The sequence below is a fragment of the Zea mays genome, chromosome 4 (assembly GCF_902167145.1).
Source record: "Zea mays cultivar B73 chromosome 4, Zm-B73-REFERENCE-NAM-5.0, whole genome shotgun sequence".
Classification (NCBI taxonomy): Eukaryota; Viridiplantae; Streptophyta; class Magnoliopsida; order Poales; family Poaceae; genus Zea; species Zea mays.
This window is the reverse complement of record NC_050099.1, coordinates 150520918-150592031: the sequence shown is the minus strand read 5'-3', so window position 1 is coordinate 150592031 and position 71114 is coordinate 150520918. Positions and strand designations below refer to the sequence as shown.

Here is a 71114-nt window from a genome sequence, read left to right as displayed (position 1 = left end):
ACAGGCACACTCTATGCCATAGCAGCACTACCCTCCTCCACCTTCGACCCATCAAAGCTAAATTATTCCTGAACCTAGGACGAGTACCGCCCAACACATAGGGAAGTAGAAGGGTTCACACTACCACACATATTAGATTTTTCTCATACAAACAATTAACATAACAATGGCCACCCATCTAAGCTTCACATATCGGGGTTCGGTCCTATACCACCAGCCACCATGGATACGATTCGAGAAGAGATAGCCAATTAATCCAAGACAGCCTATGAATCAATATGTCGGGCTCCTCGGGGTCGTCATAACGAAAACCATATGATCACCGATTTTACACCATCGCATACCCCCGCAAGGGACTAAAATACCATATTTCTCCAAATTTTTGGGTGAGTGTGGTAAGAGCACACATGAGCACATAGGCTAGTTCTTAGCACAACTAGGTGGATTAGCCACTAGGGAAGTTTTCGACGTTCGGTTATTTTCTATGTCCCTTACTGGTACTATCTTTGCATGGTACATTGTCTTGCCACCTAATTCTATTGGCTGCTAGGGTGATTTAAAACATAAGTTCCCTAAGCATTTTTTCTCTAGCGAATATGAGTTAGAATTAGTTGATCTAGCAGCACTCTGATAGGGACGCGATGAATCAATTAGTGACTATGTCTAGAGGTTCTAGAAAACTAGAAACTGATGCTTCCAAATCCATGTCGCGGATAAGCAGTTAGCGGGTCTAGATTTTAACGGCTTGCGGTCATAATTAAAATAATAGATATATGGAACCCATTTTTTCTCGCTAGCTCAGTTACATAAATGGGCTTTGCCTTGTGAAAGCCAAAGCAAGGAAATACAAAAACCGACTCGTCATAACATGCACCTGTTGATTATAACGATTGTAGCTCTAATGATGACTTGAAGGATATATATGTTGTTGAACTTGTTTGGCTAGCTAAGGCCAAACCTACAACATGTCCATCGTTGCAACTAGGGGTGGTAATGGATCATGGCCCTAATACTTGCTTCACAAATCAACAAAGCCCTTAATTTTGTTAGTTCAAAATTGTATTGTTTTATGATCCGACCCTAACTTGACTCGATCCTTAAATTTGCTAGGCTAAATTAAATGACCCGTTACCACCCCTAGTTGCAACTGGTTCAAAAGAATCGGTAGGAGGAGGTTAAATTTACTTTTAATGTTGCTAAGTGTGATAAGATATTTGATGAATTATTGAAAAGTCGCAACATTAGGATAACTCATACCATTCCACCTTTAGATAAATTTAAATGACATGCTTATCGTAAGTGGCGAAATTCCTTCTCTCATGCCACTAATGACTGCAACGTTTTTCGACGATAGGTAATCGACTATATACGAAGGTCGGTTGAGTTTTCAAGAGATGCAAATTGACAGATAGACATTTCCTGTCAATATGTTAGATCTAAAAGGAAAGAAATTATTGGTTCAGCTAGACAAAGAAAAATATATTATCATTGGTGACCTTTGTGTGATCGATGAAAAGAGGTAGATTATTTCCTGATAGGTGATTACACAGAAGACTCTTGATAGGAAGGAGACATTAAAGATTACCATTAGGATCGAGAGTACTATGGGGTAAGCATAGTCTGATACTCAATCCCACCCCCCTTGTCCAATGTAAGGCGGACGGTCCCATCCCTAAGGCCGGACGCTCCTAATCGAGGGTGAACAGTCCGGCTACCTACTGTGGACAGTCCATGGACGAGTAGAGATATCATCGATCTTGTACCTTCAGTCAACGACATCTAGAGATATGTACATAGAAGCAAAATACATCTAAGGCATATGGCAAACTCATTAGTACCCCAGTCTACTTTTGGTCAACTTCTTTCTAAATATGTCAACAAGAAGACCGCTCCAAAGGATCAGCCAATAAAGCGACCTCATTCACCAATATTAGACAAGCAAGCAAAAGAAACACAACTGACTAAAATGGCCCAAAAGGTAATCTAACTGGTTCTAGCCACACGATCGACACCATGGACGACAGCACCTGTTTATCCACCACATCCATATTCACCACCTACATATCCACCACACACATACACATCGTTGGCAAATCCACCCATGTACCCATCTACATATCTACCCGCCTACCCACTTGCTTAAACACCCATGAGGGGAGGAGCAACGCCACACCACAATATCCATATAGACTACCACATCACCTAGCCTGGGGCACCACAAGCCTCAGTATTTGAATGGATAGCTCCACCAGTACAAGATCGATTGGAAACTCCACAATCCGGTCCTTAGGCACAAGATCATCAGGCATGCCTGACCGTTTGACCCCAAAGGTCTACACTTTTGGCAAGGGGCATAAGGGGAAAACCCTTGCATTTGTTGCACCCAAGTCATTGGCTAAAACAAGTTCTAAATAATTAGAGAAAACTACAGCCGACGACATCATCAAAATAGGCACAACAGACGCTGTAGTCAATAAAGAAATAAATGAAGGACCGATGATTTTTGGAACATCAGCTAAAACACAATTAGATGAGGGTGTCGATGTAGCCGTTGACCATAAGGCCACCATCATAAAAAGGACACCCAATCTAAAGTATTCCATGCCTTGATGGTGTCCTTTGGGTTTGACACATTCTCAAAAGCATAAACTTCAGTGCTTGAGAGCAAAATAAAAGAAGTAAAAGGAGGTTGAGCAAGTGTTCAATGAAACACATCCTATTTACCCTTATAACAATGGAAAATTAAGGCCGCTAGCACTAGTGCACCAGTGGCCATAGCAACAGAAAATAAATCACCGAACCGTCTGGCGCCTAACGCCAGACCATCTGGAAGCACCGCAGACAGTCTGGCACCTGGAGCCAAATTGTTCGATAGTTCTAGGGAACCTACCATCACATCGCAGGAGGATCCCAAGGACACAGCGACCACCATGGACCACTCTGAGGCCTCGAAGGAAAAGGTAACAGAAGAGGAGGTACATGAGGAAGAGATGGTGGACTATGAGGCATCCCCTAAACATCTAGGTTTGGAAATTAATGTTATTTCTTTTTCCACCGATTATAATATAATCGATAATGATGTAAATGTTATTGCTCAGTTTGATTTCGGACCTAAGAAAGCGGTTTTCACCAAGTCAAAGGAATAAGTCATCATTTAAAGTCGCTCTTTGTGCGTGGCCATATTGACGGGACATCGATTTCAAGTACGCTAATTGATGGTGGCACGAAGTTAACTTTATTCCATATTCTTTGTACTGAAAGCAGGTCAAGCTCGACAATGACTTGATCAGGACCAATATGACTCTAAGCAGTGTTGGTAGTGATAGTCCAATTGAGGCCAAAGGTGTGACGTCCGTTGAGTTTACCATCGGGACCAAAACCGTAGCTGCAACATTCTTCATCATCGAGATAGAAGGCAACTAAAGTATAATCCTAGGACGAGATCGGATACATGTCAATCAATGTGTACCTTCTACTCTACACTAGATGTTAATACAATGGGTCGCCAATGATGTCAAAACAATACACACAGATACATCTTGCATTGTTAGGGCTGATGCCCCCGTGTTATGGATGTTTGATTCTATAAAATGTTTGACTAAGGTAGATTTTTTTAGATTATTAATTCATAAGCATTCACAAAGAAGGATTTACTCTTGAAATGCTAGAGCCGATGGAGAATCGGCTAAATCATAAGTGAAACATTATGTATACAATCAAGAAAGAAAACATTAGAAGGGCCCTTTTGGACGGTCCGAGACTAACAACTCGATGATCCAAAGTCACGTAGAGAGCATCTCGAGAGGATGTTTCCCGACCGGATAGTCCGATGATCTACATCAGATGGTCCAGTGATTTCCTGGATGGTCTGAACCCAATGGTCTCCAAAACCACGCCGAGAGCATCCTGAGAGCATCCAAAACCACACCGAGAGCCCAATGATCGGATAGTCGAATGGTCCGCAGTACAGCAGAGTGCATCTTTCCTTGTAAATTTATATGTGATAAATGAACAAATTAGGACAAGGTTTTACTTTGGTCGATCCTTTAGAGAGGTTCAATAGGAACATCTATGTGAGCCGATGATTGTAACACTGCAAAATCGTATCTTGGTGAATTAAGAAAATTCCCTAAAGATTTAAAATTTCAAGTGTATTATAACAAAGTTATGAATTTAGACTATCTTCTCTAAAATTTAATAAATAGGAAATATAAAATATTGGCTATATAAAACTATAATAAATAGGATAGTGAGTTCTTCTATATAAATTACTCCTATTGGGTTATATAACTATGTGAATTCCATGCTTATTAAATTTCATGCATACAAATACTTATTTGAGCAAAGTAAATAAGGAGTAAATAATTGTAAAATATTTATATTCATGTTGGTGTTTTGGTTGTGCATATAAATATGGTTTCAATATTTAAAATCAGATTTGAATTGGGATAATTAAATCTGGAAATAAAAAGCAGGAAAAAAGAATAGCAAATAAAAGGCTTACCTATTCGGCCACTTAACGAACACAGCCCATGTGTTCCTCCTATTTTTTTATTCCACTTGCCGGATCTTGCATCACTGTTATATCATCCATGACATCAGACATCCCTTGTTGTTCGTAACAAACTAACCATTGTAGTTATGGTAACTACCCGACCAAACTTCTCACCTGCACGACGGATTTGGTTTCGAGTTTGTTAGAGTTCCTAACATAAAGGATAAGATTGTAACAGATAAGTACCATATTAGATCTATCATGTAACAGATTTGGTTTCGAGTTTGTTAGAGTTCCTAATAGATAGGATAGGATTGTAACAGATAAATACCAGATTAGATCTGTCATGTAACCATCCACCTCCCAACCTATATAAATGCATGCCACCATAACACCTCAAGCCATCAATCATAGACTCATCTCCTCCAAGCCACAGTAGCCCGCCGCCAGCTAAGCTCGCAGCCATAAGCCGTTATGACCAGCTCGTTGAAGTTCGATCCTCCCCAACTCTAACGACAACTTCGGTGAGTAATTTCTCACCGTCTGTTCGTCTTCTGAGGCAGCCCAAAACATCGTCGTGACCAGCTCGTGAGAGCTTCATCACCATGCTTCTGGTTCGTCGATCGGATCTCCAGTTCATAATAAAAAACTAAAATGACCAGCAACAACGAGGGAGTGCAGAGCTTGATTGGAAGGTAAGTTAGTGGTAGGTTAGGGGTCTTTCCTGTATGATAGGCTTGACGGTTTCCACCTAATAAATAACACCACCACATACCCTTTTTACATTCAAGACTGCTATACAGCACAAATTTAACAGTAGGTACAATCATGTTAAGTTGGCAACAGGTAGGTCATGCATTTGTAAACAAACCTTTCCCACCGTCATGTCGCCTATTTTTGTGCAACCGTGCTAATTTATTAAAAATGTGATATCTTCTAGGTCAAATAATTTGTTTTAATCTGATCAGATTGTGTTAGGTTCATATTAATTTTTGAGTACGTAGTAATAACATTGTTTTAATTATGCCACGTGTTTTAATTAATTAATTAATTACTGTTAATTAGCTAGATAATCTACTTAATCTAATTTATAGTTCTAACCAACACATTTTATAAATAATTGTTAATGATTAATACCAACTCAAATATTTTAATTTACTAGTCGGTTGCCCGTGCGTTGCGACGGATTACAATAATATTATCAATAAAATTTCAAGATTTTTTATTAATTGTCTCCGCTCTCCGTATTATATTTTTTTGATTTGGCTAACTGATGTTATTGTTTACTTCATGCAATATGTCTTGGTATAACATGACCAATAAAGTAAGCGATTAGAAGAGAGTTCACAACGACTGACTGAACGAACAGAGATTATAAAATGAGATAATTCCACCGTACATAGACCAAATAATAGAAAGTTTGTGAGCTCAAGTTTCTAAAATAAGTCACATGAACTCAAACTTATAAAAAAGAAAGATCAAAATATGTAGTGATTGCTAAAGTCAGGCATCAATAAAAACTGAATGTGCTCCATATAAATTATGCTACTTCGTTGCAATTACTAACGTTTAAAACCAACAAATAACATTTCATTTTACTGTTAGTGTGACAAATCATTGTTACTCCATCCAATTCAACAATCTCAAACACCATGGAGTCCATTGCGCCATTGTGGTCTCAGAAACGACCTAATGCTTGCAAGAGCCAAGAACGTCGTGCCGTGCTTGGGCTGTAGCCTCGGCCCATAGTGCTGACCCGGTCCGACACGATTATATTCAATATTATAAACATCTGAGCATGAAGTTCTACTGGTTAGACAGCTTCACCCAGTGTGTCCCCGCCCTTTTCCCATCAGAGCATGGGTTCAAACCTCACATTCTGCACTGTTTTTTTAACATTTTACGCTGATTTAATCAAATGTGCCTATGGGCTAACGGGCTGGCCCGGCACAGTCAGCAGGCCGGCATGACGTGCCTAGGCCAGAGTTGTGGCCCGCGGGCGTCTGGCCCGTGCCGGACGCCGTTTGGCCATCTATAGGCGTGCAGTCGATTAATTTGAAATAGTTGTGAGGGGTTATTTGTAAATAGATGACGCGTGACGACCGTTGAAACTGGTGCTTTAAGTATAGTATAGATTTAATACCTACTTAGTTTAAATGCAATATCTGTTAGATCCCATCTATTAGATTTATTGCGTCGAAAATATCGTTTTATCCATAAATTCTTTGTTTTAGCTTCGATTTTAATGGTTCTCGAACCTACAATCTCGTAGCGACGTGTAGGATATTCTTACGTTGTTTGTTCATATGCTTTGGTGTAATGTTACCATACACATTATTTGCTTGATTGTATGTATTGATACGCATAGAAGCGAGGTGACGAGAAATCTCAAGACCAACTTAGTGAAGTACCTGGAATCTCAAGTATATAAGGCAAGTTGTGCCCTTGATCACTCCTCTACCTATTAATGTTCCTGTTAATCACTGTGGCATACTCAGGTTAATTTGATGGAACCCAATAGGTTTCCCTAGTTTTGTTTACCCCACACCTTGCAAATAAATGAACTATTGGGTAGACCTGCTATTGCTCTGCCTAGTTTTGGGATTAATGTTACATCTGAATTATGATCATGTTCCAATTTTGCTGTTGATTTAATTATTTTTCATGACAAGATTATTGTGTTAGTTGGAACATAGAGCTTAACTTGAGATAACAGTGCTACCACAAGGGTGGAATGGGACACCCTTGGCCAAGTAATTAGGAAATCTAGGGAAAGATTACCTTACCCGATAGGGGCAAGCGGGGAGACGTCGCTGCAGAGTATAGGGAGGTCCTCGGGTCGGACTGTCTGTAATGCTTTTCGAATGGGGATTCATATGCTTCCTTCTTCCTGAATCCGTAGCTGGTTTTCTCGAACTAGTGGAACTTTGGAAAGGCCTCGCAGTGGATCCCTAGCCATTCACCTTGGAAGTGTTTAAGGGTCAAGCTAACCCTGGCTAAATGGGAAACATGTCTTGTGGGTAAAGATGTGCAACCTCTGCAGAGTGTAAAACTAGTATATCAGCCATGCTCACAGTCAAGAGCGACTCGGGACTCTCGCATGATTAATTTATGGAATTAAACTTAATTTGTCATTTGCATGGCATCATGATTTTATTATTAATTGTGATCTCTTATTTAATTGGGTTGGTATATACTTATACTTAGTGACTGCTAATAAAACTTTGACCAACTTTAAAAGCAATGCTCATCTTTAACCATCTTCTTTGGTAAGCCTTACACTTCACATGAGCAACCACCGTAAGTGAGCTCATGCACATTATTCCCCATAACTTGTTGAGCGATGAATGTATGTGAGCTCACCCTTGTTGTACTCACATTCCCCCTAGGTCAAGAACAGGTACCGCACGATAAGGAGCATGAAGGATGCTACGATGAGTTCATGAGAGGTCTAGGTCATCGTCTCCCAGTCAACTATGGTTGATGGATCGTTGTCTTCATATGATGTAATTATTTAGCAATTTTGTGCAGAACTCCTATTATATAGTAAAGATGTGACATTCATTTCTGTACCATGAGTCATCATATGTGTGAGACTTGATCCTTGCACACATTTGATTTGCGACTAGGTTTGCTGCTTAAATCCGACTGTGACAATGATCATGCACACGAACATGAATCAAAACCTCTAAAGAAGTTCATCTAGAATAAATAATGCAACTAAAGCATTCAAGACATTGCATTAGATGCGTATAAGCTTCTCAAGTTGTTGCATGCACATGTTGCGAACACATGACATGGAGTCTAACAACTAAATAATCAATACAATCTAGCCATGTATGATCAATTTAATAACATGAAGCTCGACATAAAAAGTAGATTGAAATTACATAGGATAACTAGCATATCTTGCAATAATGCTTAGTGCAAGATCTACCGAGAGTAAGCTGATAACACCATACTGCCTTGATGCCTAGAGATCACATCAGAGCAGCATGACGCTTACCTTCAAAAACCCTTGTGAATGGGGAGGCAATGTATCGAGAAGATGTGAACCACATGTTGTTTGGGCAAACATCTGCCTTCTATTTATTATTATCATGAAATGAACATTTTATAGTTCTTGGACTTAAAGTGATAAGCACACCCTAATTTCTTATAATCTAATCCACAACCTATTTAAGATACACAACCCATGGAGCCTATCCCTTTGCATAGGCCAAATAACTTCCGATTGTTTGAGTCCATCAACAATATGGTTGCACCAATTTGGTTAGGATTTAGTCATAATAAGAACATGGTATGTTAGATGTTATTGATGGTGGGGGAGTGAAAGGGAAATAGGGTTTAACCTTTTCCTATAAATAATTTTGGTGGTTGAATGTCCAACACAAATAATTGGACTAACTAGTTTGCTCTAGATTATATATTCTACAGGTGCATAAAGGTTCAACACAAACCAATAAAAAGATCAAGTTAGGGTTCAAAAAGAAAGGAGCAAAAGAAACCAAAGTGTGCCCTGGTCTGGCGCACTGGATAGTATCCGGTGCACTAGGACTGTACAACTCCAAACTCGCCACCTTCGGGTTTCTGAGGCAGCGCTCCGCTATAATTCACTGGACTGTCCGGTGTGCCACCGGACTGTCCGGTGCACCAAGCGGAGCAATGGCTACCAGCACAACGGTCGACTGCAACGAACACCTGCGAACGCTACAGTGCATGGGCAGTGCGCGTAGAAGTCAAAGCAGCCGTCAGAGGCGCACCGGACAGTGAACAGTACATGTCTAGTGCGGCACCGGACTGTTCGGTGCCACTAGAAGACAAAGCTCCAACGGTCAAAAGCGCCCGAACCCTAACGGTTGGGAGACGTGGCTAGCGCACCGAACAGCGTCCGGTGGTGCACCGGACTGTCCGGTGCGCCCATCGACAACAGCCACCCCCAACGGTTGTTTTGGTGGTTAAGGGCTATAAATACCCCCCAACCACCTCCACTCCAACCATCCAAGCATCCAACACATTGCATTCAATACAAGAGCAATAGGCTTCACTCCAAAGACACAATTCAAGTGATCGATCCACTCAAAGTTCTCGATTCAACTCTAGCGCATTAGAACTTGTGAAAGGATCATTTGTGTTTCTTTGTTGCTCTTGTTTGCTTGGCTTGGCTTTCTTTTCTTTCTCACTTCTTACTCTCAAGTGCTTTGTAAGCGAGGCAAGAGACACCAATTGTGTGGTGATCCTTGCGGGGTCTAAGTGACCCGTGAGATTAAGGAAGAAGCCTCACTCGGTCTAAGTGACCATTTGAGAGAGGGAAAGGGTTGAAAGAGACCCGGTCTTTGTGACCACCTCAATGGGGACTAGGTTCTTTAGAACTGAACCTCAGTAAAACAAATCACCGTGTTCATCCACATTATTTATTGGTTAATTTGTTTTCCCCTCTCTCCCAGACTTAATATTCGTTCTAACGCTAACCCTAACTTATAGTGTGTGCTTAAGTTTATAATTTTCAGATTCCGCCTATCCACCACTCTCTAGGCAACTTTCAATTGGTATCAGAGCCTGATACTTCATTTAGAGTCTAACCACTTGAAGTGATGTCGGGAGGATCCGCCATGAGGGAGATGGAAACCGGTGATAAGGCCACAAGCCACGGGAAGGCTCCATCAAGGGAGTCTGGCGCCAAAGGAAGGGAGGAATCACCTCCCCACGTCAAGTCACATCAGAGTGGCGACAAGAAGAAAAAGATGAAGAAAGTGGTCTACTACAAGACCGACTCTTTGTCGCCCTCCACCTCCGGCTCCGACGCCGCGTCCATCACTTCTAAGCGCCAAGAGTGCAAGAAGTTTAGTAAGACCCCCTACGCTATCCCCGCATTTCTAAACGCACTCCTTTACTTTCCGTCCCATTAGGCAAACCACCGTTTTTTGATGGTGAGGACTATTGTATGTGGAGTGATAAAATGAGGCATCACCTAACCTCACTCCACGCAAGTATATGGGATATTGTTGAGTTTGGAGCGCAGGTACCATCCGTAGGGGACGAAGGCTACGACTTGGACGAGGTCGCCCAAATCCAGCACTTCAACTCTCAAGCCACTACTATACTCCTCGGCTCTCTATGTCGAGAGGAGTATAATAAAGTGCAAGGGTTGAAGAGCGCCAAGGAAATTTGGGACGTGCTCAAGACCGCACACAAGGGAGATGAGGTGACCCAGATCACCAAACGGGAGACGATCGAGGGGGAGCTCGATCGTTTCATCCTCAACCAAGGAGAGGAGCCACAAACTATGTACAACCGGCTCAAGACCTTGGTAAATCAAGTGTGCAACCTCGGGAGCACCAAATGGGATGACCATGAAATGGTCAAGGTTATTCTAAGATCATTCGTTTTTCGCAATCCTACGCAAGTTCAATTAATACGTGGTGATCCTAGATATAAGCTAATGTCTCCCGAGGAGGTTATAGGAAAGTTTGTGAGCTTTGAATTGATGATCAAAGGCTCCAAACAAATCGTCAACTTGGAGCAAGGCGGCACCTCCACACCCGAGGTGCAACCCACCGCATTCAAAGCGATGGAGGAGAAGAAAGAAGAGTCTACATCAAGTACACTCCCCATCGACGCCTCCAAGCTTGACAATGAGGAGATGGCGCTCATCATCAAGAGCTTTCGCCAAATCCCCAATCAAAGGAAGGGGAAAGACTACAAGCCTCGTTCCAAAAGGGTGTGCTACAAATGTGGTAAGCCCGGTCACTTCATAGCTAAATGTCCTATGTCAAACGATAGTGACAGGGGCGACGACAAGAGGGGAAAGAGGAAGGAAAAGAAGAAGTACTACAAGAAGAAGGGCGGTGATGCCCATGTGTGTCGGGAATGGGACTCCAACGAGAGCTCCACTGACTCCTCCTCCAACGAGGATGCCGCCAACATCGCCGTCAACAAGGGTCTCCTCTTCCCCAACGTCGGCCACAAGTGTCTCATGGCAAAGGACGGCAAAAGGAAGAAGGTAAAATCTAGAGCCTCCACCAAATATACAACATCTAGTGATGAGGGTAGCTCTAGTGAAGATGAGGATATATTGCTTACCCTTTTTGCCAACCTTAACATGCAACAAAAAGAAAAATTGAATAAATTGATAGGTGTTATTCATAAGAAGGATGAACTCTTGGATAGCCAAGAGGAATTCCTTATTAAGGAATACAAAAGGCATGTTAAAGTTAAAAATGCTTATGCTCAAGAGATAGAAAAATATGAAAACTTGACTAAAGAGCTTAGCATTTGCCATGACACTATTTCCAATCTTAGAGCTGAGAACGCTAGTTTAATTACTAAGGTTGAGAAGTTAAATGCTTGTGATGATTCTATTGTCAGTCTTAGAAATGAAAGTGCTAGTTTAACTGCTAAGATTGATAAATTGAATGAATCAATTTCTAGCCTTAAAACTGAGAATGCTAGTTTAATTTCCAAGGCTAGAGACTTAAATATTTGCAATGATTCTATTTCCTATCTTAGAAATGAGAATGTCATATTACATGCTAAGATAGAAGAATTAAATGCTTGCAAACCCTCTACATCTAGTGTTAATCATGTTACTATTTGTATTAGATGTAGAGATGTTAATATTGATGCTATTCATGATCACCTTGCTTTAATTAAACAACAAAATGATCATATAGCTCAATTAACTAGTAAAATCAATGAGCATGAGATAGAGAATGAAAATTTTAAATTTGCTAGAAGCATGCTCTATAATGGGAGACGCCCTGGCATCAAGGATGGCATTGGTTTCCAACAAGGAAGCAATGTCAAAATTAATGCCCCTAAAAGATTGTCTAATTTTGTTAAGGGCAAGGCACATATGGCTCAGGATAATAAAGGTTACATTTTATATCCTACTAATTATCCTAAGCACAAAATTAGGAGAATTCATGCTAAGAAGTCTCATTCTGTTTCTCACCATGCATTTATATATAAGAATGAGGCATCTAGCTCTAGGCATTCTACACATGGTAAAATGCCTAAAAATAAAACTCCTACTGCATCAATTGAGCCTAACATGTCATTTAAGACTTTTGATGCATCTTATATTTTAACTAACAAATCAGGCAAAGTAGTTGCCAAATATGTTGGGGGCAAACACAAGGGCTCCAAGACTTGTGTTTGGGTACCCAAGGTGCTTGTTTCTAATGTAAAAGGACCCAAGACCGTTTGGGTACCTAAGAACAAGGCCTAAATTGTTTTGCGAGTTCATGCATCCGGGGGCTCAAGTTGGATTATTGATAGCGGATGCACAAACCACATGACAGGGGAGAAGAGGATGTTCTCCTCCTACGAGAAAAACGAAGATCCCCAAAGAGCTATCACATTCGAGGATGGAAATCAAGGTTTGGTCAAAGGACTTGGTAAAATTGCTATATCACCGGACCATTCTATTTCCAATGTTTTTCTTGTAGATTCTTTAGATTACAATTTGCTTTCTGTTTCTCAATTATGTAAAATGGGCTACAACTGTCTTTTTACGAATTTAGGTGTTACTGGCTTTAGAAGAAGTGATGATTCAGTAGCATTTAAGTGAGTATTAGAGGGTCAGCTATACTTAGTTGATTTTAACAAAGCTGAACTCGATACTTGCTTAATTGCTAAGACTAATATGGGTTGGCTCTGGCATCGCCGACTAGCCCATGTTGGGATGAAGAATCTTCATAAGCTTCTAAAGGGAGAGCACATTTTGGGACTAACAAATGTTCATTTTGAGAAAGACAGGGTTTGTAGCGCATGTCAAGCAGGAAAGCAAGTTGGTACCCACCATCCACACAAGAACATCATGACGACCGACAGGCCGCTTGAGCTACTCCACATGGATTTATTCGGCCCGATCGCTTACATAAGCATCGGCGGGAGTAAGTATTCTCTTGTAATTGTGGATGATTATTCTCGCTTCACTTGGGTATTCTTTTTGCCGGAAAAATCTCAGACCGAAGAAAGTTTAAAGGGATTCTTGAGACGGGCTCAAAATGAGTTCGGATTGAGAATCAAAAAGATAAGAAGCGATAATGGGACGGAGTTCAAGAACTCACAAATAGAAGGCTTTCTTGAGGAGGAGGAGGGCATCAAGCATGACTTCTCTTCTCCCTACACACCTCAACAAAATGGTGTAGTAGAGAGGAAGAATAGAACTCTACTGGACATGGCAAGGACCATGCTTGATGAGTACAAGACTTCGGACCGGTTTTGGGCTGAGGCGATTAACATCGCCTGCTACTCCATCAACCGGCTATACCTTCACCGAATCCTCAAAAAGACATCATATAAACTCCTCACCGGTAAAAAGCCCAATGTTTCATATTTTAGAGTCTTTGGTAGCAAATGTTTTATTCTTGTTAAAAGTGGTAGAAAATCTAAATTTGCTCCTAAGGCTGTAGAAGGCTTTTTACTAGGATATGATTCAAACACAAGGGCATATAGAGTCTTAAACAAATCTACTGGATTAGTTTAGGTTTCTTGTGACATTGTGTTTGATGAGACTAATGGCTCCCAAGTGGAGAAAGTTGATCTTGATGAATTAGATGATGAAGAGGCTCTGTGCGTCGCGCTAAGGAACATGTCCATTGGGGATGTGTGTCCTAAGGAATCTGAAGAGCCCACTCAAGCACAAGATCAACCTTCATCTTCCATGCAAGCATCTCCACCAACTAAAGATGAGGATCAAGCTCAAGATGATGAAAATGAAGATCAAGAGGATGAGCCACCTCAAGAGGAGGACAATGATCAAGGGGGAGATGAAGCTAATAAATACAAGGAAGATGATCAGGGTCAAAGACTGCCACACCCAAGAGTCCACCAAGCGATTCAAAGAGATCACCCCGTCAACTCCATTCTTGGTGATATTCATAAGGGGGTAACCACTCGATCTCGAGTCGCTCATTTTTGTGAACACTACTCTTTTGTGTCCTCTATTGAACCATACAGGGTGGAGGATGCACTAAGGGACTCGGATTGGGTGTTGGCAATGCAAGAGGAGCTCAACAACTTCATGAGGAATGAGGTATGGCATTTAGTTCCACGTCCTAACCAAAATGTTGTAGGAACCAAGTGGGTATTCCGCAACAAGCAAGATGAGCATGGTGTGGTGACAAGGAACAAAGCCCGACTTGTTGCCAAAGGATATTCATAAGTCGAAGGTTTGGTTTACGGTGAAACCTATGCACCCGTAGCTAGGCTTGAGTCAATTCGTATATTGCTTGCCTATGCAACTCACCATGGCTTTAAGCTTTATCAAATGGACGTGAAGAGTGCCTTCCTCAATGGACCAATCATGGAAGAGGTCTATGTTGAGCAACCTCCCAGCTTTGAAGATAGTGAGTACCCTAACCATGTGTATAAACTCTCAAAGGCACTTTATGGGCTCAAGCAAGCCTCAAGAGCATGGTATGAATGCCTAAGAGATTTTCTTATCACTAATGGCTTCAAAGTCGGAAAAGCCGATCCTACTCTCTTTACTATAACCATTGCAAAAGATGTGTTTGTATGCCAAATTTATGTTGATGATATCATATTTGGGTCTACTAACGAATCTACTTGTGAAGAGTTTAGTAGGATCATGATACAAAAATTCGAGATGTCAATGATGGGGGAGTTGAAGTATTTTCTAGGATTTCAAGTCAAGCAACTCCAAGAAGGCACCTTCATCAGCCAAACCAAGTACACTCAAGACATACTTACCAAGTTTGGAATGAAGGATGCTAAACCCATCAAGACACCCATGGGAACAAATGGGCATCTCGACCTTGACACGGGAGGTAAGTCCGTAGATCAAAAGGTATACCGATCGATGATAGGATCTTTACTCTAGTTATGTACATCTCGACCGGATATTATGCTTTCTGTATGCATGTGTGCAAGGTTCCAAGCTGATCCTAAGGAAGTTCACCTTAGGGCCGTGAAAGAATCATGAGATATTTAGTTTACACTCCTAAGTTTGTCTTTGGTACCCCAAGGGATCCACCTTTGATTTAATAGGATATTCAGATGTTGATTGGGCAGGGTGTAAAATTGATAGGAAGAGCACATCAGGGACTTGTCAGTTTCTGGGAAGATCCATGGTGTCTTGAGCTTCAAAGAAACACAACTCAGTAGCTCTTTCTACCGCCGAAGCCGAGTATATTGCCGTAGGCCATTGTTGCGCGCAATTACTTTGGTTGAGGCAAACCCTCAGGGAGACAGGGACTATGGCTACAAATTGATCAAAGTCCCTCTCCTATATGATAATGAGAGTGCAATCCGCATGGCGGATAATCCCGTTGAACACAGCCGCACTAAGCACATAGATATTCGGTATCACTTTTTGAGGGATCACCAACAAGGGGGGATATCGAGATTGCTTTTGTTAGCACCAAAGAACAATTAGCCGATATCTTTACCAAAACATTAGATGAGAAAACCTTTAGCAAACTTAGGAATGAGCTAAATATACTTGATTCTCGGAACTTTGATTGAAACTTTGCACACATAGCTCATTAATATACCTTTGATCATATCTTTTTTATATCTATGCCTAATGTATTTTCAAGTGTATTTCTATGCTAAGTCGTAGATTGAAAGGGAAATGGAGTCTTCGGCGAAGACAAGGCTTCCACTCCACTCTATGGTATCATTTAGCCTTCGCCGTCACTCCACACCACTCTTCGATTGGTATAATCTTCACTCATATTTCATTTACCAATGGAGGAGAAAGTAAAAAGGGCTCACAAAGTCTCCGTTTTTGGCGATTAATGCCAAAGGGGGAGAGAGTATTAGCCAAAGCAAAAGGACCGCACCACCACCACCTTTCAAAAAATTTTAGTTGAATTATTTCAAATTGATATGATGATTTTCAATTTGTATAATTCCAAAATTAGCATCTAAATATATTTCCAATTGATATCTATTAAAACCCTCTTGAAAGCTAAGAGGAGAATTTTATTCAGGGGGGTTTTGTTTAGTCAAAGGAAAAGCATTTGAAACAGGGGGAGAAAATTTCTAATCTTGAAAATGCTTCTCGAAATATTATTCATATACCTTTGACTATTTGCAAAAAGACTTTGAAAAGATTTTCCAGAAGAATTTGCAAAAACAAAACAAGTGGTGCAAGTGTGGTCCAAAATGTTAAATAAAAGAAAGCAACCTTGCATATCTAGTAAAAGTAACAATTGGTTTAATTCTAAGTAACCTATGCACTTACCTTATGCAAACTAGTTCAATTCTGCACTTATATATTTGATTTGGTTTGTGCTGGCATCAATCACCAAAAAGGGGGAGACTGAAAGGGAAATAGGGTTTAACCTTTTCCTATAAATAATTTTGGTGGTTGAATGCCCAACACAAATAATTGGACTAACTAGTTTGCTCTAGATTATATATTCTATAGGTGCATAAAGGTTCAACACAAACCAATAAAAAGATCAAGTTAGGGTTCAAAAAGAAAGGAGCAAAAGAAACCGAAGTGTGCCTTGGTCTGGCACACCGGACAGTGTCCGGTGCACCAAGACTGTACAACTCCAAACTCGCCACGTTTGGGTTTCTGAGGCCGCGCTCAGCTATAATTCACCAGACTGTCCGGTGTGCTACCGGTCTGTCTGGTGCACCAAGCGGAGCAATGGCTACCAGCACAACGGTCGACTGCAACGGACACCTGCGAACGCTACAGTGCACGGTCAGTGCGCGCAGAAGTCAAAGCAGCCGTCAGAGGCGCACCGGACAGTGAACAGTACCTGTTCGGTGCAGCACCGGACTGTCCGGTGCCACTAGAAGACAAAGCTCCAACGGTCAAAAGCATCCGAACCCTAATGGTTGGGTGACATGGCTGGCGCACCGGACAGCGTCCGGTGCGCCCATCGACAGCAGCCACCCCCAACGGTTGTTTTGGTGGTTGAGGGCTATAAATACCTCCCAACCACCTCCACTCCAACCATCCAAGCATTCAACACATTGCATTCAATACAAGAGCAATAGACTTCACTCCAAAGACACAATTCAAGTGATCGATCCACTCAAAGTTCTCGATTCAACTCTAGCGCATTAGAACTTGTGAAAGGATCATTTGTGTTTCTTTGTTGCTCTTGTTTGCTTGGCTTGGCTTTCTTTTCTTTCTCACTTCTTACTCTCAAGTACTTTGTAAGCGAGGCAAGAGACACCAATTGTGTGGTGATCCTTGCGGGGTCTAAGTGACCCATGAGATTAAGGAAGAAGCCTCACTCGGTCTAAGTGACCATTTGAGAGAGGGAAAGGGTTGAAAGAGACCTGGTCTTTGTGACCACCTCAACGGGGGACTAGGTTCTTTAGAACCAAATCTCAGTAAAACAAATCACCCTGTTCATCCGCATTATTTCTTGGTTGATTTGTTTTCCCCTCTCTCCCGGACTTAATATTCGTTCTAACGCTAACCCCGGCTTGTAGTGTGTGCTTAAGTTTATAATTTTTAGATTCCGCCTATCCACCCCCCCTCTAGGCGACTTTTAGGGAGACAACGAGAGGGAGGATTCTTGTGCCTACCATGTTGCTAGGGTAGTCAAAGAAATTGAAGGATATAAGGATACTAACCCACTTAAGGGGCATGATAGAATCATGTTGTGGGACAATGACATGCATGTTGCAGTGCAAGAGCTTTAGGGATCACCAGGAAGGTGGCTCCTTGGTGGTTGTGTAGATGACAGCCACTATCCAATCCAAGTCGGGTCCTAGAATTCTAGGTTGGTGTCATCCTCCATGAGGAATGGAGTCTAAGTGCACTTGGGCTTCTAGCCTTTCTTTTTCTTTTGGGGCCTTAGGCCTCGCTTTTGCATTGTTGTTTGAGGTGTCATTGCTTCAAGCCCCATTGATTGGGGCATTTATAGTTAGGGCGCTGGAAGAGGTTAGCCAGATCCCTGACTACCCTACATTTAGTCAGGCCATGACTATGAATGAGGAAGTACTTTTCAATTCCCTTGGGCACCAGGTGGTGCCATATTTTGTGGCAACACAAACTTTTTGGACCCCAAAGCCTTGCTCTTCTTTTTCTTATTTGGAGGCTCAGTTTAGGAGGTATAGGGGCCTTGCAACCCTAAATGCATCTCAAAGTGGGTGTGCCATGATCTACCCTTAGCACCCTGTGCACACTTGCCTGCTAGAGAGAGAAGCTCTCCAACGTCCTAGATGTTGTGGGTGGGCAGCGTCTTGAGCATATTCTCATCACATAGAAGGTGACTAAAATGGAGGTTCCAAGATGAGAGGAATGGTGTTCCTAACCTAACAAAAATGTTGCAAAAAGGTATCCATGGACTTACTAGCTAGGTGCTAGACTATGTGGAGGTGAGATTCCATGCTAAGCGGAGAGTAGGTGTCCTCGAAGTTAGTCACGATCTTCCAGCAAAGCTCTTCTCAAGACCAAATACAGGCCTCGGAGAGGTTCATGAGCCATGACCGGACTAAGTCGATCAAAGCCATATGAAAATAATTTGCCATCACCTCCTCATCACCTTAGTAATGGGAATGGCATTGGCATAGATCTATAGGAACTCAACGAGGTTAATTGTCCCATCGTACTTCTTCAGGAGATGGGGGCAAAACTTATAGGGATAAGCCACCAAACAAAGTGCGAGGGTGAGGGCCACACACCTAGATCTAAATGGGTAGGCCCATGGTTTACATGTGATGTAGGGGGCCAAACAAGGAACTATGGCTAGGGGGCTAGGCCTTCATTGTGCAGGTCCATGGTATGCTCTATGATTCATGGTGTTGTTCTAGCAACTAGCACGACACTTCATGTTAACGTCAAGGAATGGCTCTTGAGCATGGTTCTGAGGGTTGAGGTACATCCCAATGTCTAGAGCTAGAGAGACCATGGTTGGAGCCCAAGATCGTGCAAAAGTCTCACCCCTACCCGATGTAGCCTTCTTTGGGTCATGTTATGTAGGGAGAGATGGGCTAGGGTTTACCCTAGTAGTGGCTATAAACCTGACAATGACTTGTCTCCATTATTTGTAGTAGCTTCATTGGCATCTGTTGCCAATGGATTATAGAGGAGAGCCTCCATGGTGTCGAGAGGGCCAATGACATCATTGGCACTAAAGTCAAGGCACCAACAAACCTACCAAGCTGATCAATGCATGGAGAATCTCTCATCCTTGTAATGTCGCCTCCCTAGTCGTGATGCGAGGCTAGAGGAGTGAGACATGTATAACAATTATGCTCCTCTAGGGCCATGGGGCATGCAACATAGCACTCCTAGGGCATTATGTACCCTAGTGGGGGTGCAAGCAAAGGATGGGCTATGTGAGCCATGTTGTGCGAGCCCACTAAGGCAAATCCACCTGGTGGAGGCCATAATTATGGGGACTGCATGATTTTCCTATGCCTCCTATGGCATGGCTCATGGTCGGAGTTGCTAGAGCAAGTGTTAGATACATGCACCTGCTCAAATTGACAAATGTATTGACATCACCATCGTCATGCTACATAGCAAAACACGACAAACTCAAAAGAAAAGACACCCATCAACCTAGCTTGGTAGATGTTGTTGCATAAGAACACCATGGTACCAAGGGTACCAGAGAGGGAGAAAGTTAGGAGGAAGCATGACGTAGGTCGGTGGTCATGTTGAACCTTGGCATGAGTGAAATCCATCACGTGAGCAGTTAGAGAGGTTCATACCATGGTGTGCATAATATCCTACATCCTCCTGCCACTCATTGATTGATGAATACATAGAAGAAAGACATTACAAGCTCAAACACTGGTGAGCATAAAATAGCTCCTCTCACCTCATGGTTGCAGTGGGAGTTCTAGCCTAATGATCATAATCTACCTTTATGCCTATATACTAGATGAACTCAAGTGCAAGAGTGTCTACTAGGAAAATCTCTAATATGTGAACCTTGGATCAAAATACCCCGAAATGTTACTCAACCCTCCCTTTTATAGTGCAAAGGATGAGAGAGGTTACATGAACCTTGGATCCCACCGACTATGATCCAACTACTCAATTCTTATCCTATTCTTGGAGTCATACCGGGACCCATATGCTCGATCATCGCATAGTGTCAGAGGTGTCCTTTCCTAGGCGGATGTCATACCTACCATAGGGGTAGGTATGATATGTTGCTTTTATAGGCATGAAGACCTATGTTATTCAGTATGATGTAGTTGGTAGTTAGTGCATCCTTTTATAGTTTATTATACTTCATGGTACGCTAAGTGTGCACATGTGGCTACAGGGTCGATGCACGTATAACATAGTGGTCTTGAGTACCATACATCTTAAGTAATGGCAACATTACACTTGTTAGACTCATAAGGTCATCTATCAAACATTTATTGTATTGTACCTAACATTTATCCATTAAGCTAACATTATGGATCAATTTGTAGGTCACTAGGTGCGGGCCTCTCCCTTGGGGTTGCATTATCCCCGATGGGTCTAATCACATCCTTCTTTCTTACAACTATATTATATTTAGCCAATCTCAGTCCTTTGTGCTCATGAGGCTTTGGACTCCAAAGGGTTTAGGGCCTGGCCACTCTCTCGATGTGAGGTCGCATACTCCTAAGGACTAGCCAGCATATGGCCTCGAGTTTGTAAGTGTTGTTTTAGTGCTCGTGGACAAACTTCCTTGGCACCTATTGCCTCCATAGCATCATAGGGTATGGTAGGCCTTAGGGACATAGACTTAAGAGCCCCTCAGATCACAAGGGACCCAAAGACATTAGGGACTCAGGAACTTAATCTCATGGGCATCACAAAGCATGAGGGGGCCCAAGAACTTAGATTGTTGATTAGTATCCCAAGGCATAAGGGCCCTTAGAGACTTAGATTATTTTGTACCCTTGTGAACTTAGATTATTTCAAGTCCCAAGGCACTTAAGGGTCTTGTATCTTAGAGAGCTCTAAGGCGGCCTCCAACGGCGCCCCTCGCCCGTTCCCCTGATGGAATGGAGGGTCGAGCACACCCTCGCTCGCTGCAACGGTGCCCCCTCATGAGCCCTCTCGCTGTGCTCCCGCGGAAAGGCGAAGCTAATCTCCCCCTTCCACTAACAAGTACATTTAACTGTGAAATTAACTATTTTTGAATTTAATTACCTGAGAACAATATATATTATGGTACTACAAATATAATAGTATTGTTTAAAACTCTAAAAATTGATTTAAAAAGTCAAATAGCTCTTTTACAAAGTAAAGGGGGGCTGAATAGGGGAATGGTTGGAGGACAATAAAATATGGGAAAAATAATTGAAGGCACCACGTGTCTGGGGAGCTGAATAGCTTCTTTCCTAGTAATTGTTCTATCAATGCGCCCCCTCTCCTAGCGAAGGCCAAGGTGGTCCTAAATCATAAGACTCATAGGAGCGGTGGATCCATCATGGTGCGTCCTAAGGGTATGTACAACCCACATAAATGATTTGTATCTTAAGTGGTATTAAGATGGTAAGAGTAAAAAAGACAAGAGACGTATCTTGGTGAAGAAACGTCTCTAGCATGGTTCTCTAAGTTTAGATATGGTTTCACTCATACAACCTACATAAATAAGTTGTATCTTGAGGGATTCTAGTGAATAAGATATAAGACTTAGATATGTTGGATTGTATGAAGAAGTTTTTTAGATATATCTACTACTCGAAGAACCACAACATATTATTAGATTGTACATGCCCTAATATGTTTTTGTTAGCAACCGCATAAGACTCCACGTGCGGTGGTCCCCCGTCATAGTGTGCCCTGCAGATCTTTAATAAGTTTTAAGTATGAATTCAAACACTAACAATATTGGCAACATATCAATGTAAACCAAGTTTTCGTGCAAACTCCATACAAAACAACTAACAAAAGTCACAAAAAAATTCTCAAAAATTATAGATGTACTTTATTGTCTAATCTACTACTGTATAACATTTGAAGTTCAAATACATCAAAAAAGAAAATTTTAAGATAAAAAAGTGAAATTATCTCTTTCAGATTTCTCTTTTTTTATCTCTTATCATATGATTAATTTGAAGTACATCTATAATTTAATATTTTTTGTGACTTTTGTTAGTTATAATTTAATATTTTTTGTGACTTTTGTTAGTTATAATTTAATAATTTTTTGTGACTTTTGTTAACTGGTTTGCACGAAAACTTGATTTTAAAGTACATCTATAATTTAATAATTTTTTATGACTTTTGTTAGTTATAATTTAATAATTTTTTGTGACTTATGTTAGTTGGTTTACACGAAAACTTGATTTGCACTCGACACGTTGCCAACAATATTATATTGACTTCTTGTTCTCGCACAAGTACTGAATTTGGGACACGCTCCATTGCTCCAACTCCAAGCCATATCGCTTCTCATGGCCTCTTGCACAGGCGCATCAGGTTGAAACAACTTACCACACGCCAAAAGCGCATCAGTAGGATAGCGAACTTGATTTCTTACAGCCACGAAATCCATGCACTACAGCAAATCTGCAATGCGACCACAACAAACACCTGGGTATCGATACAGCACACAAGAACGTGAATCACATAAACAAACTGCAGAGACTGTCAAATACAACATCCATCTTACGTATCTCATTTGTCTACAGTATGCGCTCAGGAGGGTTTCAAATGTAAGAACCACATGTCGCTGGAGCAAATCAGTTTACAGAGTGATAAAACCAAGACATGTCGCTGGAGCAAATCAGTTTACAGAGTGATAAAACCAAGACAAGCTTCAGGCTGGCTGCTCATAAGTGATGCTGCTATTCTTGTTTGAAACAGTAAATCATCAACAGACAACTTACTCCACCTCTTCCAAGAAATCCTTGATCTCTGATGGGCTTAGAACTCTGTTATTTGTATGGAAACTGTTAGTTCTCACCAAACCATTTGAAGTAGCAAGGAGTTTGTAATATCAAATAGCCTTAGATTTCCAACAACAAAAACATAGTAAACAGAAACATTTCACATACAGCTAGAGGGGCACAAGTTGTTACCAAACCCTAAAGAACAGAATGGGAGCAATGAGTGATGCAGTGATTTGATCATTTGATGAGGCAAGAGGAACATGGATCATATAAAGGTGGCAGTAATAATTGAGTCTGTGTAACTTACTTGAACTCACGGTCAGCTCGAATAATTCCGATTTCAATGTTGTTGGAGGAAATTTGCCCCTCATATCTGCAAGTCCAAGATGCAGAACCAATTAGTAACTATTTAGGATGTTTTAAACTAAGCAACTACAAGTGGGTTGCAATACCCTTCTTTCAAAGTCAAAATTGCAGTGTGGATGGCATCATCAAGCTCCATATCCTCTGTGTATCTACAATGAAAACATATTATAAATATAAGATGTGAAATCAGAAGGAAAGAATGATCTGTTATGGCACACAGGGGTGGTAATGGGCTCTAAATCTTACACTATAAAATTTAAGGATCGAATCAAATTAGGATTCGGTCTCTATTCCAATTCATTTTTGTACTAAAATTTATTAAGGGCCACAATTTATTGTGAAGAAACATTTGGATCATAATCCATTACCATCCCTAGGCACACATGCCGCTTATATTAATCAACGATGAGGTACATAGAATCAACTGGAATTTATTTACAATCAATGATGGAAGAAAATTATCAATGACAGAAGAAAATTATCAGTGGTACTATGTCACAACTCACAGCAGTGTATCTGTATATAGTGCAAGTGCACAACATTACTACAATGAGATTATGTACCTCTTTTCAAGAAATGTCTTTGCATTTGACACATTTTTTCCCATGGCTGATGCCTTCCAGGAGAAGTATGATCCTGAGGGATCAACCTGAAGAAATAGCCAACAATGTCAGTTGTCTTGACTCTTGAGTTTACGAAGGTACATCCTACAGTGTCATGGTGATTGTTAACACAGATGTGCACATTTTTCACTTTATAAGTACTACTTGTGATGATCCCTGTGAGACAATAAACAGGTTTCCTTTTTTTTGAAAGGTTGATAAACAGGTTTGAGGTTTCTATCTTGTAACTTCTTCAGTATACCTGATACAACTGTGGGCCATTGTCATCATACCCAGCAATCAACAGCGATACTCCAAATGGTCTTACACCACTGAAACAAATAAGGATCACAAGTAAAACTCATTAACATATACGTATCTCAGGCTTTCACTAATCACCTTAAAAGCCCCAGACAATAGAGGCTAGTACAATCCTTTTGACTGGATGGTGTATATCCTAGTAATCTCTATTAGTTTAACTGTCTGGTCAAGCCATCACGACGACGTCAAGTGCGTCAATCAATAAATGGAAATATCTACTAAATGTTATAGATATAGTGCATATTCTATGTATGATGTTGGTTGGCTCGCTTGGCAAATAAACAATATTTAACCCTCGACCACTAAAATATCACCAATTAATTGAAAATCAATAGCTGGATTGCACACAGGGCAATACATTTGGGTAATGTACAAATAAAAAAATGGCAGACCGAGTACCAGAGGCAAGCCTTCCTCCCGCAAATGCAGAGAGGCTGCTTCGAACCCGCGATCTGGTGACTCAATGAAGCAGATCTTCCAAGTGTTTAGCTATTTAGGTAATATACAAATAAGGCACTAAAAAATACAGTGCTATTCCAAGTGTTTAGCCCGGAAGAAAAGTTGTTTGAAGGTTTAGTGCCAGAATATATTGATTATGGAGTGGCCATCCTGCAGTATGCAGATGACACTATCCTCTGTATTCAAGAATCTGTTTTCAAGTCGTCCGATTAATTGTGATTAATCGTCCAAGTTGATTTGAACCCAATCACGATTAATTGCCCAAGTTGGTAAGACAGAACGACCAGCAAGTCGTCCGACTTGAAAACAGATGACAAAGAGCAAGCTGCAAATTTAAAGTTGCCCTTTATATCTATGAGATGTCTGGTTTAAAAGATAACTTTTCCAAGAATGAGGTTATTTTGGTTAGCTAGGATAACTCCAAAGGTTTGGAATTTTCCAACATGTTCAACTGTGCTTAGATCTGATCAATTACCGGGCCGGGCCGGGCCATGCAAAACCCGACATGAAAATCCATTGGCCCGAGCCCGCCTGTGGCCCGACAGAAAATGCAAAATCACAGACCGAGCAAAATACTACCTCCGTTTTCAAATATTCGTCGCCGGTTAGTTCATTTTTGAACTAAAACGCGACAAATAAAAAAGAATGGAGGGAGTAATATGCATATAGTAACCAACTAATGTTATTCCAGGTGTATATTTTGAATATCAAAAAATAATTAAATGCATATTATATTATACGAGCATGAAGATTGTCCCAAAAATATGGCATCAGCTTTTTTATGAACAATAATAAATTAGGCAGTGCATGCCATTATTGTATGTACCGATGGGAAAATGTAAGTAACTAAGTCTAGTTAAATACCCTGACTGTGTGAACTCCTGCATCACAGCAGCAGTCTCTCGCACAAGCTGTGTTACAGGTATATGCTCCTGCATTTGACAACAATAACAACAATTTAGCATAGGTACCTTAGGTATATATTTCCTGCATTTGACAATGAAACAATAATTTAAAACACATTTTTCTACTTGACAACGAGATTGCAGAAGAGAATATGTTTTTTGAATTACAAATTCATTTCAAATAGTGTCTTTAACATATGAGAAACTTTTTAAAAATATCCTAAAAAGATAAAAGGAGGAACCAAAACGAAAACATGAACTCAGTACCTAAGGTAACCAATTTAGCCTAGGTACCAAAAATTAATGCCACCCTACCTAGATATGATCATACGATTAAGGTACCCTTTCGTACCTCTAATGACTAAGAAGTCTCTTATCAGATATATAAATATTTTTCCAGAAATCTAAACAAGTTGCCAAATGTTATACCTTGTACAACCGATAATACTGCTGTGCCTGCTTTCGACTTTTTCTCACCAGAACACGAAAATCTGGACCCATCCCACTGAAAACAATGCAAGAAAAGTGCATGAATAAAACATGATAGAGAAAGGCTTGGCAATTGAGATGATGCATTAAAGTCCATAACTTCAACAATCACATTAAACTTCACCACAATTGTAATGTAATGTATTCTGATTCCAAAATAGAAAATAAAAATGAATACAAGATCAACCAAGACAGTGTAGTACCTATAGACAACTCCAATATTTGGTGTTAGTGCCTGAATCTTTTGCACCTGAAAAGTTTTCATGCAGGTATCTGTTTAGCACTTATCATAGAGAAAGATAAGAATGTGGCATAGAGAAAATTCAAAAACTTAGGTACACATACAGATGTTTCATCCACCAAAATAGAAGGCAGTTTCTTCTCAGTGGCAATCACTACACCGTTGGCAGCTGCAAACATGACATATTTCAGAATTAACAAAGATGCACAAGTAAAATAAAATGGTTGTACTGCCTAACCAATGACCATGTATATTACATAGAACACAGCAATTTGATTTAAAAAGACTAGTATGGCACGGATCATTACACTATACTATTATAGTACTAAATATATCAATAGTGACTTCATAAGGAACAACAAATATCATGTTAATTAGGAAGTTCAAATAACAAACGATTGTCATGAGGCTGGAAATGAAATAACTTTTAACTTCCACAGCCAGACTTTGGCTGAGTGGCACCATTGGTTGACTTCTGTGAAAGAGAGTTAGTCGGTGCTCTAGAGATGAGGTGGCAAAACAAACTTGCAATTTCCAACAGCCCCCATTCAACATCAAACCATCCAAACAAAAATAGATCAGCATCAATTTCTACAGCATGGATTAGCATTAAGAAGAAAGAAAATTTGGGCAATGTAAGCATGCACATGCAGTAAAAAATAGGAAAAGATGTCAAATGTATTAGCACGAATAGTCATCATGGAATTTACAAGTCCAATCTCAAATAACTTGACAATTCATATTAGATTAGAGAAATAATTTAATCGTGACTAAATTGGTACTCCATATTTCAAATTGTAAGACATTTTGATTTTTCTAAATACATTGTTTCAACTATATACCTAGCCATATTTAAGTGCATAGCAAAGGTGATGTATCTAGAACAGCCAAAATGTCTTATAGTTTGGAATGGAGGGACTTAGGGACTAGTAATTTAGTCAGAGATCTTTTTGTGTGTGCGTGCACATCCCAACCTGAACTTATGAATCATGCAATGCCCAATGCTGCAAGCAATAATTCATACAAATTGAAAACAGCCGCAAATGTTTGTAGCTATCCAGGTGATAAGAAAATCACAACTATATACACAGTTGAATTTACATTTTAGTTATCTTCAATTAACACTGCAATGCTAACGAGAAAGGATGGAAGCCCTAATCGATGCAAAGACACAAACATAAGAAGACAAACCCAAAATAATACACTTCCAGAGGATCTAATTCTAAACCCTCCGCAATGACCTAATGTAATGCACGTGCTAAGACGTCATAATGCTGTTTCATATCTCTGCTACCTAGCAACAGAAAAATACTAACATAAGAAATCAGAGGAGCGAGAGCGGAATACTGCACAGATCGAACCTTTGATCCCTAGGGAGGTCTGCCCGGATCCGACAGCCGTGAGCGCGTGCTCTATCTGCACAAGCTTTCCCGACGGGCTGCAGAGAAATCAACCAAAAAAATTCACATCAAACCACCGTAACGACGCAAAAATCCCACCGATCTCGATGGGGGAGACGAGTAAGCGAGCGATGTAGCGAGGGGAGCACGAACCTGAAAGTGGTAAGCGAGAAGGAGTATTGGCTGTCACCCATGACCGAGGCGCGGAGTCACCTCGTTGCCTCTTCCGGGTTGGAGTGTCGGCGATTCGTGGCAAGGTTTTTGCTCTAGCGAGGGAGAGAGGTGGCTGAGGAAAAAAAGGGGAAGACAACGACGAGACGGAGCAGGGAAAGAGATGGAGAATCGCAGGAGGAAAGAGAGAGCGGAGTGTTTCTCAAGAAGAAACGTTTTGGGCTGGAGTCCAAGTTGTACTTGGGCTGGCTATCTGAGTTGGTGACCAAATATAGGTTGCACCTGGGCTGGGCCTGACCCACCGCCGCCTCTTCCGCCTTGCACGGTTCCCCCAACTCCCTTCTCCGACGGCCACTGCCCACCGTCACAGCAGAAGCTCCTCCGGTCCTCCCTTCTCTCCGTAGAAACATTTCCCGACGGGTGTTTCCCACGCCGGAATGGACCAGCCGGCACCATAAGCCCAAGATTCGTTTGGTACGCTCTATTTCATCCGTATCTTTACTTCAATACGTATACGGTTATGGTTGAGATAATATTTAAGGGCGTTGAGGGAAGTAGCGGCTCATGTCGTCGGGTTAGGGGAATTGAAGTTCCTGACTGGTTTCCGGTGCGCGTTTTTTTGGTATTTGGCTGGCATCCTGAGTCCGCTGCTGCCCGCCGAACGATGGTCGATCTGATGATTGGGCAGGCAAATACCCAGATCGGTGGCACCGGCGTTTAAGTTGAAGAGGAGCTGGGGTAGATTGGCTTGGTTTCTTCATTAGTACACACTGTTGTGGATGCTTCACCTTGGCATGATTTAATTAATATCTTGAAAGTGTGATTCATACATTGCAGATGAGTTTGTACGATACTGGCTCTACAGTTAGGAGAACACATTTAATCTACCTTCACTAGGTATGATGGTAGGAGAAAATATTTATGATCAATAAACATTCTATGTGTTTGACTATGTTGTCAGGGGACCATTCTTTTGTTGTGCCAGTCTTTTTCCCATTTTATGAGAACTTGTTGCTGAGTGGTTAGTTCATGAATTTTTTGTATTATTATTGCCAATAACTATCTGAATCTAGTTCCATGATGTTTATCTTGGTTTGGTATTTTGTTGTCCGTGAAAAGCTCACTGTAATTCATTTTGTCTATATTACTGAATCTTTCTAACTTAGTATTGTTTTTTATTTTGCCAGCATTCAGTAATGCCTTTGCCTAAATCAGACCTGGGGTCATAACTCTTTAGTAGAGAACCAAGAAGATGCAGGTGAGTTCGCAATTGCTTCATTAGCACGTTGATTGCATATATGTCAGTCCTCCCCTAAATTTTGAATGATCATGTTTCCTTATGCTACTTCATGCATCAGTTATGCCACTATTTAAGATCATATAGCCAACGGTTTGTATTTCATAGGGAGCGATGTCATCTTTTTCCTCTTAGGGCCGTTTGGATCTATTCATTTTGGAGAAATTGGAATTTACTTAATAAAGTAGATTATTTGGCTTGGAATTTGACATTCCACCACTTTCTGAAGCTCAAATATAAGTCTATCTTAAGTTCATGGGGTAGAATATGGGAAATGATTTTATCTCCCACATATTGCTAATAATAATATACAAATATATTTCGACAAAAACTATATTAGCTTAGTTGATCTTTGCCTAAATTTCTATTATTAGAATAGAATTCAATTCCAAGGATCCAAACGAGACGTTAGTTTATTGAGTATGGTGTTGTAGTCAACAAGGAAAATTCTACATGCTACATCAAATCATGCACCACACCCATCAGATATTTTGTGTCACAAGGTTCTTTCTTAACATGAAACCTGAACCTTTTTGGCAATACCTTTTATCTCTAGGCATCTAGGGCAAGGCTTTTCAAGGAGTACAAGGAGGTACAGCGAGAGAAGTCAGCTGACCCTGATATCCAATTAATATGTGATGATTCTAACATATTCAAGTGGACTGCTCTTATCAAGGTAACTTTTAAGTGCAGTGACAGGCAGGATTAGCTGTTTATTATCGCCTCTTCTAATTATCTATATTTATGTGGTTAGGGCCCTTCTGAAACACCTTATGAAGGTGGTGTGTTTCAACTTGCATTCGCAATTCCAGAGCAGTATCCTCTGCTGCCTCCTCAAGTTCGATTTTTGACCAAAACTTTCCACCCAAATGTGCATTTCAAGGTTATATAAGACTGTGATCCCCAGTTTTAGCATTTATTAAATCTGAATATTCAAGATGAAGGGGAAATTTCTGATTACTTACATTTGTCTTTTTCCCCTGTTCTTAGACAGGTGAGATTTGTCTGGATATATTGAAGAATGCATGGAGCCCTATATGGACCCTTCAGTCTGTTTGTAGAGCCATAATTGCTCTGATGGCCCACCCTGAACCAGACAGCCCACTTAACTGTGATTCAGGTACCTCTTTCTTCCTACTTATGATTTTTTTATGTATCATTTTCATGTTCTCGTGCTATATCAAACTACACTACACAGGAAACTACGACACTATACCACTTTCTTTGTTATCTGTCTTATTTGATTGAGATGATAAAATTTTAATCTAAATGTTGTAAATTTCGTCATATGGCACTTTAGGACATATAAGAAATAATAAGCTATTGCTGTAATGGAGGCCTGAGCCTCCCTCTAGATGAGAATACATATGAAGTATCAGGCACTGCCGAAACAAACCTATCTGATATTCTGAATCTGTCTTTACTTTCTGGCTCGCTCGATCAATGATAGGCAATCTCCTGCGGTCCGGTGATATCAGAGGCTATCAATCAATGGCCCGCATGTATACAAGGCTGGCGGCCATGCCAAAGAAAGGTTAGCCGTAGAACATGTGCCAGGCCAAGAGCCTATTGTCCATGCATGGCTACATGTTGTCAGGTCTGCCTTGTGCTGTCTGTATGAACTTTGTGGTTCTTGATTCATGAAATACTAACCGTTCGTGTGTTGCGTGTGTGTCTGGGGTAATGAGAGGACACTCGGGTTCTCGATGGTGTTGGTCTGTGATGTATTTAGTAATAAGAAAATAAAAAATGATTTCTCGATAAGCGAGGTTGTGACTGAGCATTGAGGTCAGCACTATGACTTTTATTTCTGAACTTTTTTCCAATCGAATTACACTTGCAACTTTGGTAGAAGCGAGAAGGGGGAAAAGAAACATATCAGCCGGCTTTGCCGGGCAAGAGGAGGCACCTTTTTTTTAATTCTTTTGAAACTAGGGGAACGCCGTTGTGGGCGTCTTGGTGCCTGTCAGGAAGTTGCTGAAGAGCGTCAGCGCCTGCCGCGGCGCGTGCAGAGGCACCTCGTGCCCGGCTCCGCGGATGGTGACGAACGTCAGGCCCTCGTAGACGACCGTCCATCCACCAACCTGATTTCCGGCGGAGAACGGAAGACGTTAGCGCGATGGTCCAAAACCCTGCTGCTTCTGAAAATTTCGGTCGCTAGGTTACCTGCAGATGGTCGTACCACAGCGTCCACTCCTGGACGGTCTTGAGCCCTAGTTTGTTGAGGGTGAGTATCTTGGTGAAGAATTGTCTCTACCACGGTTCTCTAAGTTTAGATGTGGTTTCACTCATACAACAACCTATATAAATAAGTTATATCTTGAGGGATTCTAGTGAATAAGATATAAGACTTAGATATGTTGGATTGTATGAAGAAGTTTTTTAGATATATCTACTACTCGAAGAACCACAACATATTATTAGATTGTACATGCCCTAATGTGTTTTTGTTAGCAACCGCATAAGACTCCACGTGCGGTGGTCCCCCGTCATAGTGTGCCCTGCAGATCTTTAATGAGTTTTAAGTATGAATTCAAACACTAACAATATTGGCAACATATCAATGTAAACCAAGTTTTCGTACAAACTCCATATAAAACAACTAACAAAAGTCATAAAAAATTCTCAAAAAAATTATATATGTACTTCATTGTCTAATCTACTGTTGTATAACATTTGAAGTTCAAATACATCATATATTGAAAGATAAAAAAAGAAATTTCTAAGATAAAAAGGTGAAACTATCTCTTACAGTTTTCTCTTTTTTGTATCTCTTATCATATGATGAATTTGAAGTATATCTATCATTTGATATTTTTTGTGACTTTTGTTAGTTATAATTTAATATCTTTTTGTGATTTTTGTTAATTGGTTTGCGCAAAAACTTGATTTTTAAGTACATCTATAATTTAATAATTTTTTGTGACTTTTGTTAATGATAATTTAATATTTGTGTGACTTTTGTTAGTTGGTTCATATGAAAACTTGATTTGCACTCAACACGTTGCCAACAATATTATATTGAACTCTTGTTCTCGCACAAGTACTGAATTTGGGACACGCTCCATTGCTCCAAGCCATATCGCTTCTCATGGCCTCTTGCACAGGCGCATCAGGTTGAAACAACTTATCACACGCCAAAAAAGCGCATCAGTAGGATAGCGAACTTGATTTCTTACAGCCACGAAATCCATGCACTACAGAAAATCTGCAATGCGACCACAACAAACACCTGGGTATCGATACAGCACACAAGAACGTGAATCACATAAACAAACTGTAGAGACTGTCAAATACAAAATCCATCTTACGTATCTCATTTGTCTACAGTATGCGTTCAGGAGGGTTTCAAATGTAAGAACCACATGTCGCTGGAGCAAATCAGTTTACAGAGTGATAAAACCAAGACATGTCGCTGGAGCAAATCAGTTTACAGAGTGATAAAACCAAGACAAGCTTCAGGCTGGCTGCTCATAAGTGATGCTGCTATTCTTGTTTGAAACAGTAAATCATCAACAGACAACTTACTCCACCTCTTCCAAGAAATCCTTGATCTCTGATGGGCTTAGAACTCTATTATTTGTATGGAAACTGTTAGTTCTCACCAAACCATTTGAAGTAGCAAGGAGTTTGTAATATCAAATAGCCTTAGATTTCCAACAACAAAAACATAGTAAACAGAAACATTTCCCCTACAGCTAGAGGGGCACAAGTTGTTACCAAACCCTAAAGAACAGAATGGGAGCAATGAGTGATGCAGTGATTTGATCATTTGATGGGGCAAGAGGAACATGGATCATATAAAGGTGGCAGTAATAATTGAGTCTGTGTAACTTACTTGAACTCACGGTCAGCTCGAATAATTCCGATTTCAATGTTGTTGGAGGAAATTTGCCCCTCATATCTGCAAGTCCAAGATGCAGAACCAATTAGTAACTATTTAGGATGTTTTAAACTAAGCAACTACAAGTGGGTTGCAATACCCTTCTTTCAAAGTCAAAATTGCAGTGTGGATGGCATCATCAAGTTCCATATCCTCTGTGTATCTACAATGAAAACATATTAAAATATAAGATGTGAAATCAGAAGGAAAGAATGATCTGTTATGGCACACAGGGTGGTAAGACTGTCTCCAACAAGGAGTGGTATATGGTTCTGTCCGTTAAATTTGGAGGACACCGAGCTACTTTATCCATCCAACAACGCACGGTAAAGCTTCCGGTAAAATTAGTGTGCGTCATTCGACACTCTAAATGTGGAGTTCCTCTGGGCATTCGCTATCCGTCACTCCCTCTCCCTCCCGCACCGCCGGGGTGGAAGCTTCCCCTCGCGCATTCCATGCCGCAGGTTGGAGCACGACGGGTGCAGTCGAGTCCGTCGCGAAGAGGTTCCCGAAGCTGGGTAGGTCCAGCGGCGGAGCAATCGCCACGGGCGGCGATGTGTGGTGGTGCGGGTCTACGCCACCTGTGAAACACTCAACCATGGGCACAGCGCTGCAACTTTGGGAGCAATGGCATCCTCGATCTCCGCCGCCTTGATGACAGCCTCGATCCCCCACGCTCTCTTCCACCACCTTGCTGCTACACAACACGACCAGCAGCTGGGGCAGCACCAGCAGGTCACCGCTCGACAGCAGGAGGCAAAGCAACGCAAGGAGAGAGAAGGGGATTTTTTACGGCACATCACCAAGGACCGATAAAAAAGAAAGCCAATGAAGATAAGCAAATGACATATTTTTTAAAAAAATGTTTAAAATGATTTGCTATATGGACAATATTTTGTTTAAAAATACAGGCTCTAAAATTTCTGTTAATGTGGTTGAGAAAAATATATAATATGAGGTATAGAGGATGCAATTTAGGGGACGTTGCTGGAGACTGAGAAGATATAGAGAACAGAATCTTTTAGAGTGTGCTGTAAAGGACAGAGAATATTCCTTTAGGGGATGAAATTTAGGGGACGTTGCTGGAGACAGTCTAATGGGCTCTAAATCTTACACTATAAAATTTAAGGATCGAATCGGATTAGGATTCGGTCTCTATTCCTATTCATTTTTGTACTAAAATTTATTAAGGGCCACAATTTATTGTGAAGAAACATTTGGATCATAATTCATTACCATCCCTAGGCACACATGCCGCTTATATTAATCAACGATGAGCTACATAGAATCAACTGGAATTTATTTACAATCAATGATGGAAGAAAATTATCAATGACAGAAGAAAATTATCAGCGGTACTATGTCATAACTCACAACAGTGTATCTGTATATAGAGCAAGTGCACAACATTACTACAATGAGATTATGTACCTCTTTTCAAGAAATGTCTTTGCATTTGACACATTTTTTCCCATGGCTGATGCCTTCCAGGAGAAGTATGATCCTGAGGGATCAACCTGAAGAAATAGCCAACAATGTCAGTTGTCTTGACTCTTGAGTTTACGAAGGTACATCCTACAGTATCATGGTGATTGTTAACACAGATATGCACATTTTTCACTTTATAAGTACTACTTGTGATGATCCCTGTGAGACAATAAACAGGTTTCCTTTTTTTGAAAGGTTGATAAACAGGTTTGAGGTTTCTATCTTGTAACTTCTTCAGTATACCTGATACAACTGTGGGCCATTGTCATCATACCCAGCAATCAACAGTGATACTCCAAATGGTCTTACACCACTGAAACAAATAAGGATCACAAGTAAAACTCATTAACATATACGTATCTCAGGCTTTCACTAATCACCTTAAAAGCCCCAGACAATAGAGGCTAGTACAATCCTTTTGACTGGATGGTGTATATCCTAGTAATCTCTATTAGTTTAACTGTCTGGTCAAGCCATCACGACGACGTCAAGTGCGGCAATCAATAAATGGAAATATCTACTAAATGTTATAGATATAGTGCATATTCTATGTATGATGTTGGTTGGCTCGCTTGGCAAATAAACAATATTTAACCCTCGACCACTTAAATATCACCAATTAATTGAAAATCAATAGCTGGATTGCACACAGGGACAATACATTTAGGTAATGTACAAATTAAAAAATGGCAGACCGAGTACCAGAGGCAAGCCTTCCTCCCGCAAATGCAGAGAGGCTGCTTCGAACCCGCGATCTGGTGACTCAATGAAGCAGATCTTCCAAGTGTTTAGCTATTTAGGTAATGTACAAATAAGGCACTAAAAACAGCTAAAAAATACAATGATATTCCAAGTGTTTAGCCCGGAAGAAAAGTTGTTTGAAGGTTTAGTGCCAGAATATATTGATTATGGAGTGGCCATCCTGCAGTATGCAGATGACACTATCCTCTGTATTCAAGAATCTGTTTTCAAGTCGTCCGATTAATTGTGATTAATCATCCAAGTTGGTTTGGACCCAATCACGATTAATTGCCCAAGTTGGTCAGCCAAAACGACCAGCAAGTCGTCCGACTTGAAAACAGATGACAAAGAGCAAGCTGCAAATTTAAAGTTGCTCTTTATATCTACGAGATGTCTGGTTTAAAAGATAACTTTTCCAAGAATGAGGTTATTTTGGTTAGCCAGGATAACTCCAAAGGTTTGGAATTTTCCAACATGTTCAACTGTGCTTAGATCTGATCAATTACCGGGCCGGGCCGGGCCATGCAAAACCCGACATGAAAATCCATTGGCCCGAGCCCGCCTGTGGCCCGACAGAAAATGCAAAATCACAGACCGAGCAAAATACTACCTCCGTTTTCGAATATTCGTCGCCGGTTAGTTCATTTTTGAACTAAAACGCGACAAATAAAAAAGAATGGAGGGAGTAATATGCATATAGTAACCAACTAATGTTATTCCAGGTGTATATTTTGAATATCAAAAAATAATTAAATGCATATTATATTATACGAGCATGAAGATTGTCCCAAAAATATGGCATCAGCTTTTTTATGAACAATAATAAATTAGGCAGTGCATGCCATTATTGTATGTACCGATGGGAAAATGTAAGTAACTAAGTCTAGTTAAATACCCTGACTGTGTGAACTCCTGCATCACAGCAGCAGTCTCCCGCACAAGCTGTGTTACAGGTATATGCTCCTGCATTTGACAACAACAACAACAATTTAGCATAGGTACCTTAGGTATATATTTCCTGCATTTGACAATGAAACAATAATTTAAAACACATTTTTCTACTTGGCAACGAGATTGCAGAAGAGAATATGTTTTTTGAATTACAAATTCATTTCAAATAGTGTCTTTAACATATGAGAAACTTTTTAAAACTATCCTAAAAAGATAAAAGGAGGAACCAAAACGAAAACATGAACTCAGTACCTAAGGTAACCAATTTAGCCTAGGTACCAAAAATTAATGCCACCCTACCTAGATATGATCATACGATTAAGGTACCCTTTCGTACCTCTAATGACTAAGAAGTCTCTTATCAGATATATAAATATTTTTCCAGAAATCTAAACAAGTTGCCAAATGTTATACCTTGTACAACCGATAATACTGCTGTGCCTGCTTTCGACTTTTTCTCACCAGAACACGAAAATCTGGACCCATCCCACTGAAAACAATGCAAGAAAAGTGCATGAATAAAACATGATAGAGAAAGGCTTGGCAATTGAGATGATGCACTAAAGTCCATAACTTCAACAATCACATTAAACTTCACCACAATTGTAATGTATTCTGATTCCAAAATAGAAAATAAAAATGAATACAAGATCAACCAAAACAGTGTAGTACCTATAGACAACTCCAATATTTGGTGTTAGTGCCTGAATCTTTTGCACCTGAAAAGTTTTCATGCAGGTATCTGTTTAGCACTTATCATAGAGAAAGGTAAGAATGTGGCATAGAGAAAATTCAAAAACTTAGGTACACATACAGATGTTTCATCCACTAAAATAGAAGGCAGTTTCTTCTCGGTGGCAATCACTACACCGTTGGCAGCTGCAAACATGACATGTAGAATTAACAAAGATGCACAAGTAAAATAAAATGGTTGAACTGCCTAATACAGCAATTTGATTAAAAAAAGACTGGTATGGCACGAATCATCATTACACTATAGCTACTAAATATATCAATAGTGACTTCATAAGGAACAACAAATATCATGTTAATTAGGAAGTTCAAATATCAAACGATTGTCATGAGGTTGGAAATGAAATAACTTTTAACTTCCACAGCCAGACTTTAGCTGAGTGGCACCATTGGTTGACTTCTGTGAAAGAGAGTTAGTCGGTGCTCTAGAGATGAGGTGGCAAAACAAACTTGCAATTTCCAACAGTCCGCATTCAACATCAAACCATCCAAACAAAAATAGATCCGCATCAACTTCTACAGCATGGATAAGCATTAAGAAGAAAGAAAATTTGGGCAATGTAAGCATGCACATGCAGGAAAATTAGGGAAAGATGTCAAATGTATTAGCACGAATAGTCATCATGAAATTTACAAGTCCAATCTCAAATAACTTGACAATTCATATTAGATTAGAGAAATAATTTAATCATGACTAAATTGGTACTCCACGTTTCAAATTGTAAGACATTTTGATTTTTCTAAATACATTGTTTCAACTATATACCTAGACATATTTAAGTGCATAGCAAAAGTGATGTACCTAGAGCAGCCAAAATGTCTTATAGTTTGGAATGGAGGGACTTAGGGACTAGTAATTTAGTCAGAGATCTTTTGTGTGTGAGTGCACATCCCAACCTGAACTTATTAATCATGCAATGCTGCAAGCAATAATTCATACAAATTGAAAACAGCCGCAAATGTTTGTAGCTATCCAGGTGATAAGAAAATCACAACTATATACACAGTTGAATTTACATCTAGTTATCTTCAATTAACACTGCAATGCTAACGAGAAAGGATGGAGGCCCTAATCGATGCAAAGACACAAACACACGAAGACAAACCCAAAATAATACACTTCAGAGGATCTAATTCTAAACTCTAGCACGTGATAAGACGACATAATGCCGTTTCATATCTCTGCTACCTAGCAACAGCAAAATACTAACATAAGAAATCAGAGGAGCGAGAGCGGATTACTGCACAGATCGAACCTTTGATCCCTAGGGAGGTCTGCCCGGATCCGACAGCCGTGAGCGCGTGCTCTATCTGCACAAGCTTTCCCGACGGGCTGCAGCAAAATCAACCGAAAAAAAAAAATTCACATCAAACCACCGTAACGACGCAAAAATCCCACCGATCTCGATGGGGGAGACGAGCAAGCGAGCGATGTAGGGAAGGGAGCACGAACCTGAAAGTGGTAAGAGAGAAGGAGTATTGGCTGTCACCCATGACCGGGGCGCGGAGTCACCTCGTTGGCTCTTCCGGGTTGGAGTGTCGGCGATTCGTGGAGGTTTTTGCTGCTAGGGAGGGAGCGAAGTGGCTGAGGAAAAGAAGGGGAAGAGAACGACGAAACGCAGCAGGGAAAGAGATGGAGAATCGCAGGAGGAAAGGGAGAGCGGAGTGTTTCTCAAGAAGAAACATTTTGGGCTGGAGTCCAAGTTGAACTTGGGCCGGCTATCTGAGTTGGTGACCAAATATAGGTTGCACCTGGGCTGGGCCTGACCCACCGCCGCCTCTTCCGCCTTGCACGGTTCCCCCAACTCCCTTCTCCGACGGCCACTGCCCACCGTCACAGCAGAAGCTCCTCCGGTCCTCCCTTCTCTCAGTAGAAACCTTTGCCGAAGCCGCGAAGCACTGGGTACGTACGGGGACTCCGGTAGCAAGCTAGATCTCATCTCTTGTTTCTCTCTGCGCCAGACCGATAAACGGAATAACAAGAAGAAGAGCACGAACGAAGGGAAGGATGGAGTAGCTCCTGTTTTTCCGCCGCCGCCGCAAGGAAGGAACGGAATCGGTGCCAGAGTTGCAACGCATGCACGCACAAGTAGCATCCGCGGGCATCCCGAGAGCCAAGGCGTTTCCCTCCATCGAATTTTCAGCGCCGAATCCAGCGATAAAGAGAGGAGGAGGCGCCAAACAGCACAGGAAGGAAGGAAAGGGAGGAGAAAGCGAGGAGGAGGCGTAGCTCACCGGCGGCAGCGGGGCTGGGGAGACGAGGAGGCCCGGACGGATGCGGCGGCCGCGCGCGGGACGGGACAGCGATGAGGGGCGGCGGCGTCTGGTGTTGGTGGTGTGCGGGTGTGCGCAGGGAGGGGGAGATGGGAATCGAGCACGCGAGGCGAGGGGGCAGCCGGCGGCGCCTAATTATAAAAATAACTAGTTAGATACCCCGTGCGTTTGCAACGGACCAATGACATACAAAATATTCGACTAAATGTTAGTGTTCTTATGGTTAGTTGTCTGTTTGTTCAATGGTACATCTAGAGAAGCATGAAAAAAACGGATGAAAGAATAAAATAGGGACAAACGTAAGTGTACCATACAAAAAACATATAGTATGTATAACGAACAGATGCAAAATGGTAGCATATCCCATAATTATCATAAAAATACTAAACACATTGGAATCCGGAAGAAAATACAAGGGGTGTATTAAACGGGATTGTAAAACATTAGTATTTTATTAACAGACATATCAAATTCAATCCGTACATACACCAAATTGGATCGCAAATGAATAAAAAGTGGAACGACATACACACACAATCATCTAAAAGGTGAAACAACTCAATAGTTGTTCTAGTTTCATTCAGTACATGCACGAGCACTAAAGTAAACAACTTGATCACCTTCAAGTATGAGACGATATATGCATACAACCACTCATCAATTGTTTATAGTAACTATAATCTTCCTTTGACAAGCTTTATGGTATTATATAATATAATAAAGTGTTTCAGCCTACTTATATATTCTCATATCAACATCTTTGTCTCCCCAATACTTGAGAAGTACAGGTGGAACTCGACCATGTATCTGCCCTGCAAAGAAGGCCAGGATAGTCCTCTGTGCAGCTGTCTTCCTCCAATATCTATTAGATGTCTTCTTAGTGATCTAAGAAATGTTTCTGGAAGGGAAACATCTTATCTGCATTGCAGAGAGCTTTAATAGTGTTGTTCCACAATTTATCATCCAATTTTGTTGTGTAAGGCCCCTTAAAGAAGATATAATGTCAAGCACAAAAAATAATATTTCAAATTAAATTTGTGTTTCTCCTAGAAGCATGAGTCGAACAAATTTAATAAACCAACCACGGAAATGAAACAACCAATTCACAGTAGAGTCCAACACATAACAACAGTGTGATAAGTTAGAAAACACAATGTGTCATATTAGAAACATAAGTTATCATTGCAGCTTCCTTTTTATTAGAAACTGCTCACATGCTACTGATCATCCAATATATAGTTGGTTGGCATTGTTGTACATCAAAAAAGGAAATGCCATAAGTAAAGAAGATATTCCAATAAGTGATCTTGGTGTCGGCCAAAATTAGTTCTGTTTTTTCGAAGACAAGGATAAACAAGAATGATGTTAACCACATGATTATGCATTTGTTTTTTTGGAGAAGAATCATGTAACATACCAATCAAAAGAGAGACAATATGAAGCCTAACCAATTCCTTACCTTTTAAAGATGGACACATTCTGGAACAAGGGTGCATAAAGATCAAGGTCATCTGAGATCAATGGTGCATTGTGTTGATCACGAACACTTGCTAGAACCACGCGATCAGCATCTAGACAAGCAGCGTCGCGCTCTGCAAAGACGATGGAAACACTGAGGAAATACTTTTGCGACACCAGCTGCTATTCCCTTACCTTCATCGGTAGTCAAGGAAAATGGCAACCTACTATCCATTGCTGTCAACCATGTCTCAAAAAATCCACTCCTCGCCCATCTTGTCGTCGGGCTCGGCAGCCTGGTCGTCGGCCTCGGTAGCGAAGGCAGGTTCTTGGGGCTGCTGCTGAGGCACCGATACGCGACCAGCGCCGCGCTCTGGGCCGCCCGCGCCGAGTACTGGCCCTTCACGCGAGCATAATCCAGGGTGAGGCCAGATCTGTGGATGGCAAGGCAATTCTAGGGCGGAGGTGGAGGTCCCTTCCATGGAGACTGAGCGGGGTTTAGGGATGACTTTCCCATTGGACGTGGATCCAGGGTGGAAGATGGTCCAGGGTGGAAGATGGTTGGGACACGGATCTGAGGCGGACGCGCTTGCCGAGGGCGCGGGAGAGGGAGCTTGCCATGACGTCCTCGGTGAGGACGCGCCGAGATTGCCGTGGATCGAGGGAGATTGCCGCGGGGAGAGGACGCTTGCCGCAGAGCGCTTGCCGAGGGCGCGGGGGAGATTGTCGCGGAGGAGGGGGCGCCTGCCGAGGGCCCATGATGGCAGACCGGTTCCACTCCTTGAGCGAGAGGTTGAGCAGCGCGGTGACCGCGCTCTCCTGCGCCACGGGGTTGGTGCTCTGGAGCAGCGGCACGAGCGCCGGAATGGCGCCCGACACGCCGAAGCGCTCGCGGATGTCGGAGCGGTGCTTCGCTAGCAGGCGTATCCTAGCCGCGGCCTCGCCGCGCGTCCGGCCGGCGTCGGGCCCCAGCGCCAGTAGGCACGCCAGCACGAACGGCTCCACGCTCTCCAGCGGAGCCACGTCTGCCGATAGATCCATGGACTCGAGGTCGTTCAGATCCACGGTGGCCGCGTCCGGCACGTCGGATCTGGGCGCTGCCCCCGCCGCGGAAGCGAGGCGCTCGAGCTCGCCGGAGATGTCAGAGTTGAAGTTGGATTAGTCGGAGAAGTCCCGCGATAGGTCGAGCAGCTCCGTGGCGGCGGCGTTGATGGCGGAAGACGACTTGGCGACGGGCGCCGGGTGCACGGGCTCCGCGGTGGCGGCGAGCTTGCGGAGGTGGAAGTCGATGACGGAGTCGGTGCGGAGCGCGGGATACGCGCCGTCGAAGGAGCGCATGGCTGCAGGAAGTGCGGAGGGAGAGCATGGGAGGGCGGAGGGAGATGGCAGGCGTGGGGGATCCGCGCCGTCGAAGGAAGAGCACGTGGCTGCAGGAAGCGTGGAGGGAAGCGAGCGCAGATGGTGGCGGATGAAGCGCGCGATGGCGGAGGCAGATGGCAGGCGCGCAGCGCGATGGCAGAACCGTTGAAAGTCGCCTAGAGGGGGGGGGTGAATAGGGCGAAACTGAAATTTACAAATATAAACACAACTACAAGCCGGGTTAGCGTTAGAAATATAAAATGAGTCCGCGAGAGAGGGCGCAAAACAAATCCCAAGCGAATAAGCAAGTGAGACACGGAGATTTGTTTTACCGAGGTTCGGTTCTTGCAAACCTACTCCCCGTTGAGGAGGCCACAAAGGCCGGGTCTCTTTCAACCCTTCCCTCTCTCAAACGATCCACGAATCGAGTGAGCTTTCTCTTCTCAATCACTTGGAACACAAAGTTCCCACAAGGACCACCACAAGTTTGGTGTCTCTTGCCTCAATTTACAAGTGAGTTTGATCGCAATGAAAGAATCAAGAAGGAAGAAAGCAATCCAAGCGCAAGAGCTCGAAAGAACACAAGCAAATCACTCTCTCTAGTCACTAGGGCGTAGTGTGGAATTTGGAGAGGATTTGATCTCTTTGGTGTGTCTAGAATTGAATGCTAGAGCTCTTGTAGTAGTTGGGAAGTGGAAAACTTGGATGCAATGAATGGTGGGGTGGTTGGGGTATTTATAGCCCCAACCACCAAATGTGGCCGTTGGGAGGCTGTCTGCTCGATGGCGCACCGGACAGTCCGGTGCCCCCTGCCACGTCATCACTGTCGTTGGATTCTGACCGTTGGAGCTTCTGACTTGTGGGCCCGCCTGGGTGTCCGGTGCACACCGGACAGGTACTGTTTGTTGTCCGGTGTGCCAGTATGGGCGCGCCTGACTTCTGCGCGCGCTGCGCGCGCATTTAATGCGCCGCAGGTAGCCGTTGGCGCTGACTAGCCGTTGCTCCGGAGTTGCACCGGACAGTCCGGTGCACACCGGACAGTCCGGTGAATTTTAGCGGACTAGCCGTTGGAGTTTCCCGAAGCTGGTGAGTTCCTGAGGCCGCTCCTCCGTGGCGCACCGGACAGTCCGGTGAATTATAGCGCGAGTGCCTCTGGAAATTCCCGAAGGTGGCGAGTTTGCGTTGGAGTCCTCTGGTGCACCGGACACTGTCCGGTGTACACCGGACAGTCCGGTGCTCCCAGACCAGAGGGCCTTCGGTTGCCACTTTGCTCCTTTGTTGAATCCAAAACTTGATCTTTTTATTGGCTGAGTGTGAACCTTTTACACCTGTGTAATCTATACACTTGGGCAAACTAGTTAGTCCAATTGTTTGTGTTGGGCAATTCAACCACCAAAATTAATTAGGGACTAGGTGTAAGCCTAATTCCCTTTCAATCTCCCCCTTTTTGGTGATTGATGCCAACACAAACCAAAGCAAATATAGAAGTGCATAATTGAACTAGTTTGCATAATGTAAGTGTAAAGGTTGCTTAGAATTTAAGCCAATATAAATACTTACAAGATATGCATGAATTGTTTCATTCTTATATAACATTTTGGACCACGTTTGCACCACATGTTTTGTTTTTGCAAGTTCTTTTGTAAATCCATTTCAAAGTTCTTTTGCAAATAGTCAAAGGCAAATGAATAGGATTTCGAGAAGCATTTTCAAGATTTGAAATTTTCTCCCCCTGTTTCAAATGCTTTTCCTTTGACTAAACAAAACTCCCCCTAAATGAAATTCTCCTCTTAGTGTTCAAGAGGGTTTTGATATATCATTTTTGAAATACTACTTTCTCCCCTTTTGAACACAATAGGATATCAATTGAAAAAATATTCAACACTTAAGTTTTTGAATTTTGGTGGTGGTGCGGTCCTTTTGCTTTGGGCTCATTTCTCCCCCTTTTGGCATGAATCGCCAAAAACGGAATCATTAGAGCCCTCCGAAGTACTTTCTTCCCCTTTGGTCATAAATAAATGAGTTAAGATTATACCAAAGACGAAGTCCGATCTTGTAGCTTTGGGCTCTTACTCTCTCCCCCAAAGACAAGGTCCTTTTCTTTGATGCTCAGCTTTTCTCCCCCTAGAACGGAGATGTTGGGGACCTTCGGCATCCGAAGGTCCTCAAAAACAGGATTTAACAGTATTTTTGGAGTACAATGTGTGAACAGGTATCCTCGGACTAAAGTTGGCATTGCAGTAGACCAGAATAATACGAAGGTTGATACGGAGCCGAAGGTGCGAGCAGGAAAGCTTCGGCGTGACAGCAAAGAGTGGAACCGACTTAAAGATGAAAAGGCTATTCAGACCTCGATAGACTACTATAGAATTATTATCAAATGTAAAGGGCATGAATGTAATTTTGTAAGGGCTGTGTCCCGTGCCTATAAATAGGTGAACAGTATCCCCGTACTGTTCACGCTGACTTGGCATTCACTTTTTGCGTCACGCTTGTATTGTCATCCCTTCTCGACTAAAGGTACACTTGTAATTCAATAATATTTCCGTCTATGCTTGATAATAATAAATAATCGTTCATATTGTCTTTTATATCCTTTACATTTTCACCTTCGTCACTGTTTAATGAATTCATGAAGGTACGTCCTTCATAACCTTCGTCCGTAAACCATTATATCCTAAGGGAAATAATGCTTCGGAGGACGAAGGACTTTAACGATTAACATTTTCTATGTTGCCTTGTTCTTAACTCTTAGCACTTGAGAACAAGTCTCCAACATTGGCGCCCACCTCCGGTGAACTCACTTCCATTTCTTGAGCTTATCAACACCTTCGGCAAGCATTACCTTCGTCATGCCGCCGAAGAAGGCTTCAGCAGCAGGGGCTGGCACGCTGCAGCCGCTGGACCCCAATCAAGACGTCCTTTCTCTTAGAGAGGCACGAAGCCAGAAGAGGAAAGCTGTCAGTCCAACACCTCCGGAGGATGATCTGGATCAGGAAATTCAAAATCTGGAAATCCTTCAGCAGCAGGTTCAACGCAAGAAGGAGAAGATGGCCCGTCTAGCTGATCTTCAGAGACAAATAGATGAAGCTTCCGAAGAGGTTCGTCATCTTGTTCAAGATGATCAAAACCGAAGGCCTCCACGCAGAGAGCTTCACCAGGAAGACTTCCGTAATGAGGATGACTGGTATGACGATTTCCATCATGGAAACTTTGCTTTTGATGATGCTTCTCCTCTCTCAACAGAATTGCAGGCTACACCTTGGCCACAGACCTACAAGCCACCCCAGCTTCCCATATATGACGGTCACTCAGACCCTAAGCAATTCCTAATGAGCTATGAAGCAACTATATCTTCGTACGGTGGCAATATGGCAGTTATGGCAAAATCCTTTGTCATGGCCGTCAGAAGCGTTGCTCAGACTTGGTACTCTTCTCTTCGGCCAGGGACAATCACTTCTTGGCAGAAATTGAAGGATATGCTGATAACTAGCTTTCAAGGGTTTCAGACGAAGCCGGTCACTGCTCAGGCTCTCTTCCAGTGTACCCAGGACCATGAAGAGTACCTTCAGGCATATGTCCGAAGGTTTCTACGATTGAGGGCACAGGCGCCAACAGTGCCCAATGAGATTGTCATTGAGGCTATGATCAAGGGGCTTCGGCCAGGGCCGTCAGCACAGTATTTTGCCAGGAAGCCACCACAAACGCTGGAAAAGCTGCTCCAGAAGATGGACGAATACATTCGAGCTGACAATGATTTTCGTCAAAGAAGGGAGGAGGCTTTCAGGTTTTCTGAAATGACCAGGGGCTTCGGAGGAAGGTTTTACCCGAGGCATGTCAGGTCAATTCACAATTCTACTCAGAATGATGATAAAGGGAGTCAGCAGCAAAGGCCACAATACTCCTCACAGGCTTCAGGGCAACAACAAAGCTCCTTCCGACCACCAGCTCCAAGAGGCAGAGGCGCCAGGGGCTTCGGAGGAAGATTTGGCGATCAACCGAGAAGAATCTTTTGCTTATTCTGCGGTGAGAACAAAGGCCATACTACCAGGATGTGCCATGTTACTATTCAGAAGCAAAAGGAAATAGCTGAAGCAGCAGCACAACAAGCTCAGCCGAAGCAGGTCATGCATACAGCTTCGTATCATTCGCCCTACATCCCAGAATATGTGGGCAATCATCCTGCAGTTTCTGTTGCTTCGGCGAGTCAGCCTCAAGCTTCCTCGCAACAGCCTCCGCCTCCACCTCCGTTGCAACAAGGCCAGCAGCCAGAAGGGAGCCAGTATACTCCACACCAGAGGGACTTCAGAGAGCAGTCCGAAGCTCGTACAGTCAATAGCACTGTGCCAGAGTCAAAGCACATCTATTGACGAATATCCTACCTTAATAGCAATCTTTTTCATTCAGTTTTATTTTCTGTAATAAAGGACATTGTTTAGGTTTCGTGTAATTAGTTTCGTTGTTTCCTACAAGAAACAAATATATGTTTTCTCCACAGGCTTAAATTGATCGAAGTTCAAAGACTTGTGATAATAAGAAGGACCTTCGAACTATCAAAAATTCTTCGAAGCAACAAAAGTCGTTCTAACGAACGCAGAGTAAGTTTGACGAAGTCACAAAAAGCCGCTCCGAAGGGAGCGCAGTGTAAGTTTTTTGCTCCAAAGTCGTTCCAAAAGGAATGCAGAGCATACAGCGAAAAGTCAACCCTGATACCGCCTAAGTAAAAGGCGAAGAAGCTCCAAAGTCGTTCCTAAGGGAATGCAGAGCTTACAGCGAAAAGTCAACGCTGATACCGCCTAAGTAAAAGGCGAAGAAGCTCCAAAGTCGTTCCTAAGGGAATGCAGAGCTTACAGCGAAAAGTCAACGCTGATTCCGCTGAAGTAAAAGGCGAAGAAGCTCCTAAGGGAGGCTTACAGCGAAAAGTCAACGCTGATTCACAAAAAGATTATGTGTTTTATCGCGCAGATGTGCGTGTACCTTCGAATATCACCTTACATGGCATAACATCATCACATCATTTTTTGCATAACATAAGCATCATACATCATGCTGCATGTGACATAAAAAGGGGGTATGATATCGATCTTCGGGAAAACGCTTTGAAAAAGGGGCAAATCATGCCAAGTCACAAGGAGAAACAATATTGATCTCTGAAGTACAGCTTTGAAGAATGTTTCTACGAAGCTTGAGCACTTTTCGGAATACTTTGGACATTATTGTGATAAATGGCAATTCTTCTTCACGAAGCATGAAAAGAAGGGAAGGTGTTTTTTCGCCAAAGACTCAAAAATGGTACGTATGTAAAGTTTCATGCATCGTAAAGAATTGAACCACAAAGAAAAATAAAACAAGTATATTACATGCAGGATTACAAGATATTACATATATTACATTTAAAATGTTTTTACAACAGCATTTAGTCTTCCCTAAGTACTACCTCTGCAGCTTCGTTCAACAGTCGATCGACAACTTCATCCATAATAGCTTCAGCCATCTTTTTTAATCTCATCGTCACCCCTAGGCCTTGCACCCGGAGATACTTCAGTAGGATCTGAGGAAGGACAGGACACGGCTACATTGCTATTACAAATCGCAAACAAATCTTAAAGCCTAAGATTACAACACGATAAAAACTATTATTTAATACCTAATTGACCTTCGGCCTCTGCGCTCTTTTCAGCAGCCTCAGCTACTTCTCTAGCATCGTGAATGCCCTTTTCACTTCTTCGAACAATTTCTCCGGCCATTTCTCGGCCACCATTATCCCAGATATCGGTAAAAAAATTTTCCACCAATTATACTAGCTTCGGCCGAAGGATCTTTTGCATCTTCAAAGGACAAAGAAGCTTCGGATTGTGCTAAAATTTTTACATGTTCGCAGCCTTTCTTCTTCAAGATGGTGGCAATCCCTCTGGCACCAGAGAAGGCGCATATATCTCCTCGGCTACTTAAAATTTCTTCGAAGGCATCAGCTTCGTGGTCGATCCATTCGATGACACCTTCGGGATTGCCTCTCGAAAAGTTTTCCTCACTTGAGAATGCGCCGACCTTGGCGAAGCTAGCCTTTAGTTTCTTAACACAATCTATAGATTTGTCATAACATCTCTTTTTGGACGAACGAAGCTTTTCAACAGTCACTTCTAGGTGATCTGCCCATTGATCGCTGAGTTCACGCTTTGTTTCTTCAAGAATGCGTTCTTCCTTAGCTCTGGCCAGTTGTTTCCGAAGATCTTCAATTTCGCGCTTCTGAGCTTCAGCTTGAACTTTAAAAGCAGCCTCGTCTTCCTTTATTTTATTTAACAATGAGTATAATATTTTATCTTTTTCGAGACCTTCGTTCCTCAGTTCAATTACTTCGGAACGAAGGTTGCTCAGGGCTATAGTACACCCTTCGTCTTCAGCATCTTTCTGTGCTCTCAGAGCATTGCTAAGTATCAAGCCCTGCAAAGAGAAATATGTGTGTGTCAATAGGTTTAAACGAACGGAAAAATACAAGGATTTCATGTATCGTACCTTTAAGCTGTTGTAAGCCAGGCTGTCGGCCAAATCGTTCTTCGACAGCACTGAGAGCCCGTCTTCTAAAGTCGGGAATCCGAAGCTCTTGCTCATCTCCCGGCAGACAGAAATCTCCTTGCTGTCGGGAAGACAATACAAGAAGTCTTCTTCTCCACTGCCATTAAATATTAATGCCCCCTTTGGATATTTCAGTTTTTGGGCATAGTGCTGGGCCTCTTGTTCTTCTTTTTCTGATAATTTTTTCCCCGAAGCATGACGGAAAATATAATCACGAATTTTGGGGGATGCTTCGGGGGCAACAACACCGGTTTCTTCAACAAAAGTTGGCTTTGTTATTTTTTCTGCCTCACTTTCCAAGGGTTTTACCTTTGCGGGCTCTGAGGGCCCAGCTTCGGCTTCAATCTCTTGCTCTGGAGCTGTAGAACCAGAAATTTCAGTTGCTGTTTCAGGAGTGACAGCAGCCTTCTTCGGAGGTGTGCTTGAAGATTTGATTGTTTCCAGTACATCTAGCACATTGGCCATCCTCTTTCTTTTCGGAGTCATTGCTGGCACTTTTTGATTTTTTACTATCTCAACGTTTGCTGCGGGACTCAAAACTCCTGATGTTTTGGAGCCCTTAGTTGCTTCTTTTACCTCTTCCATTTTTTCTGTGGACGGCGCTTCGGCTTTCTCTTTTGTTTCTGATAACAAAATGTTTGATTGTTCCAATTCTATCTTTGTTGGCACTTTGGCCGTTTCTGCGACTTCTGGCAACAAGGCTGCCTCGGTTGGTTTTTCAGCTTCGGTGGCCGAAGAAGTTTCTCCGGTAAACTCGGGCACCGAAGCTGGTTCAATATAGCGCGGCCGATGCGTAAGAACCTTTATCTTCTTTCTTTTCGGTTCTGGCTCGCTAGGAGCAGTTGCAGTTTCTTCTATCGCAGAGGTTGTGTTTTTTCTCTTCTGCCTTCGGATGGGATAGCAATAGTCAGGGTAGACAAACCCGATTGCATCAAATACCCGATTCAACCTCTTCTTTTTTCGGCCTCCGAAGGCTGCTGACATTGCAGTATCTTCGGCCTTCGAGTAGGTCCCAAGCAGCTCATCACTTAAATTGTCAATGCTTTTCAACCACTCATCATCTGGCTCAATAAATTTATCTCCAAACTTAAAAGTGTACTTAAACCTGATAAGTCCCCCTTCGTCGGCCTCTTTTATGGTTTCTTGTGGCATTTCCCATTTCTCCGCAAGCGGCCACACCCTGAAAGCAATATGCTCTTGTACTAAGTCCCTTGTCCCTATAAAAGAGCAGACAACGCCGAAGGCTCTCTGGCATTCTTCGGTAGCTTCATTCATTTCAACCTTCGGGCTGCGAAGGCCGAAGCTTTGCCAAATAGGACGCATAATTATACCTTTGATATCTTCTCGAGCTTTCAGATCATTTTTTACATAGAACCATTCTGTCATCCAGCCGCTGGGCCATCTCTTCCGAAAAGTTGGCACGGGGCAGCTTGACCCAGACCGAGAAACAAAATTGTAGCAGCCAAAGTTATTGTGATACTGTTCCTTACCCCAAGGTATTGTCTCGTATGATAATTCGTGCATATTGCAGAAACTTTTTGCATCAGGCTTCAGACCTTGGCTTCGCACGGCCCACACGAAGATATTCAGCCTTATGATTGCCTCGGGGGTAAGTTGGTGAAGATAGACTTCGAAAATTTTCAGCACCTCCACGACGAAGCTGCTCAAGGGAAATCGTAGCCCAGCCTTCAAAAAGCTTCGGAACACTACGACTTCATTCTCTTCAGGGTGTGGACAAGTCTTCTCCCCTTCGTCGGCCCTCACAACGGACAGATCCCGGAAATACCTTCCTCTCATGTTAACAAGATGATTCTCTTTGATAGTTGATTTACCATAAACTGAATGGCTTGGTCGCCAGGGACGATCTTCGGAGTCTTCGCCACCGCTGTCCACATCATAACTTTCACTGTCACCAGTATCTTCAGACAAACCTTCCAGAATCTCCTTGGTGATTTTTTCTGTGTTGGTCTTCGACATCGCTATAAGAAACCCTAAGTTCTTCTCTTCATCAAGACTCAGCTTCATCTCAGCAGCAGCCTTCTTAGCAGCTTCAGACATCTTCGGAAACACTAAAAAACTGTTTTCAAAGCCGAAGCTTCAAAACTAAAAGCTCAGCAAATCTTAGTGCACAAAAGCTAAAAATTGAGTGAGCGGGAGTGGTTGGCCAGAAAGCGTGCCAAATGAGTTTGCGGTATGACTGTATTTATACGCTCGGTGCGTTGAAAATTGAAAGACCCCACTTGTCAGTGAATGTTGCTATTCTAGCAAAGGGAAGGTGTTTTTTCGGACCTTCGGCGTAAAGCCTTCGTCCATATCGCAATCTAAATTTATTATTTCGAACAAATTAATATTGCGAGGGGCTACTGTTGGGGACCTTCGGCATCCGAAGGTCCTCAAAAAAAGGATTTAACAGTATTTCTGGAGTACAATGTGTGAACAGGTATCCTCGGACTAAAGTTGGCATTGCAGTAGACCAGAATAATACGAAGGTTGATACGGAGCCGAAGGTGCGAGCAGGAAAGCTTCGGCGTGACAGCAAAGAGTGGAACCGACTTAAAGATGAAAAGGCTATTCAGACCTCGATAGACTACTATAGAATTATTATCAAATGTAAAGGGCATGAATGTAATTTTGTAAGGGCTGTGTCCCGTGCCTATAAATAGGTGAACAATATCCCCGTACTGTTCACGCTGACTTGGCATTCACTTTTTGCGTCACGCTTGTATTGTCATCCCTTCTCGACTAAAGGTACACTTGTAATTCAATAATATTTCCGTCTATGCTTGATAATAATAAATAATCGTTCATATTGTCTTTTATATCCTTTACATTTTCACCTTCGTCACTGTTTAATGAATTCATGAAGGTACGTCCTTCATAACCTTCGTCCGTAAACCATTATATCCTAAGGGAAATAATGCTTCGGAGGACGAAGGACTTTAACGATTAACATTTTCTATGTTGCCTTGTTCTTAACTCTTAGCACTTGAGAACAAGTCTCCAACAGGAGAGTTGCTTGGAGTGACGGCGAAGGATGAGTTACGTAGTGGAAGCCTTTATCTTCGCCGAAGACTCCAATTCCCTTGCAATACACCTATGACTTGGTTTGAAATAGACTTGAAAACACATTAGTCATAACATATGAAAGAGATATGATCAAAGGTATATAAGTGAGCTATGTGTGCAATTTAACAAAAGAAGTTCCTAGAATCAAGAATATTGAGCTCATGCCTAAGTTTGTTAAAAGTTTGTTCGTCAAGAGGCTTGGTAAAGATATCGGCTAATTGATCTTTAGTATTAATGTAAGAAATCTCGATATCTCCCTTTTGTTGGTGATCCCTTAAAAAGTGATACCGAATGGCTATGTGTTTAGTGCGGCTATGCTCGACGGGATTGTCAGCCATTTTGATTGCACTCTCATTATCACATAGCAAAGGGACTTTGGTTAATTTGTAACCGTAGTCCCGCAGGGTTTGCCTCATCCAAAGTAATTGCGCGCAACAATGGCCTGCGGCAATATACTCGGCTTCGGCGGTGGAAAGAGCGACCGAATTTTGCTTCTTTGAAGCCCAAGACACCAAGGATCTTCCCAAGAACTGGCAAGTCCCCGATGTGCTCTTCCTATTGATTTTGCACCCCGCCCAATCGGCATCCGAATATCCAATCAAATCAAATGTGGATCCCCTAGGATACCAAAGCCCAAACTTAGGAGTATAAGCCAAATATCTCAAGATTCGTTTTACGGTCGTAAGGTGAGCTTCCTTAGGGTCGGCTTGGAATCTTGCACACATGCATACGGAAAGCATAATATCCGGTCGTGATGCACATAAATAGAGTAAAGAACCTATCATCGACCGGTATACTTTTTGATCCACGGACTTACCTCCCGTGTCGAGGTCGAGATGCCCATTACTTCCCATGGGTGTCTTGATGGGCTTGGCATCCTTCATCCCAAACTTGGTTAGAATGTCTTGAGTGTACTTCGTTTGGCTGATGAAGGTGCCCTCTTGGAGTTGTTTGACTTGGAATCCTAGAAAATACTTCAACTCCCCCATCATTGACATCTCGAATTTCTGTGTCATAATCCTACTAAACTCTTCACATGTAGACTCGTTAGTAGACCCAAATATAATATCATCAACATAAATTTGGCATACAAACAAGTCATTTTCAAGAGTTTTAGTAAAGAGTGTAGGATCGGCCTTTCCGACTTTGAATCCATTTGCAATAAGGAAATCTCTAAGGCATTCATACCATGCTCTTGGGGCTTGCTTGAGCCCATAAAGCGCCTTAGAGAGCTTATAGACATGGTTAGGATACTCACTGTCTTCAAAGCCGGGAGGTTGCTCAACATAGACCTCTTCCTTGATTGGTCCATTGAGGAAGGCACTTTTCACGTCCATTTGATAAAGCTTAAAGCCATGGTAAGTAGCATAGGCTAATAATATGCGAATTGACTCAATCCTAGCTACGGGTGCATAGGTTTCACCGAAATCCAAACCTTCGACTTGGGAGTATCCCTTGGCCACAAGTCGAGCTTTGTTCCTTGTCACCACACCATGCTCATCTTGCTTGTTGCGGAAGACCCATTTGGTTCCTACAACATTTTGGTTAGGACGTGGAACTAAATGCCATACCTCATTTCTAGTGAAGTTGTTGAGCTCCTCTTGCATCGCCACCACCCAATCCGAATCTTGGAGTGCTTCCTCTACCTTGTGTGGCTCAATAGAGGAAACAAACGAGTAATGTTCACAGAAATGTGCAACATGAGATCGAGTAGTTACCCCCTTATGAATGTCGCCGAGGATGGTGTCGACGGGGTGATCTCGTTGGATTGCTTGGTGGACTCTTGGGTGTGGCTGTCTTTGTTCCTCATCCTCCTTGTCTTCCTTATTTGCATCTCCCCCTTGATCAATGCCATCATCTTGAGGTGGCTCATTTGCTTGATCTTCTACTTCATCAACTTGAGCTTCATCCTCAATTTGAGTCGGTGGACATGCTTGCGTGGAGGAGGAAGGTTGATCTTGTGCATTTGGAGGCTCTTCGGATTCCTTAGGACACACATCCCCAATGGACATGTTCCTTAGCGCGATGCATGGAGCCTCTTCTTCACCTATCTCATCAAGATCAACTTGCTCTACTTGAGAGCCATTAGTCTCATCAAACACAACGTCACATGAGACTTCAACTAGTCCAGTGGACTTGTTAAAGACCCTATATGCCCTTGTGTTTGAGTCATAACCAAGAAAAAACCTTCTACAGTCTTAGGAGCAAATTTAGATTTTCTACCTCTTTTAACAAGAATAAAGCATTTGCTACCAAAGACTCTAAAATATGTAATGTTGGGCTTTTTACCGGTTAGGAGTTCATATGATGTCTTCTTGAGGATTCGGTGTAGATATAACCGGTTGATGGCGTAGCAAGCGGTGTTGACCGCCTCGGCCCAAAACCGATCCGAAGTCTTGTACTCATCAAGCATGGTCCTTGCCATGTCCAATAGAGTTCTATTCTTCCTCTCCACTACACCATTTTGTTGTGGAGTGTAGGGAGAAGAGAACTCATGCTTGATTCCCTCCTCCTCAAGGAAGCCTTCAATTTGTGAGTTCTTGAACTCCGTCCCGTTGTCGCTTCTTATTTTCTTGATCCTTAAGCCGAACTCATTTTGAGCCCGTCTCAAGAATCCCTTTAAGGTCTCTTGGGTTTGAGATTTTTCCTGCAAAAAGAATACCCAAGTGAAGCGAGAATAATCATCCACAATAACTAGACAGTACTTACTCCCGCCGATGCTTATGTAAGCGATCGGGCCGAATAGATCCATGTGCAGGAGCTGCAGTGGCCTGTCGGTCGTCATTATGTTCTTATGTGGATGATGAGTGCCAACTTGCTTCCCTGCTTGGCATGCGCTACAAATCCTGTCTTTCTCAAAATGAACATTGGTTAGTCCTAAAATGTGTTCTCCCTTTAGAAGCTTATGAAGATTCTTCATCCCAACATGGGCTAGTCGGCGGTGCCAGAGCCAACCCATGTTAGTCTTAGCAATTAAGCATGTGTCGAGTTCAGCTCTTTCAAAATCTACTAAGTATAGCTGACCCTCTAACACACCCTTAAATGCTATTGAATCATCACTTCTTCTAAAGACAGTGACACCTACATCAGTAAATAGACAGTTGTAGCCCATTTGACATAATTGGGAAACAGAAAGCAAGTTGTAATCTAAAGAATCAACAAGAAAAACATTTGAAATGGAATGGTCAGGAGAAATAGCAATTTTACCCAAACCTTTGACCAAACCTTGATTTCCATCCCCGAATGTGATCGCTCTTTGGGGATCTTGGTTTTTCTCGTAGGAGGAGAACATCTTCTTCTCCCCTGTCATGTGGTTCGTGCACCCGCTGTCGAGTATCCAACTTGAGCCCCCGGATGCATAAACCTACAAAACAACTTTAGTTCTTGACTTTAGGTACCCAAATGGTTTTGGGTCCTTTGGCATTAGACACAAGAACTTTGGGTACCCAAACACAAGTCTTTGACCCCTTGTGCTTGCCCCCAACATATTTGGCAACTACCTTGCCGGATTTGTTAGTTAAAACATAAGATGCATCAAGAGTTTTAAATGAAATATTATGATCATTTGATGCACTAGGAGTTTTCTTTCTAGGCAACTTAGCATGGGTTGGTTGCCTAGAGCTAGATGTCTCACCCTTATACATGAAAGCATGATTAGGGCCAGAGTGAGACTTCCTAGAATGAATTCTCCTAATTTTGCTCTCGGGATAACCGGCAGGGTATAAAATGTAACCCTCGTTATCCTGAGGCATGGGAGCCTTGCCTTTAACAAAGTTAGACAATTTTTTAGGAGGGGCACTAATTTTGACATTGTCTCCCCTTTGGAAGCCAATGCCATCCTTAATGCCCGGGCGTCTCCCATTATAAAGCATGCTACGAGCAAATTTAAATTTCTCATTTTCTAAGTTGTGCTCGGCAATTTTAGTATCTAGTTTAGCTATATGATCATTTTGTTGTTTAATTAAAGCCATATGATCATAAATAGCGTTAATATCAACATCTCTACATCTAGTACAAATAGATACATGCTCAACAGTAGATGTAGAGGGTTTGCATGAATTAAGTTCAACAATCTTAGCATGAAGAATATCATTTTTATCTCTAAGATTGGAAATGGTAGCATTGCAAACATCTAGTTCTTTAGCCTTAGCAATTAAATTTTCATTTTCTACTTTAAGGCTAGCAAGAGAGATGTTTAATTCTTCAATCCTAGCAAGCAAATCATCATTATTATCTCTAGGATTGGGAATTGAAACGTTACAAACATGTGAATCAACCTTAGCATTTAAACTAGCATTTTCATTCCTAAGGTTGTTAATCATTTCACGGCAAGTGCTTAGCTCACTAGATAATTTTTCACATTTCTCAATTTCTAGAGCATAAGCATTTTTAACCTTAACATGTTTCTTATTTTCTTTAATTAGACAATCCTCTTGGGAATCCAAAAGGTCATCCTTTTCATGAATAGCACTAATTAATTCATTTAATTTTTCTTTTTGTTCCATGTTAAGGTTGGCAAAAAGGGTACGCAAATTATCTTCCTCATCACTAGCATTATCATCACTAGAGCTTTCATATTTAGTGGAGGATCTTGATTTTACCTTCTTTTTGCCGTCCTTTGCCATGAGGCACTTGTGGCCGACGTTGGGGAAGAGGAGTCCCTTGGTGACGGCGATGTTGGCGGCGTCCTCGTCGTCGGAGGAGTCGCTTGAGCTTTCATCGGAATCCCATTCCCGACAAACATGGGCATCGCCGCCCTTCTTTTTGTAGTACCTCTTCTTTTCTCTCCTCTTTCCTTTCTTGTCGTTATCCCTGTCACTGTCACTTGATAATGGACATTTTGCAATAAAGTGACCGGGCTTACCACACTTGTAGCAAACTTTCTTGGAGCGGGACTTGTAGTCTTTCCCTCTCCTTTGCTTGAGGATTTGGCGGAAGCTCTTGATGACGAGCGCCATTTCTTCATTGTCAAGTTTGGAGGCGTCTATTGGTTGTCTACTTGGTGTAGACTCCTCCTTCTTGTCCTCCGTCGCCTTGAATGCGACGGGTTGAGCTTCGGATGTGGAGGGATCATCAAGCTCGTTGATCTTCCTCGAGCCTTCGATCATGCACTCAAAACTTACAAAATGCCCGATTACTTCCTCGGGGGTCATTTTAGTATATCTAGGATTACCACGAATTAATTGAACTTGAGTAGGGTTAAGGAAAATAAGAGATCTTAAAATAACCTTAACCACCTCATGGTCATCCCACTTTACGCTCCTGAGGTTGCGCACTTGGTTCACCAAGGTCTTGAGCCGGTTGTACATGTGTTGTGGCTCCTCCCCTTTGCGAAGCCGGAACCGACCGAGCTCCCCCTCGATCGTTTCCCGCTTGGTGATCTTTGTGAGCTCATCTCCCTCGTGCGCGGTTTTGAGCACATCCCAAACCTCCTTGGCGCTCTTCAACCCTTGAACTTTGTTATACTCCTCTCTACTTAAAGAGGCGAGGAGTATTGTTGTTGCTTGAGAGTTGAAGTGCTTGATTTGGGCCACCTCATCCTCATCATAGTCTTCATCCCCTATGGATGGTACCTGTGCACCAAACTCAACAACATCCCATATGCTTTTGTGGAGCGAGGTTAGATGAAATCGCATTAAATCGCTTTACCTAGCGTAATCTTCACCATCAAAAGTTGGTGGTTTGCCTAATGGGACGGAAAGTAAAGGTGTATGTTTGGAAATGCGAGGGTAGCGTAGGGGGATCTTACTATACTTCTTGCGCTCTTGGCGCTTAGAAGTGACGGATGCCGCGTCGGAGCCGGAGGTGGATGCCGATGAAGAATCGGTCTCGTAGTAGACCACCTTCCTCATTCTTTTCTTCTTGTCCCCACTCCGATGTGGCTTGTGGGAAGAAGATTTTTCCTTCTTCTCTTTGTGGTGAGAAGAAGATTTCTTCTCCTTCCCTTTGTTGGAGGAGATCTTCTTCTTCTCCTTCCTCTTGGTGCGGGACTCTTCCGATGAAGTGCTCCCGTGGCTTGTAGTGGGCTTTTCGCCGGTCTCCATCTCCTTCTTGGCGTGATCTCCCGACATCACTTCGAGCGGTTAGGCTCTAATGAAGCACCGGGCTCTGATACCAATTGAAAGTCGCCTAGAGGGGGGGGGGTGAATAGGGCGAAACTGAAATTTACAAATATAAACACAACTACAAGCCGGGTTAGCGTTAGAAATATAAAATGAGTCCGCGAGAGAGGGCGCAAAACAAATCCCAAGCGAATAAGCAAGTGAGACACGGAGATTTGTTTTACCGAGGTTCGGTTCTTGCAAACCTACTCCCCGTTGAGGAGGCCACAAAGGCCGGGTCTCTTTCAACCCTTCCCTCTCTCAAACGATCCACGGATCGAGTGAGCTTTCTCTTCTCAATCACTTGGAACACAAAGTTCCCACAAGGACCACCACAAGTTTGGTGTCTCTTGCCTCAATTTACAAGTGAGTTTGATCGCAATGAAAGAATCAAGAAGGAAGAAAGCAATCCAAGCGCAAGAGCTCGAAAGAACACAAGCAAATCACTCTCTCTAGTCACTAGGGCGTAGTGTGGAATTTGGAGAGGATTTGATCTCTTTGGTGTGTCTAGAATTGAATGCTAGAGCTCTTGTAGTAGTTGGGAAGTGGAAAACTTGGATGCAATGAATGGTGGGGTGGTTGGGGTATTTATAGCCCCAACCACCAAATGTGGCCGTTGGGAGGCTGTCTGCTCGATGGCGCACCGGACAGTCCGGTGCCCCCTGCCACGTCATCACTGCCGTTGGATTCTGACCGTTGGAGCTTCTGACTTGTGGGCCCGCCTGGGTGTCCGGTGCACACCGGACAGGTACTGTTTGCTGTCCGGTGTGCCAGTATGGGCGCGCCTGACTTCTGCACGCGCTGCGTGCGCATTTAATGCGCCGCAGGTAGCCGTTGGCGCTGACTAGCCGTTGCTCCGGAGTTGCACCGGACAGTCCGGTGCACACCGGACAGTCCGGTGAATTTTAGCGGACTAGCCGTTGGAGTTTCCCGAAGCTGGTGAGTTCCTGAGGCCGTTCCTCCGTGGTGCACCGGACACTGTCCGGTGTACACCGGACAGTCCGGTGAATTATAGCGCGAGTGCCTCTGGAAATTCCCGAAGGTGGCGAGTTTGCGTTGGAGTCCTCTGGTGCACCGGACACTGTCCGGTGTACACCGGACAGTCCGGTGCTCCCAGACCAGAGGGCCTTCGGTTGCCACTTTGCTCCTTTGTTGAATCCAAAACTTGATCTTTTTATTGGCTGAGTGTGAACCTTTTACACCTGTGTAATCTATACACTTGGGCAAACTAGTTAGTCCAATTGTTTGTGTTGGGCAATTCAACCACCAAAATTAATTAGGGACTAGGTGTAAGCCTAATTCCCTTTCAACCGTGCGCCAAGGGGAACTGTGGACGCCTACAATAGGTACATAATTAGTAGTAGAGATACAGAATCGAATCCCTGGTCGGTCAGAAGCTCGCCAGATTTTCAATTTAACAATGTACGATACTAAAAAAATTAGAAGATCAAAAGTTTAAATACGGTTATGGTCTGAAACGGTCATAAATGATATCATTTTTACAGAAACGGTTCCTGGTAAATGAAACGCCCCATTTCCATTTTCATCCCTAACTTTAATCCCACTCAAAAATTCATAATCATGGAAGACAATCATACAAAAATATCTTTATCTTTAGTTGAAAGAAGAAACAAGTTATATTAAAAAAACATGAGACACAGAACCATGTAGAAAAGATTAGCTCACCGTGGTCAAGTAGATACCAAAGAGGCCACTGCTGTCATATACATTGCTAAATGCAGAAAAAGAATCAACCAAGTGATATTTATTTAGGACACGTCGATCTGCAAAGAAACAGCAATTGAGCATAGCCTTCATCAGAAATATTTCACCCACCAAAAAACCTAAGTCTCTAATACAGCAAAACAAAGAAACTGAAATATAGATACTGCATCATGTGACATAATTCTAAAGTGTAACACAGTTTTTTGAGATTTTATGCAATGCAAACTAAGTACATTTTCTATAGCAATCCAAAGAGTTAAATAATCATCAAGAGCTCAAGACTTACAAAGTCGTGAATGCATTCCTTTTCCAGGACCGCCAGATGAGAATGAACCACCACCACCCATTAAAGTCTGCCAGATGTAATTATTGTGTATGGACATTCACAGATTAACAATTGGATAGGAAGTTGCAATCAATGTACCCCTAGCTAGTCAATAGAAAAATCAGGGCCATTAGCTCCACCTGTATGACATTCATAATTGTAGCGTCTCTCTCTTGAAGCCAGCCCCCTGGCACTTCAAAAGCTAATGCAACATGTGTCATCTGCATAAGACAACAAGATAAGCAAAGACTATATCCATTATGTCAAAGTAGAACAAAAGAAAAACACCAACTGAAAAAGGGTATATATAGTCCAAAGAGTGGAAAGACCATATTACATCTAAATCTGCTCTGTGTCTGGAATCTCCACCAACATATGTAGACTTTGGCTTTTCCATTGGGGTCCCCTTGTGCCAATCTTTCAACAACAAATCTACATAGCCTAGCAAGTGTTCGTGATCAACACCTGATGCTGCTAGAACCACGCGATCAGCAGTAAAATTTTCCTGTTACATACATATCATTATTCTAAAAAATTGGTATAACATTGCTTCAACAATTTTTTGAAAAAAAACGGAAAATAACCATATGAGAAGTTGAGAACAGAGGTGTGCTTAGTAATTTTTGCTATCTATGGTATCATGCACAATATCACATTAGCAACAAATGGTTGCAGCATTCTCTTAGTCTTATATACCATTGCATTCAAAGCATTGATACACATTGCTGTAAGTTATAGACGAATTCAGGTTCTTGCGTGTAATCTGACAGTAGCAAGAATTGCATTCCAGCATTTCAAAATTAGACAACTTGAACCATTATGCAGTATATGTGTGATAATACTAAATAACAAAGTACCTACCATAGCTTAGATATATAAGTGTTCCGTGCTGACAAGTTTAATCTGATACTGCTGAGGTGTGGTCACTTCGAACTATGTACTTATTAGCAGTAAGTTGATTCTTATGAGGAATGCAGAAATCAAATGAATAAAGAAAGAAAAGGGGACCTTACATGATAGAACTTTTGAATAATTTTTTCATTGATTCTAGCAAGGGCATCCTCAGGAGCTATTAGCGGATTTGCAAGAGCACCCGAAAGCCCAACAAGGTTAAGCTGTTCATGAAGAAACTTCTCAGGGTTCTTTTGTAGCTCCTTTACTTCTTCTCGAGCAAGAACCAACTGACAATACAACAAGATGGTCAGTCAGTGACCAAACACTAAAGCACCCCAAGGGAGCATCTACTAAGAAAGAAGTCCATTATGGGTCACCTGCAGTTCGACTTCTTCCTGGAGGAAGAGCGGGTTGCGCATGCAGTCGATGAGGATCTCGAGAGCCTCTGGCATGTATCCCTTGAGCGTGTCATAGCTGTAGACCATCTGCTCCCTGGAGGCTGAGGCGCCGACGTTGCCCCCGGCAAGCTCGAGCTCGGTCACTAAGTTGAGGTGGCTCCGGTGCTTGGTGTCCTTGAAGGCCATCCTCTCCAGCAGGTGCGATACGTCGGTGGTCTCCCCGGACTCGTAGATGGATCCTGAAAGGGAATTAGGCTTACACCTAGTTTCTAAATAGTTTTGGTGGTTGAAATGCCCAACACAAATAATTGGACTAACTAGTTTGCTCTAGTGTATAAGTTATACAGGTGTAAAAGGTTCACACTTAGCCAATAAAAAGATCAAATATTGGATTCAACAAAGGAGCAAAGGGACAACCGAAGGCACCTCTGGTCTGGGGGCACCGAACTGTCCGGTGTACACCGGACAGTGTCCGGTGCACCAGAGGACTCCAACTCAAACTTGCCACCTTCGGGAATTTCCAGAGGCACTCCGCTATAATTCACCGGACTGTCCGGTGTACACCGGACAGTGTCCGGTGCTCCAAGGAAGAGCGACCTCCGGAACTCGCCAGCCTCGGGAAAACGCAGCGGCTGCTCCGCTATAATTCACCGGACATGTCCGGTGTACAGCGGACTGTCCGGTGAACCAGCAGAGCAACGACTACTTCGCGCCAACGGTCACCTGCAGGCGCATTCAATGCGCGCCAGAAGCGCGCAGAAGTCAGGCACGCCCATACTGGCGTACCGGACATTGAACAGTACATGTCCGGTGTGCACCGGACATCCAGGCGGGCCCAGAAGACAGAAGCTCCAACGGTCGGAATCCAACGGCATTGGTGACGTGGCTGGCGCACCGGACATGTCCGGTGTGCACCGGACTGTTCGGTGCACCATACGACAGACAGCCTCCACCAACCGTCATGTTTGGTGGTTGGGGCTATAAATACCCCAACCACCCCACCATTCATTGCATCCAAGTTTTCCACTTCCCAACTACTTACAAGAGCTCTAGCATTCAATTCTAGACACACCAAAGAGATCAAATCCTCTCCAAATTCCACACAACGCCCTAGTGATTAGAGAGAGAGATTTGCTTGTGTTCTTTCGAGCTCTTGCGCTTGGATTGCTTTCCTCTTTCTTGATTCTTTCATTGCGATCAAACTCACTTGTAATTGAGGCAAGAGACACCAAACTTGTGGTGGTCCTTGTGGGAACTTTGTGTTCCAAGTGATTGAGAAGAGAAAGCTCACTCGGTCCGAGGGACCGTTTGAGAGAGGGTAAGGGTTGAAAGAGACCCGGCCTTTGTGGCCTCCTCAACGGGGAGTAGGTTTGAGAGAACCGAACCTCGGTAAAACAAATCCGCGTGTCTCACTTCATTATTCGCTTGCGATTTGTTTTGCACCCTCTCTCGCGGACTCTATTATATTTCTAACGCTAACCCGGCTTGTAGTTGTGATTATTTTTGAGAATTTCAGTTTCGCCCTATTCACCCCCCCTCTAGGCGACTTTCAATTGGTATCAAAGCCCGGTGCTTCATTAGAGCCTAACCGCTCGAAGTGATGTCGGGAGATCACACCAAGATGGAGATGGAGACCGGCGACAAGCCCACTACGAGCCAAGGGAGCACTTCATCGGAAGAGTCCCGCACCAAGAGGAAGGAGAAGAAGAAGGACTCCTCCAAACGGAAGGAGAAAAGACCTTCTTCTTCACACCACAAAGAGAAGAAGGAGAAATCTTCTTCTCACAAGTCGCATCGGAAAGGCGACAAGCACAAGAGGATGAGGAAGGTGGTCTACTACGAGACCGACACCTCATCAACTTCGACCTCCAACTCCGATGTGCCGTCCGTAACTTCTAAGCGCCAAGAGCGCAAGAAGTTTAGTAAGATCCCCTTACACTATCCTCGTACATCTAAACATACTCCATTACTTTCCGTTCCATTAGGCAAACCGTCAACCTTTGATGGCGAAGATTATGCTAGGTGGAGTGATTTAATGAAATTTCATCTAACCTCACTCCACAAAAGTATATGGAATGTTGTTGAGTTTGGAGCACAGGTACCATCTATAGGGGATGAAGACTATGATACTGATGAAGTGGCCCAAATCGAGCACTTCAACTCCCAAGCTACAACCATACTCCTCGCCTCTCTAAACAAGGAGGAATACAACAAGGTGCAAGGGTTGAAGAATGCAAAGGAAATTTGGGACCTTCTCAAGACCGCGCACGAGGGTGATGAACTCACCAAGATCACCAAACGGGAAACGATCGAGGGGGAGCTCGGTCGCTTTCGTCTTCGCCAAGGGGAGGAGCCACAAGATATGTACAACCGGCTCAAAACCTTGGTGAACCAAGTGCGCAACCTCGGAAGTAAGAAGTGGGACGACCACGAGGTGGTTAAGGTTATTCTAAGATCTCTTATTTTCCTTAACCCCACTCAAGTTCAATTAATTCGTGGTAATCCTAGATACACACTAATGACCCCCGAGGAAGTAATCGGGAATTTTGTGAGCTTTGAATGTATGATCAAGGGCTCAAAGAAGATCAACGAGCTTGATGAACCCTCCACGTCCGAAGCACAACCGGTGGCATTTAAGGCGACGGAGGAGAAGAAGGAGGAGTCTACACCGAGTAGACAACCAATTGACGCCTCCAAGCTCGACAATGAGGAGATGGCCTTAATCATCAAAAGCTTTCGCCAAATCCTCAAGCAACGGAAGGGGAAGGGCTACAAATCCCGTTCCAAGAAGGTTTGCTACAAGTGTGGTAAGCCCGGTCACTTTATTGCTAAATGTCCATTATCAAGTGACAGTGACAGGGACAACGACAAGAAGGAAAAGAGGAGAGAAAAGAAGAGGTACTACAAGAAGAAGGGCGGCGATGCCCATGTTTGCCGGGAGTGGGACTCGGACGAGAGCTCCACCGACTCCTCCTCCGACGAGGACGCTGCCAACATCGCCGTCACCAAGGGACTCCTCTTCCCCAACGTCGGCCACAAGTGCCTCATGGCAAAGGACGGCAAAAAGGAAGAAGGTTAAATCTAAATCCTCCACTAAATATGAATCCTCTAGTGATGATAATGATAGTGATGAGGAAAATAATTTGTGTACTCTTTTTGCCGACCTAAACATGCAACAAAAAGAAAAATTAAATGAATTAATTAGTGCCATCCATGAGAAGGATGATCTCTTGGACTCCCAAGATGACTTCCTAATCAAGGACAATAAAAAGCATGTTAAGGTTAAAAATGCTTATGCTCTACAAGTTGAAAAATGTGAAAAATTGTCTAGTGAGCTAAGCACTTGCCATGAGACTATTGACAACCTTAGAAATGAAAATGCTAGATTAATTGCTAAGGTTGATTCTCATGTTTGTATTGATTCAACTTCCAATCTTAGAAATGACAATGTTGATTTACTTGCTAGGATTGATGAGTTGAATATTTCTCTTGCTAGCCTTAGAGATGAGAATGAGAAATTATTTGCTAAGGCTAAAGATTTTGATGTTTGCAATACCACTATTTCCGACCTTAGAACTAAGAATGATATGTTGCATGCTAAGGTTGTAGAACTAAAATCTTGCAAACCCTCTACATCTACCGTTGAGCATACTTCTATTTGTACTAGATGTAGAGATGTTGATATCAATACTATTCATGATCACATGGCTTTAATTAAACAACAAAATGATCATATAGCAATATTAGATGCTAAAATTGCCGAGCATAACTTAGAAAATGAAAAGTTTAAATTTGCTAGAAGTATGCTCTATAATGGGAGACGCCCTGGCATCAAGGATGGCATTGGCTTCCAAAGGGGAGACAATGTCAAACTTAATGCCCCTCCTAAAAGATTGTCTAACTTTGTTAAGGGCAAGGCTCCCATGCCTCAGGATAACGAGGGTTACATTTTATACCCTGCCGGTTATCCTGAGGACAAAATTAGGAGAATTCATTCTAGGAAGTCTCACTCTGGCCCTAACGATGCTTTTATGTATAAGGGTGAGACATCTAGCTCTAGGCAACCAACCCGTGCTAAGTTGCCTAAGAAGAAAACTCCTAGTGCATCAAATGAACATAGTCTTTCATTTAAAACTTTTGATGCATCTTATGTGTTGACTAACAAATCCGGCAAAGTAGTTGCCAAATATGTTGGGGGCAAGCACAAGGGGTCAAAGACTTGTGTTTGGGTACCCAAAGTTCTTGTGTTTAATGCCAAAGGACCCAAAACCATTTGGGTACCTAAAGTCAAGAACTAAACTTGTTTTGTAGGTTTATGCATCCGGGGGCTCAAGTTGGATCATCGACAGCGGGTGCACAAACCATATGACAGGGGAGAAGAAGATGTTCCCCTCCTACGAGAAAAACCAAGATCCCCAACGAGCTACCACATTCGGGGATGGAAATCAAGGTTTGGTCAAAGAATTGGGTAAAATCGCTATATCTCCTGACCATTCTACTTCCAATGTTTTTCTTGTAGATTCTTTAGATTACAATTTGCTTTCTGTATCTCAATTATGCAAAATGGGCTACAACTGTCTCTTTACTGATGCAGGTGTCACTTCTTTAGAAGAAGTGGTGATTCAATAGCATTTAAGGGTGTGTTAGAGGGTCAGCTATACTTAGTAGATTTTGATAGAGCTGAACTCGACACATGCTTAATTGCTAAGACTAACATGGGTTGGCTCTGGCATCGCCGACTAGCTCATGTTGGGATGAAGAATCTTCATAAGCTTCTAAAGGGAGAACACATTTTAGGACTAACCAATGTTCATTTTGAGAAAGACAGGATTTGTAGCGCATGCCAGGCAGGAAAGCAAGTTGGAGCCCATCATCCACATAAGAACATCATGACGACCGACAGGCCACTTGAGCTACTCCACATGGATTTATTCGGCCAGATTGCTTACATAAGCATCGGCGGGAGTAAGTATTGTCTTGTAATAGTGGATGATTATTCTCGCTTCACTTGGGTATTCTTTTTGCAGGAAAAATCTCAAACCCAAGAGACCTTAAAAGGATTCTTGAGACGGGCTCAAAATGAGTTCGGCTTAAGGATCAAGAAAATTAGAAGCGACAACGGGACGGAGTTCAAGAACTCTCAAATTGAAGGGTTCCTTGAGGAGGAGGGCATCAAGCATGAGTTCTCTTCTCCCTACACGCCACAACAAAATGGTGTAGTGGAGAGGAAGAATCGAACTCTATTAGATATGGCAAGAACCATGCTTGATGAGTACAAGACTTCGGATCGGTTTTGGGCGGAGGCGGTCAACACCGCGTGCTACGCCATCAACCGGTTATATCTACACCGAATCCTCAAGAAGACATCCTATGAACTCCTAACCGGTAAAAAGCCCAACATTTCATATTTTAGAGTCTTTGGTAGCAAATGTTTTATTCTTGTTAAAAGAGGTAGAAAATCTAAATTTGCTCCTAAGACTGTAGAAGGCTTTTTACTAGGATATGATTCAAACACAAGGGCATATAGAGTCTTTAACAAGTCCACTGGACAAGTTGAAGTTTCTTGTGACGTTGTGTTTGATGAGACTAATGGCTCTCAAGTAGAGCAAGTTGATCTTGATGAGATAGGTATTGAAGATGCTCCGTGCATCGCGCTAAGGAACATGTCCATTGGGGATGTGTGTCCTGAGGAATCCGAAGAGCCTCCAAATGCACAAGATCAACCATCCTCCTCCACGCAAGCATCTCCACCGACTCAAAATGAGGATGAAGCTCAAGTTGATGAAGTAGAAGATCAAGCAAATGAGCCACCTCAAGATGACGGCAATGGTCAAGGGGGAGATGCAAATGATCAAGACAAGGAGGATGAAGAGCAAAGGCCGCCACACCCAAGAGTCCACCAAGCAATCCAACGAGATCACCCCGTCGACACCATCCTCGGCGACATTCATAAGGGGGTAACCACTAGATCTCGTGTTGCACATTTTTGTGAACATTACTCTTTTGTTTCCTCTATTGAGCCACACAGGGTAGAGGAAGCACTACAAGATCCGGATTGGGTGGGGGCGATGCAAGAGGAGCTCAACAACTTCACTAGGAATGAGGTATGGCATTTAGTTCCACGTCCTAATCAAAATGTTGTAGGAACCAAGTGGGTTTCCGCAACAAGCAAGACGAGCATGGTGTGGTGACAAGGAACAAAGCTCGACTCGTGGCCAAGGGGTATTCACAAGTCGAAGGTTTGGATTTTGGTGAAACCTATGCACCCGTAGCTAGGCTTGAGTCAATTTGTATATTATTGGCCTATGCTACTTACCATGGTTTCAAGCTCTACCAAATGGACGTGAAGAGTGCCTTCCTCAATGGACCAATCAAGGAGGAGGTCTATGTTGAGCAACCTCCCGGCTTTGAAGATAGTGAGTACCATAACCATGTTTATAGGCTCTCTAAGGCGCTTTATGGGCTCAAGCAAGCCCCAAGAGCATGGTATGAATGCCTTAGAGATTTTCTTATTGCAAATGGCTTCAAAGTCGACAAGGCCGATCCTACTTTGTTCACTAAAACTCTTGACAATGATTTGTTCGTATGCCAAATTTATGTTGATGATATTATATTTGGGTCTACTAACGAATCTACATGTGAAGAATTTAGTAGGATCATGACAAAGAAATTCGAGATGTCAATGATGGGGGAGTTGAAGTATTTTCTAGGATTCCAAGTCAAGCAACTCCAAGAAGGCACCTTCATTAGCCAAACGAAGTACACTCAAGACATTCTAACCAAGTTTGGAATGAAGGATGCCAAGCCCATCAAGACACCCATGGGAACAAATGGGCATCTCGACCTCGACACGGGAGGTAAGTCCGTGGATCAAAAGGTATACCGGTCGATGATAGGTTCTTTACTCTATTTATGTGCATCTCGACCGGATATTATGCTTTTCGTATGCATGTGTGCAAGATTCCAAGCCGACCCTAAGGAAGCTCACCTTACGGCCGTGAAACGAATCTTGAGATATTTGGCTTACACTCCTAAGTTTGGGCTTTGGTATCCTAGGGGATCCACTTTTGATTTGATTGGTTATTCGGATGCCGACTGGGCGGGGTGCAAAATCAATAGGAAGAGCACATCGGGGACTTGCCAGTTCTTGGGAAGATCCTTAGTGTCTTGGGCTTCAAAGAAGCAAAATTCGGTCGCTCTTTCCACCGCCGAAGCCGAGTACATTGCCGCAGGCCATTGTTGTGCGCAATTGCTTTGGATGAGGCAAACCCTGTGGGACTACGGTTACAAATTAACCAAAGTCCCTTTGCTATGTGATAATGAAAGTGCAATCAAGATGGCGGATAATCCCGTCGAGCATAGTCGGACTAAACACATAGCCATTCGGTATCACTTTTTAAGGGATCACCAACAAAAGGGAGATATCGAGATTTCATATATTAACACTAAAGATCAATTAGCCGATATTTTTACCAAGCCTCTTGATGAACAAACTTTTAACAAACTTAGGCATGAGCTAAATATTTTTGATTCTAGGAACTTCTTTTGTTGATTTGCACACATAGCTCATTTATATACCTTTGATCATGTCTCTTTCATATGCTATGACTAATGTGTCTTCAAGTCCATTTCAAACCAAGTCATAGGTGTATTGAAAGGGAATTGGAGTCTTCGGCGAAGACAAAGGCTTCCACTCCGTAACTCATCCTTCGCCGTCACTCCAAGCAACTCTCCATTCTTGGGGGAGAAAAGCATGAGCATCAAGCAAAAGGACTCCATCTTTGGTATAATCCTCACTCATTTATTCTTGACCAAAGAAGGAGAAAGTATTTCAAAGGGCTCTAATGATTCCGTTTTTGGCGATTCATGCCAAAGGGGGAGAGAGTATGAGCCCAAAGCAAAAGGACCGCACCACCACCAATTTCAAAAACTAAAAACTTAGTTTTTCAAAGAGTATTTTCAATTGGTATCCTATTATGTTCAAAAGAGGAAGAAAGTAGTATTTCAAAAATGATATATCAAAACCCTCTTGGACACTAAGAGGAGGATCTCATTTAGGGGGAGTTTTGTTTAGTCAAAGGAAAAGCATTTGAAACAGGGGGAGAAAATTTCAAATCTTGAAAATGCTTCATAAAATCGTATTCATTTACCTCTGACTATTTGCAAAAGAACTTTGAAAAGGATTTACAAAAGGGTTTGCAAAAACAAAACATGTGGTGCAAGCGTGGTCCAAAATGTTAAAAATAAAGGAGCAATCCATGCATATCTTGTAAGTATTTATATTGGCTCAATTCCAAGCAACCTTTACACTTACATTATGCAAACTAGTTCAATTATGCACTTCTATATTTGCTTTGGTTTGTGTTGGCATCAATCACCAAAAAGGGGGAGATTGAAAGGGAATTAGGCTTACACCTAGTTTCTAAATAGTTTTGGTGGTTGAAATGCCCAACACAAATAATTGGACTAACTAGTTTGCTCTAGTGTATAAGTTATACAGGTGTAAAAGGTTCACACTTAGCCAATAAAAAGATCAAATATTGGATTCAACAAAGGAGCAAAGGGACAACCGAAGGCACCTCTGGTCTGGGGGCACCGGACTGTCCGGTGTACACCGGACAGTGTCCGGTGCACCAGAGGACTCCAACTCAAACTTGCCACCTTCGGGAATTTCCAGAGGCACTCCGCTATAATTCACCGGACTGTCCGGTGTACACCAGACAGTGTCCGGTGCTCCAAGGAAGAGCGACCTCCGGAACTCGCCAGCCTCGGGAAAACGCAGCGGCTGCTCCGCTATAATTCACCGGACATGTCCGGTGTACAGCGGACTGTCCGGTGAACCAGCAGAGCAACGGCTACTTCGCGCCAACGGTCACCTGCAGGCGCATTCAATGCGCGCCAGAAGCGCGCAGAAGTCAGGCATGCCCATACTGGCGCACCGGACATTGAACAGTACATGTCCGGTGTGCACCGGACATCCAGGCGGGCCCAGAAGACAGAAGCTCCAACGGTCGGAATCCAACGGCATTGGTGACGTGGCTGGCGCACCGGACATGTCCGGTGTGCACCGGACTGTCCGGTGCACCATACGACAGACAACCTCCACCAACCGTCATGTTTGGTGGTTGGGGCTATAAATACCACAACCACCCCACCATTCATTGCATCCAAGTTTTCCACTTCCCAACTACTTACAAGAGCTCTAGCATTCAATTCTAGACACACCAAAGAGATCAAATCCTCTCCAAATTACACACAACGCCCTAGTGATTAGAGAGAGAGATTTGCTTGTGTTCTTTCGAGCTCTTGCGCTTGGATTGCTTTCCTCTTTCTTGATTCTTTCATTGCGATCAAACTCACTTGTAATTGAGGCAAGAGACACCAAACTTGTGGTGGTCCTTGTGGGAACTTTGTGTTCCAAGTGATTGAGAAGAGAAAGCTCACTCGGTCCGAGGGACCGTTTGAGAGAGGGTAAGGGTTGAAAGAGACCCGGCCCTTGTGGCCTCCTCAACGGGGAGTAGGTTTGAGAGAACCGAACCTCGGTAAAACAAATCCGCGTGTCTCACTTCATTATTCGCTTGCGATTTGTTTTGCACCCTCTC

General features: G+C 42.7%; 4 protein-coding genes and 1 long non-coding RNA gene across 10 annotated transcripts; 1 reads left to right on the top strand and 4 right to left on the bottom strand.

The window, feature by feature from the left end:
• Window positions 1-23004: 23004 nt before the first annotated feature.
• Window positions 23005-28437, bottom strand: LOC100192809 (uncharacterized). Its single transcript, NM_001358576.1, has 11 exons — window positions 28209-28437; window positions 28017-28093; window positions 26760-26824; window positions 26618-26664; window positions 26355-26430; window positions 25885-25952; window positions 24503-24572; window positions 24202-24287; window positions 23725-23787; window positions 23580-23645; window positions 23005-23314 (listed from the first exon to the last, which is right to left on the bottom strand). Exons 1-11 carry the CDS (start codon window positions 28247-28249, stop codon window positions 23266-23268), a joined length of 708 nt encoding a protein of 235 aa, NP_001345505.1. The 5' UTR covers window positions 28250-28437; the 3' UTR covers window positions 23005-23265.
• Window positions 28438-28467: 30 nt separating this feature from the next.
• LOC100284000 (ubiquitin-conjugating enzyme E2 16) lies at window positions 28468-31329 on the top strand. 3 transcript variants are annotated; one of them, XM_008679093.2, is made up of 7 exons: window positions 28590-28964; window positions 29064-29123; window positions 29414-29484; window positions 30080-30199; window positions 30278-30406; window positions 30514-30643; window positions 30974-31303. In XM_008679093.2, exons 3-7 carry the CDS (start codon window positions 29479-29481, stop codon window positions 31060-31062), a joined length of 474 nt encoding a protein of 157 aa, XP_008677315.1. In that variant the 5' UTR covers window positions 28590-28964; window positions 29064-29123; window positions 29414-29478; the 3' UTR covers window positions 31063-31303. The 3 variants fall into 3 exon arrangements, with proteins under 3 accessions (XP_008677314.1, XP_008677315.1, NP_001150370.1); NM_001156898.2 differs by having other exon boundaries at window positions 28598-28700; window positions 30974-31287; XM_008679092.2 differs by lacking the exon at window positions 29064-29123 and having other exon boundaries at window positions 28468-28700; window positions 30974-31329.
• On the bottom strand, window positions 31301-32098 carry LOC118476958 (uncharacterized). The gene is made up of 2 exons (XR_004857834.1): window positions 31690-32098; window positions 31301-31607 (listed from the first exon to the last, which is right to left on the bottom strand). It is a non-coding gene; the product is annotated as an uncharacterized lncRNA (long non-coding RNA).
• Window positions 32099-32682: 584 nt separating this feature from the next.
• LOC103653823 (uncharacterized) lies at window positions 32683-39785 on the bottom strand. 4 transcript variants are annotated; one of them, NM_001415879.1, is made up of 12 exons: window positions 39575-39724; window positions 38793-38901; window positions 38596-38672; window positions 37401-37465; window positions 37259-37305; window positions 37001-37076; window positions 36531-36598; window positions 35138-35207; window positions 34838-34923; window positions 33507-33569; window positions 33362-33427; window positions 32683-33096 (listed from the first exon to the last, which is right to left on the bottom strand). In NM_001415879.1, the coding sequence occupies exons 2-12, from the start codon at window positions 38831-38833 to the stop codon at window positions 33048-33050; spliced, it is 708 nt and encodes a 235-aa protein (NP_001402808.1). In that variant the 5' UTR covers window positions 38834-38901; window positions 39575-39724; the 3' UTR covers window positions 32683-33047. The 4 variants fall into 4 exon arrangements, with proteins under 4 accessions (NP_001402808.1, NP_001288516.1, NP_001345504.1 ...); NM_001301587.2 differs by having other exon boundaries at window positions 38793-38904; window positions 39575-39722; XM_008680631.4 differs by having other exon boundaries at window positions 32765-33249; window positions 39575-39785.
• LOC103655587 (mitochondrial-processing peptidase subunit alpha) lies at window positions 39575-61747 on the bottom strand. The gene is made up of 7 exons (XM_020552641.3): window positions 61492-61747; window positions 61234-61401; window positions 60558-60725; window positions 60361-60441; window positions 60182-60248; window positions 59857-59954; window positions 39575-40598 (listed from the first exon to the last, which is right to left on the bottom strand). The coding sequence occupies exons 1-7, from the start codon at window positions 61696-61698 to the stop codon at window positions 40491-40493; spliced, it is 897 nt and encodes a 298-aa protein (XP_020408230.1). The 5' UTR covers window positions 61699-61747; the 3' UTR covers window positions 39575-40490.
• Window positions 61748-71114: the final 9367 nt, after the last annotated feature.

Bases quoted from the DNA above. Each gene is read 5' to 3' on its own strand.
- LOC100192809 (NM_001358576.1), bottom strand. From the start codon at position 28,249: ATGGGTGACAGCCAATACTCCTTCTCGCTTACCACTTTCAG. The intron at 26,825-28,016 runs GTTCGATCTGTG...TCATGTTTGCAG, and splicing joins GACCTCCCTAGGGATCAAAG to CTGCCAACGGTGTAGTGATT. The intron at 23,315-23,579 runs GTAAGTTACACA...TACAAATAACAG, and splicing joins CGAGCTGACCGTGAGTTCAA to AGTTCTAAGCCCATCAGAGA.
- LOC100284000 (XM_008679092.2), top strand. The intron at 30,407-30,513 runs GTTATATAAGAC...CCCTGTTCTTAG, and splicing joins ACCCAAATGTGCATTTCAAG to ACAGGTGAGATTTGTCTGGA. The intron at 30,644-30,973 runs GTACCTCTTTCT...GATCAATGATAG, and splicing joins CCCACTTAACTGTGATTCAG to GCAATCTCCTGCGGTCCGGT.
- LOC103653823 (NM_001415879.1), bottom strand. From the start codon at position 38,833: ATGGGTGACAGCCAATACTCCTTCTCTCTTACCACTTTCAG. The intron at 37,306-37,400 runs GTATGTGTACCT...AAAACTTTTCAG, and splicing joins TTTTAGTGGATGAAACATCT to GTGCAAAAGATTCAGGCACT. The intron at 34,924-35,137 runs GTATACTGAAGA...CTATTTCTTCAG, and splicing joins ATGGCCCACAGTTGTATCAG to GTTGATCCCTCAGGATCATA.
- LOC103655587 (XM_020552641.3), bottom strand. From the start codon at position 61,698: ATGGCCTTCAAGGACACCAAGCACCGGAGCCACCTCAACTTAGTGACC. The intron at 60,442-60,557 runs GTAATATGGTCT...TGTCTTATGCAG, and splicing joins GACACAGAGCAGATTTAGAT to ATGACACATGTTGCATTAGC. The intron at 60,249-60,360 runs GTGGAGCTAATG...TACATCTGGCAG, and splicing joins CAATTATGAATGTCATACAG to ACTTTAATGGGTGGTGGTGG.